The sequence below is a fragment of the Polypterus senegalus genome, chromosome 4, assembly GCF_016835505.1.
Source record: "Polypterus senegalus isolate Bchr_013 chromosome 4, ASM1683550v1, whole genome shotgun sequence".
Taxonomy (NCBI): domain Eukaryota; kingdom Metazoa; phylum Chordata; class Cladistia; order Polypteriformes; family Polypteridae; genus Polypterus; species Polypterus senegalus.
The window spans coordinates 157665498-157737586 of record NC_053157.1 but is presented as its reverse complement, the minus strand read 5'-3'; positions in this window follow the sequence as shown (position 1 = coordinate 157737586).

Genomic DNA, 72089 nt, shown 5'->3' with positions numbered 1-72089 from the left:
ATTTTTCTTTAATTGTGATATTTACTCAAAGTGTAGCAAAAAAGTATTTGGCGTCCAGGAATGCATTAACCCCCAATTATGTGGTAGTTTAATGGTTAAAGCCCCAAGATGCCGCCGAAACGAGCTGCACCGTCTAAGGCTTCTGGTAATGAAAGCGCGCTTGCATGAATTACAGTACATATAGCGGTAACATCGGTACAGTATTTTACATTCTAGTACTGCAGGAGACATAGCAGTACAGTATACAGGCTTACCTTTACATTCTTTATTTTTAGGTAATGTATTAAGCTGAGTTTGAAATTAAATTAAAGTGTTTTAATATTGCCTCGCAGTTAGGAGACCTGGGTTCGCTTCCCGGGTCCTCCCTGCGTGGAGTTTGCATGTTCTCCCCGTGTCTGCGTGGGTTTCCTCCGGGCACTCCGGTTTCCTCCCACATTCCAAAAACATGCAGGTTAGGTGGATTGGTGATTCTAAATTGGCCCTAGTGTGTGCTTGGTGTGTGGGTGTGTTTGTGTGTGTCCTGCGGTGGGTTGGCACCCTGCCCAGGATTGGTTCCTGCCTTGTGCCCTGTGTTGGCTGGGATTGGCTCCATCAGACCCCCGTGACCCTATTTGGATTCAGCGGGTTAGACAATGGTTGGTTGGTTGGTTGTTTTAATATTTATATTTAGGGTTAATTCGAATGTTAATTACCTATTTATCTTTATTTATTTGCTTACTTCCTACAGTTTAAAGTCACAAGTAGGGTGCAGACCTTCCCTTGTACATATACAAAGTACAGCGTGAAAACAGCAGTGTCAAATGGGGGAGGGGTTCGAGGGTTAGGGTGTTGGGATCGTGAACATGGCTGAGAGAATAAAACTGAATTAAAAAAAACAAAGATAACCTTTACAAGTATCATAAATTACACTAGCTGTTACAGACTGGAATCAAATGTAAGTTTTTATTCTAAAATAGTAAGAATATGTACAGCTCACTTCTCAAAATGGACTTGTCCGGGATCGAACCTGAGAAGTTCTGATTACCAGTCAACAGTTGATACCGTTGCATCACCGAAGCAATCATAGCAAATACGTGTCAATGTCGCACCCTACAGCGGGCTCTTTTTCTGCAGTTATATTCTTGATTAGAAGAGCACTTGTTCTGTTATATTTGTACCTTTTGTGAAAGTGTTTCTTTGATATTTGGAATTTAGGCTTCACACATTATACACTTCATGTCTACATTTTGTCAATTATTACTAAAACATGAAAAACGTTTCTGTTTTAACGATGTGTTTACATAGATCATTGTAGACATGGAACACACATGAAATGCAAGTGTTCCAAATAATGATATAGTATTTATAAAAGGTGCCATTTTGCTTGACCTCTCACGCTATACAACTCTAAGCAACTGACACACGGGTAAACAGACTTGAGCTGAGAAAACTATGCGGGGTGGGGGGATGTGATAGCAGGCTGCTTGCTGTTTATCCACACATTTACAGGACAAAAGACGCTGACAGAGAGGTGAGAATCGATTTAAGGTGGGACGGATCTACAAGTTTTTTCGTAGGCTCTGGTAATTCTAGTGTTAACTTTGCCACCTTCAGCTCTGTCTCCTGCTTTCTCTTCAGTGCCACCGTTTCCAACCCATATAACATAGCTGGTCTCACTGCCGTCCTGTAGACCTTCCCTTTCACTCTTGCTGATACCCGTCTGTCACAAATTACTCCTGACACTCTTCTCCACCCATTCCATCCTGCCTGCACTCTCTTTTTTTACTTCTCTTCCACAATCCCCATTACTCTGTACTGTTGATCCGAAGTATTTAAACTCATCCGCCTTCGCCAACTCTTCTCCCTGCATCCTCACCATTCCACTGACCTCCCTCTCATTTACACACGTATTCTGTCTTCTTCCTAATGACCTTCATTCCTCTCCTCTCTAGAGCATATCTCCACCTCTTCAGGGTCTCCTCAACCTGCTCCCTACTATCACTACAGATCACAATGTCATCAGCAAACATCATAGTCCACGGGGAGTCCTGTCTAATCTCATCTGTGAGCCTGTCCATCACCATTGCAAATAAGAAAGGGCTCAGAGCTGATCCCTGGCATAATCCCACCTCCAACTTGAATGCATCCGTCACTCCTACTGCTGACCCCAGCACTGTCACACTTCCCTCGTACATATCCTGTACAACTCTTACGTACTTCTCTGCCACTCCCGACTTCCTTATACAATACCACAGCTCCTCTCGAGGCACCATGTCATATGCTTTCTCCAGGTCCACAAAGACGCAATGCAACTCCTTCTGGCCTTCTCTATACTTCTCCATCAACACCCTCAGAGCAAACATCGTATCTGTGGTGCTCTTTCTTGGCATGAAACCATACTGCTGTTCACTAATCATCACCTCACTTCTTAACCTAGCTTCCACTACTCTTTCCCATAACTTCATGCTGTGGCTCATCAATTTTATTGCCCTATAGTTACTGCAGTCCTACACATCCCCCTTATTCTTAAATATTGTCACCAGTACACTTCTTCTCCACTCCTCAGGCATCCTCTCACTTTCCAAGATTCCATTAAACAATCTGGTTAAAAACTACACTGCCATCTCTCCTAAACACCTCCATGCTTCCATAGGTATTTCATCTGGACCAACAGACTTTTCATTTTTCATCCACTTCATAGCTGTCCTTACTTCCTCCTTGCTAATCCGTTGCACTTCACTATCTCCACATCATCCAACCTCTTCTCTCTCTCGTTCTCTTCATTCATCAGCCTCTCAAAGTACTCTTTCCATCTGCTCAACACACTCTCCTCGCTTGTACAGTAAGTACGTTTCCATCTTTATCCTTTATCACCATAACCTGCTGCCCATCTTTCCCAGCTCGGTCCCTCTGTCTAGCCAATCGGTACAGATCCTATTCTCCTTCCTTAGTGTCCAACCTCTCATAGAACTCATCATACGTCTTTTCTTTAGCCTTCGCCAACTTTATCTTCACTTTGCGCCTTATCTCCTTGTACTCTTGTCTACTTTCTGCATCTCTCTGACTATCCCACTTCTTCTTTTCCATCCTCTTCCTCTGTATACTCTCCTGTATTTCCTCATTCCACCACCAGGTTTCCTTTTCCTCCTTCATCTTTCCAGATGTCACGCCAAGTACCCTTCTTGCTGTCACCCTTACTACAGCTGCTGTAGTTTCCCAGCTGTCTGGTAACTCTTCACTGCCACCCAGTGCCTGTCTCACCTCCTCCATAACTCAACCTTGCAGTCTTCCTTTTTCAACTTCTACAATTTGATCCTTGGCTCTGCCTTCACTCTCTTCCTCTTCTTGATCTCCAACGTCATCCTACAGACCACCATCCTATGCTGCTTAACTACACTTTCCCCTGCCACCACTTTGCAGTCTTCAATCTCCTTCAGATCAACTCCTCTGCAAAAGATGTAATCTACCTGTGTGCATCCTCCTCCACTCTTGTATGTAACCCTATGTTCACCCCTCTTCTTAAAATACGTATACACCATAGCCATGTCCATCCTTTTGGCAAAATCCACTATGCTCTGACCTTCTTCATTCCTCTCCTTGACACCATACCTATCCATCACCTCCTTGTCTCCCCTGTTTCCTTCACCACCATGCCCATTGAAATCCGTTCCAATCACCACTTTCTGTCCCTTGGGTACACTGTTCATCACTTCATCCAACTCACACCAAAAATTTTCTTTCTCACCCATTGCACACCCAACTTGCGGTGCATATGCACTAACAACATTCATCATCACAACTCCAATTTCCAGCTTCATAATCATTACTCCGCCTGACACTCATTTCACCTCCAAAACACTCTTGACATACTGTTCCTTCGGAATAACTCCTACCCCATTTCTCCTCCCATCCACACCATGATAAAACAATTTAAATCCAACTCCAATCAACCTGGCCTTACTCCCCTTCCATTTAGTCTCTTGCACGCACAATATATCAACCTTCCTTCTCTCCATCATATCTGCTATCTCTCTCCCCTTACCAGTCATACTGCCAAAATTCAAAGTTCCTACTCTCAGTTCCACTCTCTTTACTTTCCTTCTCTCCTCCTGTCTCCGGACACGTCTCCCCCCTCTTCTTCTTCTTCTTCTTCTTCGGCCAACAGTAGCCCAATTTCTGCCAGCACCCTGTTGGCTAACAGTACTGGTGGTGGTCGTTGTTAACCCAGGGCTTGACCAATCCGTTATGGAAATTTGCATTGTTGTCCGCATATTGATTTGGCAAAATTTTACACCGGATGCCCTTCCTGGCGTAACCCTCCCCATTTATTCGGGCCAGGGACCGGCACGAAGAATCACACTGGTTTGTGCATATGATTAACCATAATCTAGTATGCTTGCTAGACAGGTTAACAGTGCCAATTAATGTAAAGTTACTTTTAGAAAAAGAGGATGAAAGATTACAGAAATATCATAAAGTTATAAGGGATAAATTATCCTCAGACAAGTTTCAGAAGAGCCAAGCTTCAATGGAATTGGCCAAAATGACCCAAGGGTGAGGGGTCTTGCTTTGCCACCACGCAATCTCACATTGTACAGAGCACAATCCTGTGAAGGAGAATAAAGATGAACTACATGAAATGACTCAGTAGTGGGAAGCAAGATCATTTTCTCCTCTAAAACCTGCACTTTACAAAAAGGAAACCTATTCCTTGCCCTCACAGATAATACTGCATGAAAGACCTCAAAGAACAAGTCTTTATAAGCCTCCTTACAAAGAACAAGATTGCCTCCAACTCAAAGACTAATATAGATTAGTTTCAGAGAAGCATTCAATCCTGGTTATAATGAGTGTAATATAATTAAATATTTAAGTAATATTCAGCAAAGCCTAGAATATGTGCCAGACATTACTGAGCGAAAAAAAAATGCTTCTCATCCACAAAACTACAACTTCACCTGTCCATGTGTGGTTAGATAGATTTAGAGCGCATGTATGTAATAAGGAGTTTAGATAAAAAATTAATTGGTGACAAAGTGTTTTGCAAATAAGCCTGACAAGAGAAAGAAATCAATAAGGAGTGATCAAGACTCCATGAATGTGGAAAGAGAATAATAAAATCACCAAGCCAGTCTTTAAATGTGAACTGTAAAAAACGTTCAGGAGAGCAGACTTATAAAGCACAAGAATTGCTCTTTGCCCTTGAAAAATTAACTACAATTCTTCCTTACTTCCTCAATTAATGTTTGAAGGCAAATGAACAGGCAAAAGAAACCTAGAGGCACAGCTGAGGCAAATTTTTTTATCTCTCGGATTGAGTAGCCTGACACTAGTGGCAGGGTCAAAATGAGACCTCGGTGTCAAAGAGAGCACAGGCTATCATTTGGTATGAATTCATGCTGATGTGGTTTTAGTACTTATTTATGGTAACAAGATGAACTTTGGGGATTAGCACCATTGCAGTGTGCCTCAGAGGTTTGGACAAGCAGCAGATCAAGACCAAGACTAAGTGCAGTTGCAGTGTGGTTCTCGAAGACGGAAGAGGGAAACTGAGTTCTGTACTAATTTAGACCACCTCGTGAATAGCTTTAATTGATGATCTGTTCAATGGTATAAAATAAATTCAGCATTAAAAGCAAAAATATGCCATTAAAAACATGGAAACCATATTTTTTATTTGTATATTGACTGAAGTATAGCGTGATACTTAATCACAAATACTTATATCTATGCTACTGGGAAAGATGACGAATGGAAATATTTATTTTATGTGATAAGTTTTAAAAAATAGAAATCAATATACATTTTAACTGTTAATCTTCAGTAAAAACATGGAGAGTCTGTGTTTCTAATTAAGAAATCACTCAGCCACCAGTTTAGAATGTGCTCATTGAAAGATGCTGCCAGTTTCTTCTACAGTATACTGTATTTCTTCAGAGTGATGTGGAGGTGTCTTTGCATGTGTCTTCCTGATAGGTATACTATGTATTATATAGACTTCTCTACTGAGAAGTTTGTGCTGCAATAAGACATTTTTTACAAATATTGTTCTGTCTCTAACTAGGTATTATATAACTATTGGATTAATTTGGTTATCAGGAAAGGATGGGCACATAATGAATGACAACCATCACCTCTTCTGTTTTATCTACTGTCACACACATGTGCATGGGAGGCAGTCTAAGGGCTTAACTAAGAGGAAGATGCAGAGCCAGGGGTTGATGAACGGTATTAATGCCTTTTCTCCCTCTTCCACAGAACACCACAAGGAAAGCCTACCTAAGACTGTTACATCTCACTCTCCTTCTGACCTCATTTCCACCTGAGATCCCATCCCTTCCTGTCCTCCACCTATAAAACCCAAGTCTTCCCTTTCCTATTTAGTCTATCACGACTCAGTCATTTATGGCTACTCTGCACATTGTTGGTGGTTCTTATAATACAGTATAGAGGGTGGACTCCCCAAATCTTCATAATTGTTTTTTCTCTATTTTGTTAGCACTATGTAATTGGGAAATTAGCCACAGTAAAGCCAGATTAAGACCACCACAAGGTCCAGGGTGTGTGAAACATATATTAACACTCTATGAACTTAATCTTGTATCTATATTTTCCCTTCTGAGATTTGAGTACAATGTTACTTGTACATCACATCAGGGGAGGTGGGGGAATATAATATATACATACCGCTTACGTGTGTTCTAAGTGGTCAATCTGACCTAGTGCACCTTCATGTTTACAATACAATACACTCTCATGTATATAATACAGCTCTAAGTTAACATTGGATAAGTGCAATATGACGTTTATATGAGTGGAAAACATTGTTCTGATGTTATGGACTATTTTGGTACTTATTTTATTCCCTTTTTATTTTAGTTTTAACTTGAGTAATAGCGTTTTGTTTTTATTTTTGTTTTTTCACTGGAAAATTGCACCTAAAATTTCATTGTACAATGTCTCATTGCTACAATGACAATAAAATTTTGATTTAGATTTTTGATTTTGAAGATTACAGTGGTGGGCTTGTGTCCTGCCTAGATTTTGTTTCCTGCCTTGCACCCTGTGTTGGCTGGGATTGGCGCCAGCAGACCCCTGTGACCCTGTAGTTAGGATATAGCAGGTTGGATAATGGATGGATGGATGAATTTTGAAGATTAAAACAGAAACAGAAAAATGCTGGCTGATGGTAGATCCGTCAATGAGCTACAGAAAGACAATAATGCTGCAAATATTATTCTACTAATAAAATAATAATAACAAAAATAATAATAACAATAATGCTAATGCATTTTATTTATATAACATTTTTCACAGACGTATACATCTCATCATCAATACTTTCCATATAGAGGTTTCTGGGCCTTTTCATAAGCTCAAAGTAAGTAACATTTACAATAACAACAGCCGATCTAATGTAGCTTAACAATTGCAATTATTTTTTAAAGTTTACATAAGGACATACTTTTTTCTCTGTGCTCTTTGCCTTTAAATTGAGAGTAATGTGTAACTGCATGTTATTAATTGAGAGAGGGCGTGATGTTAATTACCAGCGCATTGCAGTTAACTGACAAATAGACAGCCAGCTGCGAAACACAAAGCTAAAACAAGACTTGCTGTGGATTAGTGAAACTTGATATTGATCTTGTTCCACTTTTTCACTGAGTTAGCACCTCTCCACAAGGATCATCTGCTCTTAGTACCATACTTCATAGTGCCGTCTTGATCCGGCTCCGGTATGGTACTATCTTGGGTATGCTACAGCTGACCCGTATTGTTCCAATGGCCTCAATATTTTTAAGAAGAAAAGTAGAAACAGAAGTCAAAATGTTCTCTCTGTTACTCACAGTTGTTTAAACATGACCTCTTAAAACATATCCTAAATGTTCAACAAATGACTGAGCCCTCTCCTCATTAGATGTGATGTAAAATCAAATAAATCTTGTTTATATTGGACACTCTTTCTTCTACAGTAATGTGGCATTCCACACATCTAGTTCTTTGAGAAGAGTGGTGAACTTGCATTGTACCCTTAAGGTAGCCATTTCAGGAGCTTTTCTGAGTTAAATGGCTGGACCCTAGGGACCAGGCCCTGACTGGCAAACATCAGTGTTTACTCCAGAGTTGGGTCACAGTATGCCTGTCATGCCAAGTTTCTCAATGATGTGATTTGGATGACTTCAGCTCCTCTAATAGAGTTGGTTTGTCAGAGGATAATCAATCAATCAATCAACATTTATTTATATAGCACATATTCATTAAAAAAAAATGTAGCTCAAAGTGCTTTACAAAATGAATAGAAAAATAGAACTATAACTATACAACTATATAACTATACAAGAAACATAAGAAACCTGACATCAAAGCTGCAAAGCTTTCTGTTATTTATATAAGCATCCAGTCTGTCAGGAGAACCATCTCCTGATTGGTAGTTGACAAATAATTATAATTAATAAAGTATACCTTTTAAAGGATAACTTTGGTATTTTTAAAGTCAAACTTACTTCTTCACACACATGGTATACTGTATATGTATTTGATACACAAAATTGTGTTCTAAAGTTAAGTTTTCTATGAATTCAAAAAAATCTATTTTCCACACTGGCATATTACAATGGAGTCTAATGAGACATGTGGCACCACTGGAAAATAAAAGCCTAAAAACCTACAGATGAGGTGGCATATGTTTTGACATGTTTTCCATGTATCTAATGCATGCTTGTGACAAATAAAGGGTGCTGGAAATAATTGTTTTGTCGCATATTACTGCCACTGTTTTTTTTCTCATGGTAAGGATACATTTCCTATTTGCTTATGTGAGTCCTCACATAAATACAGAATTAAATCTAAACAAAGCCAACCACATGGCACAAAACATTTACTGTGATTTGGTCTTTTGAAAGGAAGCCAAGCCCTGAGCTGGTGAAATGTAGTTGCACAATAAAACAAAGTGCTGAGCTATCATGCAGAGCTGGTCTTTTAAAATAGCTGAATCTTTTAATATTGGTGTTGTTTTGTTTAGAAATTACATGTATAAACTATTTTAACGTGTGTGTAATTGTAAGATCAATACTCGACCGATGTCTTGGCTTGGAAAATGGATGCATTTGGTACGTTTTTCGATCTTGATCCACATCCTCCATTATAAATCACCAGCGCAGGCAAGATATTGCTTTAAATGTATAGAAAATGCTTAACTTTAGCACACACTGACATGTGGCAAATACATACACACCATGTTTGTGAAGAAATAGGTTAAGTTAAAAATACCAAACATATCCTTTGTCAGAAACTCGACACAGAGTCATGGAAAGGTTTGGGGCAGCCACCCATATAATTGATTTCCTGGCTGCAGAGTCGCAAAATTGAATTCAGCACTGCTGTGCACAAAACCGAGTCCAGAACAGAACTGAGGGAATAGGGGAATAGTGCAGGCTTTTAAAGGGGAAGACAGGAAGTGAGATCATAGAGGTCAGGCTCATGAAGGTCTTCAGTCATTGGTTCGAGCCCGGACGTGACATCACAGGGGTCGGAGCCGGCAAGGTCTCCTTCCATAGGCTCGGTCTCGGAAGTGACGTCAAGAGAGCCAGGTGGAATCTCCTGTGAATGGTCTACAGGAAAGGGTGAAAAAGAGTCAGTGCACTCTGCCACATCCCAATATGCCTCGGAACTACCCTTACTCAAGCCCTTTAGCTGCCTCCCATGTGCACGTGTGTGACACCTTCAAACCCTATAAGATAATTAAAAACAGGGTAAAGGAAATTCCATCATTGCTATCTATTTACATCAAATATTTTACTTCTGTTACATACTGTAAATCCATTGCAGAAAATCAACTAATAATGAAGATGACATGGAAGAGCAGGAGAAAAGCATATTGAGCCTTAAACAAATTAACTTTGATTTGCGTTAATCATATTACAGGAAATATATATAATGAACAGAAGCATTCTTAAAACAAATTACTTTTGATAAATTACAAGATACTGCATGATGTTGAAGCCAAGATATGAATTAACTTTCCTTAGCTAGGGGATCATTTTATAACCCTTGTTTACTTCCATTCTAAGTAACATACTGTATGTGAAAGTAAATTAAACTGACTACTTGATTACTGTACCTCTAACACAATGTATATATTTGCTCTTAGTTTTCAATAAAAAACGTTTCATTGTTGATAGTTTTGATATGTAAAAACTCTTAAGTACTATAGAATACCCAAACTTGTCTGCCAAAACAACAGCTTCAAATCTATTTAAACATGCTGTAAAAATTTGTTGTTAGGTAAGTGTTTGACCACACTTATAACTGTTTTATTCTGCAAAGTTTCCAATAATGGCAGTAATTCACCAATGAGTAACATCTATATATATAATTCACTAAGGCAAGACAACCATGGAAAGCACGCCGGAAGGGGCATGGATTCACTAAGCCGCCGACAAGTGAGACACCTATGGCGCACGCAGGAAGGAGTCACACCCACCAACTCCAAGACCATTGGATACGACGACAACTCACAAAGCCACGCCCACCAACTCTGACGCGACAACACAGAAAAACCGGCATCATTTATATTCGTCTGTCATAGAGGTCACATGCAGCTCCGACCCACGTTGACTGTTAATAGAGGCATGTTTCTCGCGGAGTTGAATCGCCATATGCGGCGTGTAAAACTGTTTGCAAGGGGTATCCTATGGGATCCTTAAAATGTTCCTTTACAACTGAGGTTAAAACACAATGAAATGAGCAGTCTTTAAAAAATGAGTTTTCAGTTACGACGCACGATGCGTGCTCTATAGCAAACTGTTTTACGCGCTACATACAGCAATTCGCATCCGCGACAAACATGCGTCTTCTTAGATACTCCTGCACTTTGTACACACCCCCCTCCCACCGTGGTCGGGTGTCTTGGTGGATTATATATAGAAAGGCAGCCAAAACCGCACAGAGCAATGAAAAGTCTACGTGAGTCACAGGTGCATCTGGACTGTACCAAGACGACAACGACTCGAGTGACGAGTTGGAGGTGGGCACAAGAGCAGGCAGTGTATACTGAACGAGAAATCAGCAGACTAGCATGACGGAGGGAGCGGAGTGGATGTCCTTCTCCTCTCCTCCCGTTCCACCCTGAGTGCCGCACGGACGATTGTGTGTTGGTTCGTTCCGTGCATTGGTTAAAACCCAATGAAGGAAGCAGTCTTTAAAAACCAATAAGCCCTGTGCCTCTGTTTCATTACCATCTCACCTGCTTCACCAATGCAGGCCCCGCAACAGGCGATCAACCGGGTAACCAAAGTCTTTTGGTTCGGGGGGAGTATGGTTACAAAGCTGAAACTTAAAGGAATTGACGGAAGGGCACCACCAGGTGTGGAGCCTTTCGCTTCATTTGACTCAACACAGGAAACCTCACTCGGCCCCGACACGGACAGGATTGTCAGATTGATAGCTCTTTCTCGATTCTGTGGGTGGTGGTGCATGGCAGTTCTTAGTTGGTGGAGCGATTTGGCTGGTTATTTCCGAAAACGAACAAGACTCCCACCTGCTAAATAGTTACATGTCCCAACAGCGGTCGGCGTCCAAATTCTTAGAGGGACAAGTGGCTTTCAGCCACGTGAGATTGAGCATTAACAGGTCTGTGATGCACTTGAATGTCCGGTACTGCACGCGCACTACACTGAATGGATCAACGTGTGTCTACCTTGCGCAGGGAGGCGTGGGTAAACCGTTGAACCCCATTCGTGATAGAGACCGTGGCTTCCAATTGTTCCCCACGAACGAGAAATTCCCAGTACGTGCGGGTCATATGCTCGCACTGATTACGTCCCTGACCTTTGTAAAGCCCCCCATGGTCGGGTGACTTGGTGAATTATATATAAAAAAAGCAGCCGGAACCGTAAAGAACAATGAAAAATCAACGTGGAAACCGACTGAGGCGGTGTTTGGAAAATTAACAGTCAACGTGACTCACAGGTGCGTGTGGACTGTACACAGACGAAAGCGACTCAAGTAGGGAGTTGGGGGCGGGCACATAAGCAGGCAGTGCGTACTGAACGAGTGCCGTTCAATCCCATCCTTCGCTTTTCGGTTTTCAGTCACAGACAATTGTATGTTGGTTTGTAGCGGGCATTGTTGCAATGTTACTTTTCTTGGTGGTTTATTAAATTACGGATTTTTCAAATGTTTATTTTTTCCTCTGTGCTTAAAAATCATTTAAAAAGCGGCCTGATTATGCGGCGTATGCTACGCCGCGGGCTGGCTAATATGTTTTATTTCTATTCTTTCTTGTTTTTGTACACATGATAGTCAATAAGTAAGATGTATTGTACTACAGTAGCAATATTCATTATTAATGTTATTTAAAGAAGAGTGACATGGTGGTGCAGTGAGTAGTGCTTCACAGATTCAACATCATGGGTTTGAATCCTGCACTTGCTGTCTGTGTGGAATTGCATGTTCTACAAGAGGTTTTTCTCTGGGTGTCTTGGTTTTCACCTCACAGTATCCAAAATGAGGTTTGTGCATAAGCAGGTCCTGTAATGGACTGACGTTCTATCCAGGGCTGTTTACTGCTTTATGTCCGGAGTTAGTGTGGTAAATTAGGTCAAGCAGTTTTGGGAATACTATACTATTTAATGAAAAAATGTTCAGATAATATAAAAGAATGATATGATGAAACCAATTTGTTGTCATTTTTTAAGCAAATGTCTAAGATTTCTTGGTTTTTAAATATCCTATCATTATTATTTAAATGATTATTATGCATCTAACTATCTGTGATTTATACTGTTTGTTTTTGTATTTATTCTTGCATGCTATACTGTTTAGGTTTTACATTTTAAATGAGATTTAAAAGTGTCCCTTCTGGTTTTAGTGATTAAAATATAAAAATTAAGCATTGCACTATATAGAAAGAAATCAACATTCAGAGCAATCCAGTGGGGAATTTGACAGGTTGCCTCAACTGGATTCTCACAATACATACTGTATGTAATTTAAAAATGCATTCATGTGATATAAAAAATATAGACATGTTCCATTGCATTTAGCTGATAGATCCCTGGGTACTCTAATCTCTCTGATGGTAAAAGAATATTCAGAGACTATGGCACCATGCCACAAAGCCATCAGTCTTGTGACGCACCAATCATTTTAAAAGAGCACTTTTGTTGTTAATGTCTGCTTTGACATTCTGTATGCACTGAATGTTTGGGTCCCACCGGAGGCTGAATTGGGTTAGTGGTTAATAATGCTGTTGTACCTGCTGGTTTATCCATTATCCTGTAGATAATCACTCGAAAAATCCAATCAATGCACTTCATTACAGTAAAATAAAGAACAGCATGGAGCAGTTTGTGAATGCACTGGCAATCTTTCACTGTCTGAAAAGCAATATGACTTTGTTTCTTTTTCAAAAATGTTTTTCTGACTTGTGCTTGTATTTTAATTGTATTACAATGTCATTAAACTAACTGTATGAAAGAAAAACACTTTCAATATCAAATGCAAAACACATTACCTATACAAGACCTGAAATATGTATCATTATTTGACAATTATAGATTTCAATACAACTTTTATGTGTTCCAAATAGTGTTTCAGCAAAAAAAAATTCCAATTTAACTGGCCCTCTATGTACAAAGGCAGGTGTTATGTGCAGTAGGTGTTTATTTCAGCTGCAGCAAATGAAATTCAGGAAGCAAACTTGGATGACACACTAATCACAAGACCATCTCAGGACACATTTGTGTTAATCTACTGTACCTATTTTCAGGGTACATTTTATTTAGAATTGCCACAGAACAGCATCAATTCATCTCACTTGTACATGTATAGCAATGTTAAACACCTAATATTAAATTCAGAATTATGTTTTATCGCTCATCTTAATGCTATGAATTTTTTATTCCCCCAAGGAGTATGTTTCAGAGATTCCAAAGCTTAATAAGAATCTTTTGCTTTGTGAGAGCATTCCTCTATAACAAAAGAATGTATAATACACTAATGATTTATATCCTTAGTTTTATTTTGAATGACCCATTCATAAATCTTGGTTTATTTAAAAAAATATCAATAAAACTGCTAGACAAAATAGGCCATAGTGCCCCCGATTCTGAATTGAAATTGGTTGACACAACAAAATGGAAATCAAAATGTCAATTATGCTTTATTTTACATTTCATCTTTTTTCAAAAAATAAATCGTAGGGTGCTTAAAAATGCAAAGACTTTAAATGTGTATTGTTCTACAATGTGAACACCTAAATGTCCGTTGTTTAGTTTTTTTGAAGTCGTGGTGAAGGCACTCCAAGCTGTCTGTGCTGACGCTGTGAACTTTTTCTTCTATCAAGAGATAAAAAATGTCTTGTAAATAGTAATAAATCATCATCATTATAATCATTTCATAGAGTCTACGGTGTTTTGCAGGATTTGCATCAGGCTCCTTCAAGGTTTGTTTTTTATCTCCACATAGCTAATTATGCACACATAGAGCATAAGTCTCTGAACTTGAGGCAAAGCGAACACTGTGGAGTTTGCTCATCACTTATTACAAACAGTGCGCTTTTGACTTCATCAGGCCTATTTTAAATGCTATATATTCCCAGTCTGGAGTTCAATAGAAACAGCTGATAGTCTTCATATTCAGCCAAGGTTACTTGCCTGTGGCTTTGAGACCCCGAGATCTAGCTTTGTAACGAAGAGAAAGGGAGTATGCAGGATGTCCTTCTTGCAAGTGATTTCCAATAGAATATTTGAAAAGCCATCTTCTTAGCTTTCAAAATGCCTGTTTTTGATACACACAGCTTCATTCTTGATATATAAAGCTTATGTCACTTTACTAAACGACTTGTCTTGAATAAACATACAGAATGTTCTCTATATTACTTTGATCTAGAAAGAGGAAAAAATAAATTTGGTGTAAAAGAATAAATGAAAGAGGATATGAATGTCATTTTACATAAAACACAGTTATTTTTGGGCTTGGATGTTTATGCTTGGAAACTTTAAACCATTATTGCACTTAGAATAAATTACGACCAACAACAGGAAGCTAAACGTTCCTTTTTATTTTTATTGTTCATTCTTCTTCTTAATCTTTGAATACTGCCTGATGTTTTTCTGGACAGTGTCACTCTTGTGAGACCTTTTAGTATTTATTATTATAGTTTCTTGTTTATTTTTATTTCTGTAAATATTGATCATGCAATTTGAATTAAGCATGTAGACAATATACTGAATTATGATGTGCTAATTCACAAATGTTGTTCCAAATAGTGTATTGTTTTAAAACATTCCTAGCATGTTTTCATTTATAAATTCATTCATACATTTTTATGGGTTGAAACCTTTAGACAGATATCCCGTGTTACGAGCCATACCTCCTGACCTACCCTACACTCTAGTAACTTATTTCATATGTCTTACAATAAAAAACACATTTAAAATTAAATATTTGGAAAATGTACTGTTTAATTTTGTTAATATTTGTTCTGCCACAAAATAAAAGAAGGCAGAGAAGAAAAAAAAAAATACTTTAAAAAGCCAGACCGAAATGTAACCATCTTAGTATTATTTTAATTTTTTCACTTTACATCCTTTCAACTCTCTCTTCCTGACTTTTCTCACTTCCTGTATTTCCTTTTTTACCATACAATGCAGATCATTTGAATGTATTCTCATTTCATTACGAACTAATAATTTATCCCAAAATTAGACTTTCACATATAAGCGTTATATAATATATGAGAGCTATTTCTGTGTTTTTATCCCTGACACTGAAACACTAATGAATTGACTTTCAGAGCTGTCTTAGTATAAAAACTTGTAACTCAAGCTTCAAACGGGGACAACATGAAATGGCAAGAATGGTTAGATCATGCTGTTAGATGCCAATGCATAAATTGTACCTTTTAATGGAAAAAGGTAAAAAAAATTACTAAAAAGAAATATGTAGGAGTCTGACTAGCACAGTCTTCATACTTGTCAAATGCCTATGACTGCTGTGCTGTTACGAGGTTCCTCTCAGCAGTACAAAGTGACATAATCTGAGTTGTGAACTAAAATACTAAGTGAGAGGAATACTACATATCTCTAATGAATATTTTGTCTTTCCATTCTACCAAAATGTAAAATAGGAACCCTACAGTTCTTATGTGCAAAAAGGCTGATTTTTGATTCTCAAAGAAATACAAATATGTTTCTAGGTTTATGCTTTGTCAGGCTTTCCTGAAATTGTGCTTAAAATGCCAAACATTTCTCTGTAAAAACATGCAGTTTTTCATATTTTCTGCTCGCTATCTACCACTCATGTTCTTACCTATATGTGATAAGTAACGAGAAACATTATGAGGTAACACAAATAAGTAGTATCAATTAAACAAGAAGTTAGTAAGATTAGTTACACAAAAAATAAACCAACAACTTCCATAATAAGGACTAACAAAAAGATTTCATTTTTTTTTTCTTTTTGACCGCCAGCGCCCTGGAAACATCACCGCTGTGCATGAAAAACAATTCGCAACTAAACTCCACTGTTCTATGAAACTACATTGACTTTGAAGTCACTTTTTGATCCCCTCTAGTGTGTGTCTGCGTGTGTGTCTGGCAAAGCCAGGAAACATATCCTTAACAAGCATCCTGCCTCTCAGAAAAGAAATAGAAGTTAAGTTCCTTACAATGGCCTCTAAGTGAAGGACATGTTTGAGGGTGTTAATAGTCTGAGAGTCATAAACTCTAATGATCATGGTTGGATCTACTGTATCATCAGGGTGACTTCGGTTCTCACCCTGAGGCCCTCCTCTGAAAGGGGTTTTTGCATATGTCATAAAAAATGCCTAATAACAGGAAAAGTCCAAGCTTTTACCAACAGTACAGACACTCACGGAAATGTGCTGTCCTGCACTCCCCGCTGCCCCACTTTGATCCTCACAATTATAAACCTGTCCAGTCAGACCTAAATTAAAAGCTTTTAAAAGAAAAATATGAGTGGGTACGCACTATCAGAGCAGGTATCTAATAGGTCACTTTTATGAGATCATAAATTTGATGTGTTATTGTTGCTACAAAGGAGAAATGGATGGTCAGTCAAATTAAGAGCTCAGTGGTGCAGAAAAAGGAAAAAGTGAAGAGAAAGAGAAGCAAAAGACATTGTTTTGTCTAAAACTATACCATACTGACATTTGTAAACTCAAAAATAAACCTGAGTATTAACAATTTATTAAAGCCGGTATGCAGGCTCAAGTATTTATTTAAACTTTTTTACTTTGTTTTGTTTTATGATCTCCCATTGCACAATGCTATATATTGAGTGTCTCGGTTTCCTCCATGTGTGTCAATGCCATGAGCTTGATTGATTGTTTTATTACCATATGAAGAACCTGTAGCATTGTATTTTGCGTGACAAAGGTCTATTTACATTCATCTTTGTTGCTTATACACTCTCAGGCATATCTTCTGTGAATCAAAAATTCAGTGGGCTACATTTATACTGTAATCACAGATGGCCCCATGAAAATCCTGTGCCTCCGTGCTTAATTTATTTAGACTCTGTTCATGTAATAAACAAAAAAAGAAGGTTAAATTGACTCAATATAAAGTTATTGAGTTGTTTTCTCCTACTTCAATGTCTACGCTTGATTTATTATTGACATATAGTAATAATGAGAATAATTATTTACATTTATAGAGTGCTTTTCTCGCTACTCAAATGCTTTAGAGAATGGGGAACCACCTCAATCACCACCAAGTGTAGCACCCACCCCGGATAATGTGATGGCAGCCGTTATTGCGAGTGTATGCTCACCACACATTAGCTATTAGTTGGTGAAGTGGTAAGAGAGAGAGATAGAGACAGTTACAGACAGGGGATGATTAGGGAGATAGAATGACTAGGTCATGGAGGGCAATTTAGCTAGGACATCAGGCTAAACCATACTCTTTTTGAAAGATGTCCAAGAATCTTTAATGACCCCAGAGAGTCAGGACCTTGGTTTTACATCTCATCTGAAGGGCGGTACCATATTTACAGCACAGTGTCCCTGTCATTGCATTGGGGTATTGAGAGCCACATACAGACCACAGGATAATCAACTTGTGCTGGTCTCACCAACACGTCTTCAGGCAGCAACCCAAGCTTTTCCTAGATGGTCTCCCTTCGAAGTACTGGCTGGGCCTGAACATGCTTAGCTTCAGGCGTATGACCTGTTCTGAAGAACATGTGGTATGGCTGCAGGCATATGTGATGTTCTTATAGGGGAGTAGTGAGTGGGTGGGTGTTAGATGAAGCATCTTTTGAGTTTGGACACCCTGGGACCTGTGGACGTCATAATCTGTCCTTGCTGACAATAGACACAGCAGAAAAGAAGTGATTGTCTTGTCCTTATTATTAACAGAATCCTCCTGGTTATACCTCTTTCTTGAACCCCAAATTGCAAATAACAAACAACCTAGAGGAACAGCTAAAAGATGGGTAGTAAAGCTGAATCACACAAGCTTATAAAGACAAATCCTTATTTAATGCTAATCTACAGTTAAGCCTATTTTATCTGAAAATGTTTTTGTGATCTCCGCCATCTTCCTGGAGCTGTGAGACAGATATAAAACAACAACAACATTTATTTATATAGCACATTTTCATACAAAAAGTATCTCAAAGTGCTTTACATAATGAAGAAAAGAAAAATAAAAGAAAAATAAATTAAAATAAGACAACATTAGTTAACATAGAAAAGGAGTAAGGTCCGATGGCCAGGGTGGACAGAAAAAACAAAAAAAAAACTCCAGACGGCTGAAGAAAAAAATAAAATCTGCAGGGGTTCCAGACCACGGGACCGCCCAGTCCCCTCTGGGCATTCTACCTAACATAAATGAAATAGTCCTCCTTGTAGTTAGGGTTCTCACAGAGTCACTTGATGTTGATGGTCATACAGACTTCTGGCTTTTAATCCATCCATCATTGTTGGAACATCACGGTGCTTTGAGTAGATGGTGGTGGCACAAGCCACCACCAAAGGACACCGGAAAAGGAAACAGAAGAGAGAGTAGGGGTTAGTACAGATTTTAGAGCCACCATGAATAGTTATTGTAATGAGTTGGATATACAGAGTATCAGGATTTTAATTAAAATGGAGTTATGAGAAGGCCATGTTAAAGTAATGTGTTTTCAGCAGTTTTTAGGTGCATAACAGCAGAAGGCCACCTCACCACTTCGTTTAAGTTTTGTTCTTGGAACTCTAAGGAGACACTCATTTGAGGATCTGAGGTTATGATTTGGAATATAAGGTGTCAGACATTCCGATATATAAGATGGGGCGAGATTATTTAAGGCTTTATAAACCATAAGCAGAATTTTAAAGTCAATCCTGAATGACACAGGTAACCAGTGTAGTGACATCAAAACTGGAGAGATGTGCTCAGATTTTCTTTTTCTAGTTAGGATTCTAGCAGCTGCATTCTGCACTAATTGCAAACGATTTATGTCTTTTTTGGGTAGTCCTGAGAGAAGTGCATTACAGTAATCTAGTCGACTGAAAACAAACGCATAAACTAATTTCTCAGCATCTTTCAATGATATAAGAGGTCTAACTTTTGCTATGTTTCTTAAGTGAAAAAATGCTGTCCTAGTGATCTGATTAATATGCGATTTAAAATTTAGATTAAAGTCAACAGTGTATCCAGTTTATTTCTAATAGCCTCATTGTATCCATTATTGCCAATCACCAAGATTTCAGTTTTCTCTTTATTTAACTTGAGAAAGTTACTATTCATCCATTCTGAGATACAAGTCAGACACTGTGTTAGTGAATCAAGAGAATCGGGGTCATCAGGTGCTATTGATAAATACAGCTGTGTGTCATCAGCATAGCTGTGGTAGCTCACGTTGTGCCCTGAGATAATCTGACCTAACGGAAGCATGTAGATTGAGAAGAGCAGTGGACGCAGGATAGAGCCTTGTGGAACACCATATCGGATATCATGTGTCTTTGAGTTGTAATTACTACAACTAACAAAGAATTTTCTCCCTGCCAGGTAGGATTCAAACCAATTTAAGACACTGCCAGAGAGGCCCACCCATTGACTAAGGCGATTTCTAAGAATATCATGATCAATGGTGTCAAATGCGGCACTCAGATCTAAGAGGATGAGAACAGATCAATGTTCTGCATTTACCTGCAAATTATTTACTACTTTAACGAGTGAAGTTCCTGTGCTGTGATTTGTTGTAAAACCCGACTGAAATTTATCAAGAATAGCATGTTTATTTAGGTGGTCATTTAACTGCATAATGACTGCCTTCTCCAGAATTTTACTTAAGAAAGGCAGGTTAGAGATGGGTCTAAAATTTTCAAGAGCCAAGGAGCCGAGATTATGTTTCTTAAGTAGGGGTTTAACTACAGCAGTCTTAAGACAGTCTGGGAAGACCCTGTATCTAATGATGAATTTACTATGTCAAGAACATTATCAATTAGCACGCCCGATACTTCTTTGAAAAAATTTGTTGGTATTGGGTCAAGGACACAGGTGGAGCGTTTCAGTTGAGAAATTATTTTATGTAAATCAGGTAAATCTATCCTAGTGAAAGAGTTTAATTTGTTTATAATGGAATGCTGGGGTTTAGGAGGATCCTTAGTGTTGGAGAGATATACTATGTTATTTCTAATATCATTAATTTTTTGATTGAAAAATACAGCAATAGCCTCAGGTTTTACTGGAAGTACTTAGGAGGCATCCCTTTGAGTTACCTGGGTTTAGCAGACGATCAATCGTAGAGAATAAGACTCTGGGATTACTAGCATTGTTATTTATAATCTTAGAGAAATAGCAGCGCCTCTCAAGATGGACTGTGTTATTGTATTCTGTTATTTTAACTTTTAATATTTCATAGTGGATAGTTAGTTTAGTCTTCCTCCATTTACGCTCAGCTCTACAGCATGTTCTCTTTAAATCAGACACTCTTTGGGTCTTCCATGGTATAACAATGCTAGAAGATTTTCTGTCTTTTCAGGTGCAACTATGTCAACAGCAGCTCTCACTTTAGTATTAAATCTTTTCACCTTACTATTTACATTATCCTCGCTATTATAGTTGGCACTATAAACGGACTGATTGCTTAGAATGTTTGTAAGTTGCTGATGAGTCAAAAAAGCATTTTTTAACAGTATGCTTCTCATGAGTGTTTTCTATCGTTATTTCTATTTTAAAAAGTAGAAGAAAATGGTCTGATAGACTCGTATCAATGACCTGCTTTATATCAACTTTTAGTCCTTTAGTAATCACTAAGTCTAACATATGACCTGCTTTATGTGTAGGCCAATTAACGAGCTGTCTCAAATCAAAAGAGTCCAGGAGGTTAATAAATTCTTTTACTTTTTGGTCACACTGATTATCTGTATGAAAATTAAAGTCGCCGACTATTAAGAGTGTGTTTTGACACAAAATAAGGTAAACTTACAAATGATACTTTGAGATTTGATTAATCACTTTGACAAGAAGTTTTCTTAGCCTGTCCTAAAAATGAAAAGATTAACAAATAGAATTTGTTTATAATTGATGCGCAATATAAATAAACACTGTATATATAAATTAATTCACTCTTTTTTAACTTATTTATACTTTTACAAGGTTGTAAGGGCTGTAGCATCGGCAGGCAGGAACCAACCTTGGCCTGAAAATTGGTTTCATAAAAGGTGCATTCCCTCACACTCCCTCACCCACTCAAACTGGATCAGTTCAGCCTTTATATTAATTTCTGATTGCCCTCTGCCTAGATACATAAATACATTTTCTTAATTTTAAGCCACTACTTTATTACTCTGGCAATTGTGGTGGACACGCGAGACCCATACCCGGCTGGGACGCCCCTTTGTCACTAGATCCGGGTTACCAGTCATGGGAGCGACGCTACATCCCTCGAAACCTTTGTTGGCAGCCCCCCTGGGTTGCATCAGGGCCACTTTCGTGGAACACCGGAGCTCATCTTGTTTGGGCTCCATGGCCTTCGCCAGCGGGAGCTGCATAGAGCTGCACGGCTTAACAAGCCCGTCTGGGCAGGAGCGCAGCCACACCCGGAAGTGCAGCCAGAAGTAGGTCAGTGAACACCTGCAGCACTTCTGGGTGGGCTATAAGAGGAGCCTTCAGCCCCTACTCAGGGCGCCAGAGTCGGGAGGAGGTGGACAAAACTGCCCTGGGAGGACTGGAGGAAAGAAGAGTGTGATTTGGGGTGTGATTTACTTTACTTTTGTGTTTGGGACTGTGTACTGCCTGTGGGACACGGGGACGACGTGTGCCCACAGGGGAAGAAAATAAAGACTTTTTTATTTATTTTGCCCGTGGCTTTGGTGTCAGTCTGTGTCGGGTCAGCGCCAATAAAGCGCTAAGTACCACACAATGTACATTGGTTAATTATCCTTTTAAAACACAAACTTCCCCTCCAGTTTACATTTTTCAGCAAAAGGGTAAGAGTTAACGAAACCCAAGCTTTTTTGATATATAGGAGAAAACTTGGAATACCTGGAAGAAACTCAATGGCCTGTACACCCACATCATACAGAAATGAATGTAGCACCTTGTCAGCCGATTTATGACTTCCAACACAAATGGGCATAATGGAGGTGAAGGTTGGCTGAGATATTCCTGACCCTTAAAAGGAAACTAAAATAGAGTCTATACATCATATTCATCACTTTTGAGTTTTTATATGCTTGGCTCATCAACACACATTATAATAACGTCTTGGTATTACATACGTGAGTTGATATTTAGCTGGGTTGACCGCATTTCCCTACTTTATATAGGGTGTAATCATTTCCCACTTTCTTTCGAAATGTTGCATACGGATGGATCAGATTTGCCGTAAATGTACACAAGTTCTCACATTAACTTTTCTTTTATAAATGCTGACTTTTGTGTGTAAGTAAGTTTTATAAACTTCAGGAGAGATTCTCTTTAAGGTGAACCCCAAGAAATTTGAAGTGGGTTACTCTTTCTAGTTGCACATTGTTTATACTAAGGACTTGTTTTCGCTGTCCTCTTTGTTTTCCTTAATTCATTTATTATTTTTTTGTCTTTGTGCATTGAGTGACAAATTGTTTTCTGCACACCATTTGTTTTCTTCTTCTTTGTAGTTGGTCTTGTCATTATATGAGTATGGCGGTGTCATCTGAAAATTTGACAGTTTTGTTTGTATTGTGAATGGGTGAGCAGTCATGAGTAAATTATGGGGCTCAGCACACATCCTTGTGGAGCTTCAGTGTTAAGGATACTAGTGGAGGAGCATATGCCAAACCTGATATGCTGTGGTCAGTTTAAAGGAAAGGTTCTTGATCCCACTAAAAATTGAGGTGACAAGGCTAGCTTATCAGGGACCACTGCATTAGAAACTGAACTGTATTCCATAAAAGGCATCTTGACATATATCTTCTTTTGTTCCAAATGTGTCATAGCTCTTTGGATGACTAGAAATACTTCATCATCTGTCAATCTATTTGCCTTACAGTCAAACTGCATCTGATTTCTAGAGTCCCAGTACCATTTCGTGACACACTTCTCCTGAATGACTTTCTGGCTGAAACTACTCAGTGTTAATATATGAGAGAGAGGATGTGCAGCATTGTTCACAATTCATTCATTCATTAATTGTCTCCTTTGCTATTACCTCCAGGGGGTCCAGAGTGCGTCCCATAACTGAGCCTGCCCTTTTAATTAGCTTGTTGATTCTGTGGCCATCGCTTGAAGAGAAAGAAAAGTGTGTCCTATTCAAATCAAACACATTTTGGTGTCGTTTTGCATTACCATATATTTTACAAAATATTTTGAAAGAGTGTGGTACCATACCACAGCTGCTCCCTTCCATATAGTGCACTTTTCAGGCTATGTGCAAATTGTGTTTCTATGGTAATATAGCAAGGCAAGACACTGAAATCTGATGCACTCCTACTGTATAATGCCATGCAGTGAAGTGCTTCTGTAAAAAAAACAGTTATGGCTTCATAGCTATGTCAAAATGGTCATTTATTAAAACATACACCGTAAAACTACAAAATATATTGAAATGAAACTTGGTACAGTAATCATTGCCCTCTATAAAATTGTTCACAGTTTTTAACACTACCTCAGAATTCTTCTTTTGCAGCAAGCCAATGAATTCTGTTGTCTCGCTCCATATTCCCCATTATAGGGTTGTGAGTTGTCAAAGTCTATCCTGGCAGTATTAAGCATAATGTGGGCACTAACCCTGGATACAGTAGAATGCCACTCTGCCATGTTGTACAAGATTAAATTGTGTAACCTTATCATATTCTATTCCATGTTGTGTTTGGGTTTATTGTAGGAATATCACCAATAGCCCTTTAGATGGCACTGCTTCAGTAAGCTATTGGCTATTTCAGTGTAATTTTCAAAAATTAATTTTGATTTTAATTTAATAGTTGTGTGTTTATGGCACACATTAATTTTTACATGCAGCAAATATATATTAACTCATTGTGAAAGTTCATTACAAATTAAGTGACATTTACTTCTGAGCCACAGTTACGCTCTGCCTTGCTTTTTGTCAAGAATGTTCAGACAGTGGATAGTGAACAGAAATGTGTGCATTCTTTTTTAATGATTTGCATTTTCCTATCAGGCAATGTATTTAAAAAAAGACTGCACCTATTATAAGTAATAAGATAAGACATAATATAAATACTGAGAGACACTCCACTCTCATTTTTCAATGCCAGTAAACTGAAGCTTTCTCTCTCAGTGGATGCTACTTTTAAACTTTATGATCACTGTTCAGGAATGAGGAGTCTTTTCACTTGTATTTCAGAATTGCACAGTTCAGTATTAGGTAATTCTACCTTATGTTGGTTTTTAATATTTGGTACAGTTATGATAAATTGTGGACTGTGCCTCTAGTGCATAAATATAAGCACAGAAGATTTATCTAACTGAAATTGATTCAACAATCAATTGTTAGAAATATCTAAATCAAAGCGTTCTTACTCAAGGGCATCATTCTCCACATGTCCATTTCAAGGCATTTGTCCCCGGTGCTAATAAAATACATTGCATTTTTCATTCCAACAGATGACGTATACAACCATTAGTATAACTTGAAGAAAATTAAATGTGGAAAAAAAATTATAGATAATGCAATACTAATTGGAGCCTATTGACTGTCACACTAAATGAAGTATTTTATGGTCTCAGATTCACATCCTGGGGGGAAAGTGAGCCTTCTTTATAGATGTTAATGGAATTTGTTATTTGTTTACACAATTTACTCTTGCTTTCTATTTTGCTGCAGTAAGAGAACAGATCACCAAAATTATTAATGTAATTATTAGTAATTGCTAAATACATTTTTTTTACCTTTCCTTTATTTTTTCTTTTTAAATTTTCCTTTAGTAGTAGGGTGTTGTACCGTGTTAGCCATTATGAATCTAGTGTGAGGTCAAGTAAAATGACACCTTTTATTGGCTAACTAAAAAGATTACAATATGCAAGCTTTCGAGGCAACTCAGGCCCCTTCTTCAGGCAAGATGTGCACTACATTTATTTCATTACTACATTTATTGGAAGATACATTCTAATAAATGTGTATAACTGCCAGACTGCCAGAACCTATCTAAGACGGGTTGAAACCTAAGTAATCAACGTATACCTTAGTGTTATCGTTTACAGTGCACCATCTATTGAAATGTATTTTGTAATACATGAACTAATAAAATGCATCACCTCTGTCATTCCAACAGATGGCACATCACAAACATTTGTAGTAATAAAATGTATTACTACAGATGTTTGTGATGTGCTATCTGTTGGAATGACAAATGCAATGCATATATCTATGTTATAAGCCATTTGGTATGGGGTTTGTAAAAGCAGTGTTTAATGTTTGTGATGTACAATTTGTTGGAATGATAAATGCAATACATTTTATTTCTACAAATGTTTGTGAGGAACCATCTGTTGGAATGGTAAAGACATAGCAGCTGGACAGAGATACAGATACATAGACACACAGACACTTGGCCTTTTATTAGGTTGTATTGGTAGGCTGGAGACATATTGACAAAGCAAACAAATGCTTCTTGCCCGCCCCTACCCACCAGGCATTTTAGCCACTATGAACCATCTGTATGAGCCATAAATTAGTTCATGTTCCTCACTGACCATTATCAAACTGCTCACTGGCATATTCTTATTGTTTGTTTTCCTGGTTGCCTTTGCCACCTACCTTCTCTACCATGCCTTTTTAAATAGTATCTGTATTGTTTGTCAGCTCTTACATTTCCACACTCCATCAACTTAAAAATGCTGCAGGGAAGTGTTAAAAACACCTAACTAATTGACAGTCTGGATTTCACCCCAGCTATTGCTGCCGAAGTCTCTGCCAGGCAGACCGACCAGCTCACAGAGTAACACAACAAGACCTTCCACCTGGACACATTGGCAGTTTGGTCTTTGACAAAAATTGCTGATATCCATCCAGGGGTTTTTTTTTGGAGCAAATGTCCCAACCATATTTAATCAGTTTGTTTCCACTTTAGGACATTTATGATTAAGGTTTATAATGAGTGAATAAAAGTTGTACGTGTTCCTCTGCTTGATTGCTATGTTTGTCACCTCTGAGTAAGTTAATGATAAATGACACTTGTCGTCAATCGTAGCCTGACACCTGACTAATAGTTAAACATGTAGAGGGGAAATTATGGATATTATAGGTGAGGTGGGGTCCCTCTGTAACACACCCATGACTAAACAGAATCAAATACATTTGCAAGCTCTTATTATCACTGATTATTTAATGTTTGCTAATGGAAAATGTACTAATTTGATAATGGAAAATTATGATTGTTAACACAGGACCTGATATCTCAGTTTCGTTGATAGTAGCCAGTTTGTTACTTTCATGGAAAATGCCATTTACAGTGTGCTGCTTCGGTCACTCTGTTGTGTGAATTTCTACCACCATGTACTTTTCTATTTAAAAAAAAAAAAAGATGTAAATTAGCATGTCTTGATACTCACATGGAGTACTCAAATATTTTTTCAAAATATTTTATTCAAATTTTCAAATGCTCAAAACAAAGAATATTGTAAATCATGCCGTTTCCTTCTCCACTATTCTACTTTTAATTTTCACCTCATTTGCTAACAGGCTTGATAAAACATCAAACAATTAGGGGCTCTGAACGTTAACATAAAAGCAAATGCAAGTTAAGTAAAAAACAACATTTGAAAATGAATGGACACGTATACATTAAAATTACAGATATTTGTTTGTAGTGTGAAATTAAAAGTACTGGTCATATCTGATATCGCAGACAGAGAGGCTGGAGCACGCCATCTGTTTAAATGATAAACTCAATTAGCAGAAATGATTTGCTTTTAATTAAGGCACAGAGTCCAAATCTCCCTCCCCCACAACACAGACCTTGAATTTTAACCACTGGGCTTGGGTCATTTTAAACACTGAAGAGGCAGGCCAGGTAATGGCAGCTGTTACTAATCTCTATAATAATTTGCACATAAATACTGCCCAGGACAGCCCAAGGACAAAACAGCACAAAGATGCCAGAAAGTAAGGAGAGACCAAATATGGGATATATTTCAAGTGATAACATACCGAAAAATGTTAAATCTAGTTGGGGGTTGGGGGCAACAGAAACCTCTTAGGGGGCCGTAGCCTTGATGTGCACAGATGGTGTCCAATAAGTACTGGAGCCTATCATTAGGACACCTTTAACCATTCATGTATCCTAGAAGCAACACAGTTGCTAGGAGACTTTGCACCATAAATTAATAAGCAGTTCATAGATCTACAGTAAGTATTCTTTTATGTATAGATTTCAGGTGTCAAGCTTTTAGGCTGATAGATGGCATCGACCCCTACCTATTACGTAGGGCCAAAATTCAAAGTTCAGAAGATGGTTGGATGCAATTACTTGGTAGGTGGTAGACAACGTAGAAACAATAATTAATCTGTATGGTCTATGCTTAAGCTTTACAAATACAGTCTTTCACAGAGAAGGCAGATAAAACAAATCACACAACATGAATCTTAGGCAGATCAGTAAATTACAATAAATTCCTCCTCAAGGATTCCAGCTTTGCACCCAGTGTTCCTAGTATACGCTTGCAGTTCCCTGCCAACACAGAGTTTGAGAATGTAAAGGTCTTTATGATTTTCTTGATGGCACCTTGCATTTAATCTCTTTTGATTTTATCTTTATTGTGTGTGTTGGCAGAAAAGTCCACACTGACACAAGCCTTTCTTGTTGTTCCACTATGTGACTCTTCACGAACATTCATTTCTATTTGTGCCTCCTATTGAAGTTCACAAAATAGCTCCATCAGTGCTCATATTTAGATCACATTGGAGAGTTTTTCTTTTCCAAGTTTTTATTTATTGCGCCTGTAATTATTTTGTTTCTAACTCCTATGTATATTTGATGGTTTTCCTCTAAGTATTTAATGTTTTTATGAATTTCTATCCCTTGTTTAAAGTGTACTCTTTTTGCTTGTTTTGGTTGTCTTGGTGAGTGGTAACTCAAAATGTTTGAATTCAGTTCACTTTATTCTTAGAAATGAAAGAAGTCTTTGTTTGATATGATTCCTCCCTAAAGAATTTTTTTTCAATTTACAAAGACACACTTAGGAGAATTTATCTTTCGAATAAAACCTAACAAAAACAGAAACATATACATTGGCAACACAAATAAGGAGAAATAGTTAAGGGACCCATGCTCAAGAATCAGAAATATCCCAATTAGAGATACAACTGATTAAACTGAGCATGGTAATGTCTCAGAGCTTTGGTTTCCAATGGAAGTCATAATCAGATGAAGTTTACACCCTCATGAGACACTTGTAGTCTGTGCTGCTCCTTATTTTTAAGCGGGAACCGATTTCCATGAGAATTTGTTTTACTTTGCTGTTCATTTTTACTGCTTGGATGTGTTGTACTTGGAAAGGTCATATAGTACCTGGATATAAAGCCAGTGTCCCACATTTCAATTTGTATAGTAATAAGAACATACTGTAAGAACAAAAACTGCATACCACTTGATTTGGTGAAGCTCATAAATATAAACTTTAAAACCAACATACAGCATTAGCACAGCAATTCATTCCCTAACAGCCCCAAACAAACCATATAACAAAAACACACTTAGTCGTATTCATCAAACTATTGTAGAAAACGTAAGGCTAAAATGTAAAATTCATATATCTCACAACTTTTGGACAAGTACTATTAAGTAAATATTCTAACTTACATTAGACATAAACATGAAACACTTGCCTTAAAGGAATTGTGTAAGTTACATAGTCAATGATTACTATTAATTCATATGCCAATAAATAGCTTTTGTGCTTAAATCTAGCCCTAATGGAGGTAATAGTAATAGTAGTAGTAGTGGTGTCCTGTGTACAGAGTGCAGCGAGATTCCTACTTGTATCGATGAACAACGTGCAACACATTGACACTCTCCAGTATTTAAATAAACACGTATGTATTAGGTACATTATTTTATTAAATAGAAAACATAATCCAGCTTATCTGACATACTTTTCACTCCTGTTTCTATGCTTCAATTACCTGGAACCTTTTGGTATAACACAGAGTTGACATTTATGTGAATGAACTAATCTTAAGAAACATGGGCAATGATGTATGAAAGTCAGTGACTAACTCTACTGGTAAATAGTCAAAAGTCTGAGAAAATCAGCTCTTTCATATTTCGCATTGATTCAGAAGTGAAATGTATTGGTTGGTGTTTCAGCTGTTCCACAGTAGCCAATCACTTATATGGATCTGCTTGTGATGTTGCATCGAAAAGAAACTCATCCATTGTGTAAGGGCCATGTCACATTAGACGTCTTTTCTAGCGATTTTCAGTGGCAGCCTTCATTATCATATATCTTTCACATCGCGCACCTTCAATCATGTAGCTATACATACCCAGCCACTCACTTCATCTATTTCACAACTCTTTCCAACAAAATCTAATGGGTTTGTCTTTAGTTGTAAAGGTGGGCTATATGGACATGAGAACTGACAACCAATGAATGGTCATCCAGAAGGACAATGCATATAATGCAAAAATTGGGTGTCAGAAAAAGGGGTTTGCTCGACTGTGCTGGAATGTTGATATGATTTTCAGCCATGTAAATTGACATGATCCAGCAACAAGATAACCAAATATAGCTGGCAAGTCTGACATACTTTACACCTAGAAGTCATGTAGTATGATATCAACTTTGTGAATTCTTGCATTGAGCCATCTCCACACCCTGTTTAACAGCCAGCAAACATTCTGGGACTGAGCATTAGGTTGTCACAGAATAAAAAATGGAGTCACTGATACTCACTCAAAACCAGACCGGTTTAGCAATGCCAATCAATCTGAAGTCTTTAAGATGGTGGAGGAAACTTGTGTACCTGGAAAAAAAACCCTTATCTATACAATGAGAAAGTTCAGATGTCACAAAGATACTATGCATGCTCAGATTTAGCACAAAACTGTGGAAATGTGATGTAGACCTGCAAACCACTGTTTAAAAATGTAACCTCCCAGCATATTCAAATATATTTAATAATAATTAAAGCTACATTATCTATACATTCTGCTAATTAAAACTGGTGATAAAAGCTGGATTTTATTTAAGATATATTCAGTCACAGGGAGATAAAGCCCATCCCAGCACTACTGAGCATAGCTCTGGACTGGACAGGGTATATTGACCTATCGTTAATGGCAGCCCTAAGGTCTAAAAAAATGAATTATTTAATATTGCGTTAGATTTCAGTACCATTATTTGGTCTTCCAGATATTTACCTGTAATATCTATAGATTTTTGTGGCTAATTAGGGTGTGGGCAGACACCTTTTCATAATTTCTTCCCTTGTACTGATGGCTCATAAATTACAATATACTTCATTTTTCTGGAAAGGAAGAACACACAATACAATATGATGTATATCTAATAATGTGTTCCCCCTGTCAGAATGTTAACCATAAACAGTTGACTGAGTCTTGTTTAATTGTTAGTACTAATAGTTGTAACACTATTTCAGAAGATATAATTATTTTTGGGATTGCAAAAGACTGCTGATTCCAGAGTTCAGGTCCTGCGCCAGTTGTGATTTGTATTGAGTTTGCCCATTCTCCCAGTATCTACAGTATATACTGTTTGAATTTAGTCATTCTGTTTTCTTTCTGCATACTAAAAATGTCCTCTAAAGAAATGACAATTGCAGTGGATCAGCAATGAATTTGCACACCGTAAGAACAGAAGAAATTTGACAAACAAGAAGAGAACATTCAGTCCATCATTTGTTTAGTTAATAGCTAAGCTGTCCCAATATCTCATCCAAATACTTCTTAAAGGTTGTCAAGGTTTCTGCTTCAACTAGATGCATGTCATTTATTCAAGATTTCCATAACTCTTAGAGTAAAGAAGTGCTTCCTGTCTTCAGTCTTAAATGCAGTTCCCCTTCATTTTAACGAGTGTTCTTGGGAATGTGATTCAAGTTGAGAAAATTCTGTTGACTTATTTTACCAAACTCTTTCAGAATTTTGAAGATCTAGATTAGGTCCCCATGCTGTCTCCTCTGCTTCCTCTACTTTCGCAACCCTGGGTAGGATTTAACAGATTTGACTATGTTATGTGTTGAATGAAGACCATTGACACCACAAAATAAAATAAACAAATCGAAGTTGTGACACTCTGCATTGTGGTGGTGTCAAATGGATATTTTACATGGTAGGTGGATTTCTAATCCTGTACCTTAAATAATTGTGCACACATTAGTTAATTATCTGTATCTGTATATCTTGCCTTTGTCAACAAAAAATATTTCAAACATCCTGGGATAGGTCACTTCTCAGGTATAATTTACAATAAATTAATATGTTCCTACTATATAGTATATGGAAACCTTTTATTACCTTCAGATGCCATGCCAAAATACAAGTGTATTAATTCCATTGGTTTCTGCCATCAGATTATCTGGAAGGGGGTCATCATACATATTTTATAGAAGTATTCAAAGCGTTTTAAATTATCATGTGAAAAAAGGCACCATTTTACCATATTACATGAGAAAATAAGGAAATAAGTAACAAAATATTGATTAAATGTAAAAAATGATTTGCAAATTGGCAAATTACAATTTAGACATACATTTGATGGCTATATAAGTACTGCATGCATTTAGTGCATAAAATCTTCACTTTGCAGTAGTGAAGCATAAAATGTGACATATTAAGGTTACAAAAGCAAGCAATTATATTAACACACATAAGGTTATAATTTTTCACTCTGGGCTATTATGGTGCTCTCTTTTATATATATATATATATATATATATATATATATCTTTATAGATATTTTGTTTTTCTTAGACAAACGTTTTATTCAAAACTCTAAAATGCAATTCATTCTAAAAAAATCAAAAGGGCAGAAATTCTCTGCAGGCATGACAGAATTGAGCTCCTAAAAAAGAATGTGATTATCTTGTTTTTGGAACGCATCCAAGGCCATTTCTGTCACAGTTGGTTGAGTAGGATGTTTCACTCTAATTAATACTATCAAGAGAAACAGCAACAGCATTTAAAGGTGTCACTAATACACAAACATTGCCGTAATTATCAGGTTATGCTCATATTTTCAACAAAGACAGACATTTCTTTATTAAGGACCATTATAAAGATTTCATTAAAAATATGATTTTATTAAAAAGATTATAATTTTTAATGAGATGGAGATATTGTATTTTAAAATAATACTGATGCAGATTAATTATGTCCTTCATGTTTAACCTTTTTTGATGTCTTCATAATAAATATATGGTATTATGGAACTATATAGTGTCATATACCTAAATTATTTCCAGATGCATGATATTTCAGATAAAAATGCAATTTGCGGCACCACATTCAACTTACTAACAAATGAGACTTTTCAGACTATGAAAATCTAAGATTTACCGAATATTATTGTATAAAATGCAAATAGCTTGTGTGAACAATGTGATGCCTTGAATTGACTCTGCCAAAGAGGATCTATACTATTTAAAATAATGTTCTGAGCACTGTGAAAGTAAAAACCACTTTCAACCATGGGTCTTTTGAATTGTAATTAGCTGTTTTTGCTTAGAAAATGAAAGTTCATTGTGCAGTATGCTTCATTAACTACTAAAGGGAGTATCTGGGTTAGATACATGTGTAAGAATTTCAGTGCACTTGTTGAAGACTGACAATTAAGATGTCAAATAAGCCTCTGGAATTATTTTTAAAGCTAGTTATTGGGCAAAGGAATATACATTTTAGGAGAAGTCCTATATTCATAATTTGAAAGGGAGCTTTACAATCTGTGCTGTTTTGGCCTCCAACAGCATTTACTATTATAGCAAATTTTCATGCATGGGATGTAGCTCAAAGTGCTTTACAAAATGTCAAAGAAGTACATACTGACAAGGAAAAGCAAATTAAATTAGGTAAGAATAATAATGAATAAATAACACAAAAAATAGATCAGTATAGGCTTACATAACATAACATATATATATTTATATGCTCAAAAACCGCCCAAAAAAATTAAAGGAACACTTTGAAAACACTGATCTCAATGGAAAAAAAATCATACTGGGTATCTATACTGATATGGACTGGGTAATGTGTTAAGAACGAAAGGATGCCACATCATTTGATGGAAATGCACATTATCAACAGAGGGCTGAATTCAAAGACACCTAAAATCAAAGTCCATTTTGCTGAAATTTCATTGCAGCAACTCAAAATCGTACTCAGTAATTTGTATGGCCCCCATGTGCTTGTATGCTCCTAATGAGATGACGAATGGTGTTCTGGGGGATCTCCTCCCAGATCTGGACCAGGACATCACTGAGCTCCTGGACAGTCTGAGGTGTAACCTGGCGGTGTCAGATGGACTGAAACATAATGTCCCAGAGGTGTTCAATTGGATTTAGGTCAGGCAAGTGAGGTGGCCAGTCTATGGTATCAATTCCTTCATCCTCCAGGAACTGTCTACATACTCTCGCCACATGAGGCCGGGCATTGTCGTGTAAAAGGAGGAAACCAGGACCCACTTCACCAGCATAGGGTCTGTCAATGGGTCCAAGGATTTCATCCCGATACCTAATGGCAGTCAAGGTGCCATTGTCTAGCCTGTAGAGGTCTGTGTGTCCCTCCATGGATATGCCTCCCCAGACCATCACTGACCCACCATCAAACTGGTCACAGGCGGTATAATGTTCTCCACGGCTTCTCCAGATCCTTTCACATCTGTCACATGTGCTCAGGGTAAACCTGCTCTCATCTGTGAAAAGCACTGGGCGGACCTGACAATTCTGGTATTCTTTGGCAAAGGCCAATGGAGCTCCATGGTGCCGGGCAGTGAGCACAGGGCCCACTAGAGGACGTCAGGTCCTCAGGCCACCGTCATGAAGTCTGTTTCTGATTGTTTGGTCAGAGACATTCACAACAGTGGCCTGTTGGAGGTCATTTTGTAGGGCTCTGGCAGTGCTCATCCTGTTCCTCCTTGCCCAAAGGAGCAGATACCGGTCCTGCTGATGGGTTAAGGACCTTCTACGGCCCTGTCCAGCTCTCCTAGAGTAACTGCCTGTCTCCTGGAATCTCCTCCATGCCCTTGAGACTGTGCTGGGGATACGGCAAACCTTCTGGCAATGGTATGTATTGATGTGCCATCCTGGAGAAGTTGGACTACCTGTGCAACCTCTGTAGGGTCCAGGATTCGTCTCATGTTACCAGTAGTGACATTGACCATAGCCAAATGCAAAACTAGTGAAAAAACAGTCAGAAAAGATGAGGAGGGAAAAATGTGAGTGGCCTCTACCTGTTAAACCATTCCTGTTTTGGGGTGTCTCATTGCTGCCCCTCAAGTGCACCTTTGTTTATTTCATTAACACCAAAGCAGCTGAAACTGATTAACAACCCCCTCTGCTACTTAACTGACCAGATTAATATCTGAGAAGTTTCAATGACTTGATGCTATACTCTGATTAAAAAGTGTTCCTTTAATTTTTTTTCAGTATATATCTCTCTATTATAAAAAAAAATCTTGAAAGGAGATGAGACATGATTTTCTCAGAGAGACACTTTCACGTCTGGCGAGATGAGACTTTGTGCCAAGAGATTTAACCACGCCCAGGGCCGTAAATAAAAGACAAAGAGTAGATGACAAAGAAGAACGTTGTAGAGAATTCAAAAACATTGGTGTGGTACACATGCAGAGCAAGTTAGAGATAATGGAAGTACGAAAATTTGAAAGGCTCAAAAAAATGATAGTAAAGATCGCATTAGTGCAAACCAACAGAAATTATTACTCTGTGAAATAATGGAACAGCAAAAAGAGATTGAATATATTGTTTGGATTTAAACTTTAAGTCTGAGACTTGTAGATCGTCTAATTTGTGTTGCCGTCAGGGAAAAGTAGTGTTTCTTCCCAATGAACGAGCATATCCATGAGAATTAAAAGATTTGTTGTTTGGTGAAAGTGAAATTCCGCAAGAGAAAATTTCAAGCCCCACAAGACAGGAGCTTATGCAAAGAAATATGGAAAAGTCCTGCCCACATAACCACGCACACGGTTCAATCATTCCTCATTTGTGTGAATGCTATTTATTGTTTGGCTTTAAACTTTAAGTCGGAAACTTGTAGATTGTCTAGTTCGTGTTGCCATTAGGGAAAGTAGTGTTTCTTCCCAATGAAGAGGCGTATCCAAGAGAATTAAAAGTTTTGTTTTTTTGGTAAAAGTAAAATCCACATTCACGAGCAGCAAAGACATGAAGTTGCTGGCACATAGCACGGGGGGAGGGGGGTTTCAAGCGAAAGTATATAGTAGAAAAGGAGAGTCCTCATAAACAAATACATACTGTAAGTCTCTAAAGATGACTCAGATGGGCGGTAGGACAGAAAAAAAACAAAATCTGCAGGGATTCCAAGGCCAAAATAGTGCCCAACTGCCACTGGCCATTCTTTCTACGATAAATGTTGTTACAAGAATAACAAAGTAGAGGACTGTAGGACATCTACAGGAGAGCTACCAAACTACAGAGTAAAAAGAAACCCTAAAATTAAAAGAGCTGAAGTGATTCAGTTTATGTCAACAAAGATTAAGAGATGATAAAAGGTGAAAATTAGATTATTATTGCCAAATCAGTTCTTCATTTAGGCACACACTGAACCTGATCAACGCTGCATTTTATGCAGATTTTTAAAAATGTGCACCATAAATAGATGTAATAAACAATTAAGAAGATATGGAACAATCTTTATGGGATTATTCTCTACAAGACTTTTATTATAAAATGCCAATTTCATATTTTTAAATCTTAAGGAATGTGCCTTTAGTGGTTGATGCTATGTAAAAAAGTTTTGCCTCAATGCAATTCTCAAAAATCACTTTCCCTATAATTAAACCCTGACATGAACCATCCCCCTACTTATTCATTCCCAAGACAATTGACCAGGCACCAAATTATCTCCACAATTTATTCTCCAAGCAGAAATACTCTTGGAGATTATCCTCTTAAGATAAAAGCTGCTGTTGCCAAGAGCAACATAAACACTTATAATAGGCAAGGACATTATGTTTGATGTGGTTTTCAGGTATGTAGTGGGGCATGATTAGCAAGTCCATTGAAAAGTATAATTCTATAATTCAACTAAGAACTCAATGATGTATCTGAATCTTCGAGTCTGTAACAAGTTAACAGTATCACATGTTTGGCACTAATTAATTTTTTAATGCATTAATATTAACAATGTAAGAAGTAATCATTTAATGTATATCTGCTCTCTTCAAACAGAAGGATCCTCAAACAAAAATACCTGTTTTGTTATCTCATTACTTTTATTGTAATCTTATTACATTTGTAAAGCTGATGATTCTTCTTATGAAAGGCCCTATGGAAAATAAAAACACAAGATGGAAAATTCAATTCTTGTAGATGACATGCGGAATGTATACTGCGGAATGTATAACTTCTCTCAGTAGCAGTTAAGTGTATATTGAATCTTTCATTAATGTTTCATTTTGTCTTGGTAAATTGTATTATAAAATAAAACATTCCTGCTAAAGCAAGCAGTGGAAACTGAAAACTACATAAGCACAAAAAGGAGGGGACTAATTTATTGCTGTTTTTACTTTTAAGAAAAGCAGTGAAAGTCATGCAAATTAGAAAAAAGGTCTTCTTTTAAAGAGCTTATTTTATTTATGTATTTGCCTTTCCCATCTTTTTGCCGGTCTTCCCTATCAAGGTTTGATTAGAGCATACCAGAATCAGAATCTTTCTTGGCAAATACTGGCCCAGAATAAATTCTGTTCAACAAAGCTACTCTTTAAAAGCTGGAATTACCATTTTGCCAATTTCAGATTCAAAGACTGTATCATTTAGATATGCATTTCTTCTTTCTATTCAGTATACAGAAAATGTAACATTCTCCAACCAGTTTAATCTAATTCTGGGGTGCATTGGACCAAACATCTAATAATAGGTGTTATACGTTTTTCTTTGGTGTTGTTTATTCTTGTCCTTGAGTTTTGGAATATGTAGATTCCAAATACATCTTTATTTCACAGTTTAAAACATTTTTAAATGGGTTGATTTATTGTTACTTCTTAACACCATTTTGGTGCAACAGTATTTTGACTAACTCTGCCAATGCTGGTTCCAAGCCCAGATGACAAAGTGAGGAGGGTTGGGGCGATGGGCTAACAGCCCGTCCTCACCGACGTCTCAAAAACTTTACTGTTATGAAAGTTGCCCAATATACTACATAAGCATTGGTGGAACCAGACTATTTTGACCACTTACTGGATGTTTCCGAATGATCACAAATGTTGCATTTGGTGATGTCATTATACATTCCAGTATAAATATGGTGACAATCGACATATTAAGTAACTCTCGGTGGGCAGTCTTTATGTGAGACTTTTTAGAGATAGTCAGATTTAAAGAGTTTAGCTGCAGGATTGCAGATTGGCATTGATCTTCCTTCTGTCTTTGACCTTCATTCTTAAATTTCCCCTTACTTTGATGGTTCAGTATACTTTTGTTTATTACCTTGCTACATCCCTAATGTCCCTCTTTTTTCTTTTAAAGTGATCATCTCCTGACATTTTGTCCTTGTGCTCACAAAAATTGCAGGACTTTACTATAATGCCACTAACACAATGTAGAAACAACAATTAATCTGACACACAAACATCTTTGGAAATGTGGAAGAAAAGTTTGGGTAGAAGTAGTAAAACCTAAAAAGACAAATGGACAACAAGAAAACTCTTCATAGACATTAATCAGGTATGGAATTCAAACCCAAGGTTCTGAAATTGTGAAGCAGCAGAACTAATTACCACTGTAATAACCCTTGAAATGTTCATATCTGAATTATAATCTTCAGTTCCCCTCCAGATTCTAAGTTACCGTGTCCATGGGTCAAGATGTATCATTGGGTAAATTTTGAGTTTACCCCACAGTCAGGTCCAGGGTCAGAAAAACTGCCACTATCTATATTGAACTATACTGAGCTTGCAGATACTTGTGGTTATGTATATTTTCTCCAGAAACCTTGTTTCCTCTCCAAGTAATTTAGTTAGAATGATTCTAATAATGACCTGCTGTCAGAGAGTGCCCTATGTGCCCACTTGCACTGGCTTTATCAACAATCAACAATGCAATATTCTTTTTTTCTAATTCTGTTTTACTTGTACCTATACAAACATTGTGCTCCTTGACTTGGACTTCCTGAGTGAGGCAGGGTTGTTCCTTTTGCGTCAGACCTGGGATCACTTCCAGTACCACAACATTGCGCTGAGGAGGCACTGCCAGGTCAAGTACAGACCCCTCAGAATAAAGACATTAATTTGTCAGCAACTCCCTGTTGCAGCACCCATGGCACCCAGCAGGACTGCCCAACAGGACTTCAATGTGCACATGGTTGATACAGCAAAACAATGCTGCCAGCTAGTGCATTATGGGCGCATACAGTCATGATTGGGTGGTCTCCTCATCCTTCCATTTTGTCTTGGAAAGGAAACACTAACTGTCCTGGGCGGAACATCCATTATTTGGTCCTTTTAGCTGAGCAAGGCGCAATCCATCCCAGTAGGGAAACCATTCCACAACTTCCAGCACAAACATTAACTATACTCTATCAGTGCTAAGCAACAGGCCTGTTTAGCTGTGTAATGTGTGATTTTATGTCAGTCTGTAATGGCAAATAATAATTACAATACTTTTTATAAGTACAACAGCAAGGATTTTTGGGCTTTGCAAATATAATAATATATTATAGACAATTATAAAGGAAGTTTGAAAAATAATATGACAGCTGACCTTCCCTGCAGCTTTTAATGTCAATGGCTCTTATGGGGAGGCAGTCAGCCCTTTTGGCCAGACCAAACATGTATAGTAGATCTAAATTCCAAAACAGTCAATGCTAGATCACAGTGACAATAAGCAAAATAAGAGTCAGGAAATTAGAAAGGACTAGTGTAAAGGCCTGAACACCAGCCTTAGGTTATCAGAGTCAGACAAATTCTTCTATGGGGCAGAAACAATAATGGACACATGATTTTGACACCATTCAAGAAACACCAATAGCTTATGTAACAGGTCTAATTGAAGGCACAGAAGTTAATGTATTACTCCAGTGTATCCCTTGTAATAAGGACCCTGTATAGCGCCCGACCCGGCACAGACTGACGCAGAGGTACGTACAAAATGGACAAATGCTTTTTATTTTTCTTCCCCCGTGGGCATACGTCTTTCCTGTGACCCACAGGTAACACACAGTCCCAAAGCACAATTACAACAGCAGAAAGGAAACACCACAACACTCTTCTCATCCACCACTCCTCCTCACCAAGCTTAGTCCTCCTCCTCCTGACTCTGGCTCTCGAGTGGTGGTGGTTGGCCCTTTTTATAGCCCACCTGGAAGCATTCCAGGTGCTTGACCACCTGGTCCTAATTGCACTTCCGGGCGGGGCTGAAGACTCGTCCAGCCGGGCTGTTGACTCCATGGAGCTCCCCCTAGCGGCCATCCGAGCTCCCAACCAGGCTGCAGAAGACTCCATCTCCCATGGATCCATGCGACCAGTTGGGGGATTACCGTCGGTCAGGGAGGCTGCCACCAAGCGTCCCGGGGGAGGTATTGAGCTGCCCATGGTTGCTCCCCCGGAACAGATGCAGAGAATGTGCCCTAGCAAGGCAATATTTTACAGTCGGCAAATAAACACCAGCAGTTCAGGCCCAAAAACAGAGGCATTTATAGTATACCAGCTGTCCCCCGCAGGCTCCACCCAAATAGTAGTGAAACTGGACAAACCTTAAAAATCAATAAATAAACAGGTATTGCTAGCTAAGCAGAGGCAAGGTATGCTCCAAAACATGGCCATAGGTAGACCGTTTCGAGTGAGGAGGGCCACGCCCAGCTCCCCATTCCTGACGTCACACTCCTCCTCCCCTCGGCCCACAGCCTCTGTCTCAGATTAGCGTGAATATATTGCTCCTGCAAACGAACTATGATAACTATCGCAAAGAGAAGTCGCAAAATCAATCGGAATGTTCAAGCAAATTATAGAAAAAAACCCAGTCTAAATCTGTTAAGTAGTTCTCTTGTTCACTAGCTAAGCAGAGACAAGGTATGCTCCAAGGCTGGAGCATGAGTGAGGAGGGCCCCGTCGGCTCCCCACTTCTTACATGATGCTTCCCCCTCCCCTTGGCCTACAACCTCTGTCTCGGATTATCGTGAATAAATCGCTCCTGCAAGCAAACTCTGATACTTCGTGTGATGACAGTCGCAAAATCAACTGGAATGTTTAGGCAAATTAAATCTGTTAAGTTGTTCTCTCATGAAAAGCGGACAGACAGACAGACAGACGGATTTTATATATAGAGAGATTTTGAGTCTGACACTCGTGATGACAAATGATTTGTGTTTGCACTTAAAGTCTTCCAATGAGAAAAGGGTTTGCTTTTACCCTTCTACTTAACCCAATAAAATAGTGAAGTATAAAAGCAGAAGCTTTTAGAGTAATCAGTGACTGTTTTTTAACATGGAACATTAACACACTAATGTGGGTGAAAGGCTGTCTAGATTTAATATTTTGTAATAACCAGGACAGAAGAATAAAACCATTACATTTATCTTTGTTAGGGCAAATTTTGAACAGATGAAGCAATGTCTAAAAAGAAGAAACTGGGGTAATCTTTTAAGTATAGAAACAGTCAAAGAGCTGTGGAAAATGTTTAAAATGTACAAATAATGTAAGGAGCATCTAAAAATTAGTAATTAGAAAATTAAAGGAAACGCCACAGTGGGTTAAACAAAGAGTTGAAAAAGAAGCTGCAAAAGAACAAATAACTGTTGAATTGTAGGACATATGAGAGCATGAGGGCAACCATCAAGAAAAATATTAGGGAAACTAAAAGGCAGTTGGAGAGGAATGTATATTAGATAATGCAGAAGATGGCCCAAAGAGATTCTTTCAGTATTTAAGCAGTAAAAGAACAGTCAAGGGGGAGGTCAAATGTATCAGAAATAGTAAAGGGGAATTAAAAACATACAGACAATGAAATGGCGAATGTTCTTAAGTTTCATCTTCTGAAGTTTTTACATGTGAAAAGTGGATAACTTCCCATTAGTAACAAGGACTACTGAGGATACTGAGTGTTTTGAAAATTGTAGAGCGAGAAGTATTTCTAAGATTAAATAGGCTGAAATTAATCAAATCACCAGGACCAGATTATTTTTATCCTCAAGTTCTTAAGGAGGTTAGTGAGAACACATACAGTATATACCCTTGGCATATGTGTTTAGGATGTCACTATGCACTGGGGAAATTATGAAAGACTGGAAAATGGCAAATAGTATCCCATTATATAAACATAGTGTCCAGGCAGATCCAAGTAACTATAGGTTAATGAGCTTGATATACATCACTGGTAAGTTAATAGAGGGAATTATTATGGCAAAGATTGAGCAACACAAGGCTAGAACAGGAGTTTTACTGAATAGTCAGCATGGGTTCAGACAAGGAAGGTTGTGTTTTACTAAACATGTTGGAATTCTATGAGAAAGCAACAAAAGAATATGATCAAAGTGTAGAATATGATATTATTTATCTTGACTTTCAGAAAGCATTTGATAAGGTGCCACATGAGAGTTTGGGCTTCAAACTTAAAGAAGTGGGAGTTCAGGATATAGTGTGTAGATGTGTGCAGAATTGGCTAAAACAAAGAAAGCAGAGGGTTATGGTAGAAGGACCTTTAACAGAATTGGATAAAATTGCTAAGACCGCTGCAATTTTTAATATATATAAATGATCTGGATAGGAATATAAGTAACAAGCTTGTTAAGTGTGCAGATGATACCAAACTAGGTAGATTGGCAGATAGTCTAGAATTAGTTGAATCTTTACAGAGGGACGTGGACAGCAGAAAGGCTTGGGCAGATTTGTGGTACTTGAAATTTAATAAAAGGAAATGTAAAATATGACATAATGTTAGATTTAAATACAGAACGGGAGGTCTGAAAATTGAAAGTATTCCTGTATGGGGGAGTGTAATTGTTTTTTAGAAGAGTGTCAATTGCATACAATACCAGAGTGCATGCCAGTACATGTTATACACAATATTTCTTTATGCATGGACATGATGCAGGGACATCTATCTGAGACACCTTATTCTTTGAAATCCACCATGGATCCTCTCAGGGACTTTACTATATGCCTTCTTTCAGACCTTTCAAATGCCTTCAAGTACAAATGGCTGAACAACTGATAGGCAGAGAACTTACTACAGGACTGGTCTTGTGTTTATCTCAAGGACTATGATCTGGATTAACAGCAATTGTTTTCTTTGTTTGCTTTAGCTGGGAATGACGGTTACTGGCACTTTCTATTCTGCGTAGCTTGATTATTGTTAAGGCTCAAGGGAATCATTGTAGTGTAGATTTTTTTAATTGACATGGACTTTATTTTGTTTCATATGTAAAAGCACATATAGACTACTAATGTCTAAATATAAACAATGGTTAATTGATTATTTCAGCCTAAGAGGGGGACATATCCTAAGTGTCAGCTTCAGTGTGAGCAATAAACAATAAGGCTTGTTCATGACCTGTTGCAAGTGTCTCACTCTGTTCATCTGAGGTTGTTTTATAGTAATTTTTGCATATTCTAAGTGAACTCTGCATTGGCAATGCTACAATAATTTCATGAAGTAAATAACCCTGTCCAGCTGTATTTAATCAGCTGAGCTTTTTTTTTCAAAATAGAGATAGTGCAATTTGTATTTGTAATGCTGTCAACATGACTGCTTTTTCTTTAACAAATCAACTGTATTTTGAATTTAATAGCTCTAAAATATGTCCTTTATTTACTTAGAATAAATTATTTCAGTCTCATTTGCCTCTAGTTCAATAGCTACAATAGAATTTGGGTGTGCTTTAGAGTAGGAACAAAAAACACACAGAGTGTATTAAAGGTATTGAACTAAGCTCAAGCATATGGAAAACTAGTTCCTTTTTATAGGGAATATACTTTAAAATACATAAGTAAGTTATCATATTGGCTGATGAAGTACATACATTCACAGCAAATACATACAACACAGACCTTTTTGCTTATATGTACCTGTGTAATTATAAGAATCCATTCTTGTCATCATGAAAAAGGATTCCCCTTTCTGTGTATACTTATTTTAAATAGATGAAAATGAATAAAAAATGTAATGACCATTTCATGAAATCTAAAAATTCTAATAGACAGTATTTTATTAATTTTCTGTCTTAATGCAGAGTTTTCTTTAAAAGTGCATTAAATATTGTTATATGATGAGATAGACACTTAGAATCAAAACAGATCCTGAAGTCAGTGAAAATCTGAAAGCACGACATCGCAGTTTGTCTTTGTTAATATTCATTGGCCATGTTGAGAATCACATATTTAATGAATATACAAATTTGGGTATCCAGTATTCCAGTAGCATCAGCTGCAAGGAAACCATTCTTGGGTGGGATATTATTCAGTTGTAAGGCACACCCTGTCATATGGGGCCAATTTAGACTCCCCAGTTAACCAAATCTGCATGCCACATGGATAAAGCTACATTACATCATAGCACATCACATAGACATTTACATACTGCTTGTAAATATAAACTGCCTCCTAAAAACGTTAATGAAATGACAGGTGAAAGTAAAAGATTACTAATGTAATGTAATAATGTACAGTATTATTATATATAAGAGACATGAGCCAAACATGGCACATGGAATTGAAACTGTAAACTGGCAACAAATTTCTTGTGATGTCATACAGCATTTAATATGCCCTTTAAAAACAGCCTGAAATGCATGTTACAGAAAACCATTAAACTGTTACATCATTCACTGAAACAAAAAACAAAAGTAAAATGAATAACAGCTGAAGAATAAAAATCAACTCTTTTTTTCCATTTATAGGGTATTATTATGTTGTATTGGGTTGAATAGTGATTACCACTTGTACCTCACAGATCAAGCACCCTACATTTACATCCTACACCTCATAGTTGCCTATGAAGTTTGCACGTTCTTCCTGTGTCCGTAAGGGTTTTCTACTCGGTTTTGTCCTATGTCCCCAAAGATGTACATGTTTGCTTAATCTTCAATTCTGAATTGGTTCAGTGTGGGTATGTGTATGTGTTGATGTGTTCTGTAATGGACTGGTGCCATGTTCAGTATTGTTTCCTGCCTTAATGCTGAGAGGATATTCTAAGTGGCCCATGACACTGAACTGGATGAACTAGTTTCGGAATATCATGCGTATGTTATACATTGTATAATGTCCCATACTTGTGTACAGTCTGACAGTATTGCTTAGTGTACCTTGTCTCGACTCATTTATGCTGCTAAGACCTTCTCCAAAGTATCACACCCTTTCATAACAACTATTCATGATATTCAAGAACTAAAGCCCATCTAGTGATGAATATATTAATCTGTGAAATCTCACCTACCCATCCTCCATTAGTGGAAGGGCTTGTTTTTGAAAGTTCCCAAGTCCTTTAAGAAATGTATTATGTTAAAGTCAATTCAGTTTTTTTGATTGGGTGTACTTCTACTCATAAACTCAGCATTTTATACTTTAAAAAAGGGAAATCCAAAAGGTGCATGAATATAACCTGCAATCCATCATCAAGGTAATCTCCTTATATTATGTTTACCCCAGAAAAGCAAGCCAAACACGTCAAGAAAAACTTTTATTATTTGTAACAGAATCATGTAAATAGCAAAATGTTAACATAAATACAGTCAAAGAGGTATGCCTAGAGTTCACTGCTGCACCAGTGCAGATTTAGTACATGTTCTTTGTGTTCTATGTTTTGAAACGGTCACAAATGCACAGCCTGATGTTGCAATCTGAGCATTAGAAGTGTGTTTCTTTGAGCACTTTTCTTATATTTTTTGTATTGCTTGCACATGACAGGATAAAATGAAAACAATCCACTCAAGGGATGTGCACATTGTTATACTGCAGGTTACCACAGCACAAGGTTAAGTGGCTTCCATATTTCCCCTGACATAAACATTGACGGTTGCTGCATTATGAACAGTGCTTAGCAGGCTAACTTCTTTCTTGTCCTTCCACTCGATCACAATCATTTTGCCGTTTTGCCATCCAGCAGCTTCACGCGACCAGGCATATCACAGCAGTTTGGTTGTATAGTGTCCTATTTATCAATTTCACTATCCATGTCAATATCTGATGACCAATTAACATTGTTATCACTATCATTTGGTTAAACTAATAGTTCAGTTTCAGTTCTTCCTAAATCTGGCTTTGCAACTTCTCGTTTGCACACCACTGTGTGTTGGTTGAAGGCTCCCTTCCACTCATGAATATTGATGAGTTACCTTACAGTGACAAAACGCATCGAAATATTTATGATTTACTGCAGCAAGATGTTATTTCATCCACGAGATGGCAGGAGAATACTGTCTTGAGTGTTATTCAGACATCAGCTTGAGTCTGACTCGGGCTTAACAGTAATTACATAGAATTCCGAGTCTGAGTCGCACTTGAGGTTAACGCCAAGAAGGTTAAAGAAGTGCTGTTGGTAACTACAGCATATTCAATAACAACTCATTCAGATGTGAAACTTACTATGAAATGCAGCAGCAACACCAGAGTTTGTCATATAAAATAGTTTTCTCGAGCCTGACAAAGTCTTGCCCAGGGAAAGCCACCTGTATATCTAATCTTCTGAACCATAAGTATGGATATTATATTAAAAAAAGCAAGCTGCCTCAAATTTTGTTAAGATGGACTGCAAAGAACTACATTTTATTTAATGTAAATATCTTTGCAAATCTGAATCTACAAATGTTAACTGTCCATAGGTCAACAATTTATTAATGGATAAATTATTTGTAACTAGTGCTGGAGAATGAAGCAGAAGTTTTCTTATAACATTTAAAAAGTAGACAGTTTATTTATTTTCTGTGTTGAAACAGGATGTTATTCTAAAACAACTGCTGTATTACTTGGTTACTGAAAGTATTGCTTGCTGTTTCCAACTTATTCAATCATGCTGCATTTTGTCTCACATTTATGATGTCAGAAGTGTGAGCAAAGGCAGATGATTTACAACCTTTGAATAATGACAAAGGGCTTTAAAAGATCAGTAAAAGAGCTGATGAAAAGAAGAGAGATAGACAGACAGAGCGTGAGACATCATAGACAGAAATCAGAGAAAAGATAGAATGAAACTCCTTTATCCACCTATATATATATATACTGCTCAAAAGAATTAAAGGAACACTTTTTAATCAGAGTATAGCATAAAGTCAATGAAACTTATGGGGTATTAATCTGGTCAGTTAAGTAGCAGAGGGGGTTGTTAATCAGTTTCAGCTGCTGTGGTGTTAATGAAATTAACAACAGATGCACTAGAGGGGCAACAATGAGATGACCCCCAAAACAGGAATGGAGGCCACTGACATTTTTCCCTCCTCATCTTTTCTGACTGTTTCTTCACTAGTTTTGCATTTGGCTACAGTCAGTGTCACTACTGGTAGCATGAGGCGATACCTGGACCCTACAGAGGTTGCACAGGTAGTCCAACTTCTCCAGGATGGCACATCAATACGTGTCATTGCCAGAAGGTTTGCTGTGTCTCCCTGCACAGTCTCAAGGGCATGGAGGAGATTCTAGGAGACAAGAAGTTACTCTAGGAGAGCTGGAGAGGGCCATAGAAGGTCCATAACCCATCAGCAGGACCAGTATCTGCTCCTTCGGGCAAGGAGGAACAGGATGAGCACTACCAGAGCCCTACAAAATGACCTCCAGCAGGCCACTGGTGTGAATGTCTCTGACCAAACAACCAGAAAGACTTCATGAGGGTGACCCAAGGGCCCCATGTCCTCTAATGGGCCCTGAGCTCACTGCCCAGCAGCATGCAGCTCGACTGGTATTCGCCATAGAATACCAGATTTGGCAGATGCACCACTGGTGCCCTGTGCTTTTTACAGATGAGAGCAGGTTCACCCTGAGCACGTGACAGAAGTGAAAGGGTCTGGAGAAGCCATGGAGAACATTATGCTGCCTGTAACATCATTCAGCATGAGCAGTTTGGTGGTGGGTTAATGATTGTCTGGGGAGGCATATCCATGGAGGGTCACACAGACCGCTACAGGCTTGACAAAGGCACCTTGGCTGCCATTAGGTATCAGGATGAAATCCTTGGACCCATTGTCAGACCCTATGCTGGTACAGTGGCTCCTGGTGCACGACAATTCCTGGCCTCATGTGGTGAGAGTATGCAGGCAGTTCCTGGAGGATGAAGGAATTGATACCATTGACTGGCCACCACACTTTCCTGACCTAAATCCAATAGAACACCTCTGGGACATTATGTTTTGGTCCATCCAATGCCACCAGGTTGCACCTCAGACTGTCCAGGAGCTCAGTGATGCCCTGGTCCAGATCTGGGAGGAGATCCCCCACAACACCATCTGTCATCTCATTAGAAGCATGCACATGTTGTCAGGCATGTATACAAGAACATAGGGGCCATACAAAGTGCTGCATACAATTTTGAGTTGCTGCAATTAAATTTTGGCAAAATGGACTAGCCTGCCACATAATTTTTTCACTCTGATTTTTGGGGCGTCTTTGAATTCAGGGCTCTGTAGGTTGATCATTTTCATTTCCATCAAACGATGTGGCATCCTTTCGTTCCTAACACATTACCCAGTCTATATCAGTATAGATATCCAGGTGGATTTCTTTTTTCCATTGAGATCTGATGTGTTTTCAAAGTGTTATTAGTATATATATACTAGCAAAATACCCGCGCTTCACAGCGGAGAAGTAATGTGTTAAAGAAGTTATGAAAAAGGAAAGGAAACATTTTAAAAATAACATAACATGAATGTCAATGTAATTGTCGTATTCCCATTTTAGTACTGAGATTGAATTTGATTGTAAAGAGTTTAATTTATGATTGTAAATGTTGTGTATGAGAAATGCACATTTTTAGGATGTAAGGATCTCTTTGTAAACAACATTTGCTCTACCATAACGTCTTTAACGTGGTGTTTGTGTTGTTTTGTCAGTGTTATAAGTGTTGCTGTCAGCAAGGATTTGATTTTCATTTTTCATTTCAATCAGGTTTGTATTTCAAGGATGTGTTGTGTTCAAGTTACATTCCGCATTTGTCAACCATTGTAAAGATACAACAGGTTTCATTGATAACTTTGTCTCCACGTTGTCAGAATTGAAACATTCATAAACATCGAAGTGTCCACTACCCAAATCGCTACCCGTGAATGTAAGATGTTTAACAGGCATTCCCGGCTGTCCAAAGGTGTAAAATATTTCCCTATTTCTATACACTTCAAAGCGACAACTAAACAATTCCGCGGCCGCTATCAGTTCACATGCAGAATCATAAGATGAGAGCTTAAGCATTTCACTGCTATAATGGTCCTGTGTAGTATAATTGTCTTCTGTACCGTCATCAGTCCACACCTTGAATCTGTCCCAGTCATTCAGTACATAAGACACAATGTCTCTGCGAATATCATGATATGGCAATGCAAAAAGTAAGAGAGAGAATGGAAAAGGCAGGCGCAATCTCAGGGCTTGGAAACCACTGGGTACGGGTCAGTGAAATTGTGATCGATGGTAATCACTTGAATAGACATGTTATTCGGGGTAAATTTGCACCAGTTGAGAAAGAAAATACAAAGGAGGGCGAGATGCGGTGGAACAGGGAAGGAAAAGCAGAAGTCAGCACCAGGAAGACGTAAGTGAGCAAGTAAGGGAGCCCAACATTGACAGCCTTGGAGTGGTGGAGTAAAAGAAAAGGGAACAGTCACGAGAAGGGAGACGTGAGTAAGTAAGTAACAAATGTCAGCCTTGAAACGGTGGAGTAAACGAAAAGGCAGGAGTTACCAACAGGAAGATGTGAAGCAAGGCCAACAATAACAGGCTTGAAGCGGTGGAGTAAATGAAAAGGCATGAGTCTCCAGCAGTAAGACGTGAAGGAAGGTGACAATAACAGGCTTGAAGTGGTGGAGTAAAGAAGAAGGAAGCAATGAGCACGATGAACAGCTGACGAAAGTAAGGAAGCGAATGAGGAGGTACATGAGCGCAAGATGTCTTTAATGTATATAGGCAAGGAGCCAACCACGTGGTAGGTGCGCGGACAGTGGCTGTGCAGAAAAAGGAAGGGGGACAGGGGGCTGTCGTTGTGCATCTCTGCCATGAAATAAAACATCTGTTAACGGATATAAGGAATGAAACTGCCAAAAAAGGAGAGGTCAGTTCCAAAAGTTCCTTACAGCATAATGGTGAGAACCGCCAAAAAAGAAGATGTTATTTTCAAAAGTTTGTTACGGGGCACGGCGCAAAACGAAACATACTTAATGTTTTTTAAGTACAGTGTAAAGGATGAGCATGGGAAATTTGGGTTTCCTACGTATATTAAAAGTCGCAGAAATAGTGAGGCGGACTTTCCCCTATCTATTGTATATATACAGTTTAGGGGGTACACCCGTTTCCTCCCTTGGATGTTGCAATAGGACACGAAACATACCTAACTTTAGTAAGTACACATCAAGGAAAGAGTAGGCGAAATTTCAGCTTCCCACCTATATGGAAAGTAGGAGAATTAGCGATGAGTCACATCCCACGAGATGGTCAAGTCACACCCTACTTACAACCATTTTCAAACAAGACCACTGGCATTTAACCTCTCAGTTGTTGGAATGCTTTTGACACAGTTCCTGTGCTCTCAGCTCTTAAAAATTTTATATGTTCTAGATGACACGTCAACAACTAAGCAAAGAAGAAAGAGCAGCGTGTCGAAAAGAGACTCAAAAGCATTGGAGAGGAAAGAATTCAAAAAAGAAAACAAAAAAGAACAAAATAATCTTTGTGCAAATTCTGAAAATAAGGAAAGCAATAATCAGCCTGTCCATGCCTGGGGCCGGGAAAAGACAAAGTAGAATGTCGTAAAGAATTCAAAAACATTGGCGCAATACACATGCAGAGTTGGTTAGAGATAATGGAAGTAGGAAAATTTGAAATTCTCAAAAAAATTATAGTAAAGATCGCATTAGTGCAAACAAATGGAAAATATTACTTGGTGAAATAACAGAACAGCGAAAAGAGATCGAATATTGTTTGAGGATGTCTTGGGGAGAAGAGAGACAAGGCAGTGAGACAAAAGAACAGCTGCTGTACAGGCTTTTAAACGTTTAAAGCACTGCATAAAATGCAGATCATGCCACACGGTAGAGCAGCAATCCAGCAGCTGATCAAGCAAAAAGGAGGTAACAAAAATGTATTTGTTTCCCATTGTATTACCGTTTAAGAGGGGTTTTGGAGGAGCGACCGCATCTCCTTGGGGTGCATTCAGCCCCTCTCTTCAGCCTAGTATACATATATATATATATATATAGTGGTTATACAAGGTAACCAGCTGTACCCATTTACTTCAAAGTCTTTCATTAACAAATAATGAAAAACGGTGCTCAACTGCGTAGTTTGTAGAAATGAAACAAAAGTTGTGCTCTCAAAATCACAGGTTCTTTGCCTGGCTAGGGAGCTCTACCTCACAGACTGCTCAGCAAAAGACAGGCCGGTGACCTGGAAGAGGAGGAGTCAGTTGCCCTCACTGGGCATCTCTCATAACTGCAGAGAGAAAAGAAGAAGACATGATTAGAGCCAGCACCCCATCTTCGCTATATTTTCTTCTACTGCTTTTGTTTGGTTTTAATAAATAATACATTGCTTTTATAATAGAAACTTTTTTTTATGTGTAGAGTGATTGAAGTAGCAAAGTAAATATTGCAGCACCTAGTGCAGGAGGAAATTGACACTATCTTACTCGTAGGTTTTAGCAGGCTGAGGGGGACGTCCCATTAGAGTGACCATCACGGTAATTGGTTGGTAAGTGGTTTTAACAAAACATGTTTAGGTTATTATTAGGTATCAAGGTGTGGCATTTGCCATCCATAATCAGTAGAATCTCAAGTTCAAATTCTGAATGATGATTTATTCTCTCAGATGTGTCCTTTATTTTGATAAATGCCTTCCAACACCTGAAAAGCTTCCATTAAAACAAAACAGCTGTTCAAAAAGAAAGAAATCTTTAAGTGTTGCTTGCTATTTTGTAAAAAAAAAAACATTTTAATCACTATTCACACTTCATCTAAGTAACACATTTTTATGTATTGTAGCGATGTGTACACTTAAAAAGAATGTAGCAAAAAGATAACGCTCACAACTTCAGTAATATTAGTAAATGTAACATTATATTTTTTAACTATTATCAAAAGGAAATGGGCACATATTTCTTGAATGAAAAATATTACTCAGATTTCAGAAGAAGTCTCTATACATTACTTTTATTATTCCACACAGTCATTTTTAATTAAAATTAAATCTGCAAAACATTAAATTGTGCAGAAAGTCAATGGGTCTGACTGCTTTCTGAATCCACAGTATATAATGTAATGTTAATTTTAACCCTATAAACTATGTGCATGTTTTGTTTTAAGCATAATAATGCAATAAATTACAAAAAAATGCTTCTTACAACATGATAATATTTTTCTTTTTATTATTATATAGATTGATGTGTGAAGTACAAATCAATGGAAGTTATACTTGAGTGGTATAACATGCTAGGGAGGCCTCACCTGAAGAACTGTGTGCAGTTTTGGTCTGCTTGTGATAAAAAAGACATAGTAGCTAGGCTGAGGGTTTAGCTATATATATGTATATATTTTCTAGCATGTAATTTGAACTAGAAACAATATTTTACTTAAGGACTCTCCATATTTAGAAAAGTCAGGCAGATTTGCTGCTAAGCAGTTAGACAGGAAACCACAAGTTCTCAGTTAAAACCCCACTAGTGACTATACATGTCATGGTACCCATTAGTGCCAGAATTATAGAATTGTGTGAACAGCTGCATTTAAATTTGTGAATCATTGTGGAAAAAAATCATCTATATACTGTAAATATACATCTGTGTTAAAGAATTATGTCTTTGTCCAGTCTCTTTTATGTCATATATGTTAATTCAATGAAGTTAATAGTTCAAATATTAATTTTGTCTATAATAAATTTTAAAATGGCTGTACTAACTATGTGAATAAGAATTCGGTCTACATACTATAATCGAACACAAAATGTAGTTTTAATTTATTTGGATTGTGCAATGTTGCACACTGAACACATCTACTATTCTTTCTGTTTTTCACTCTATGGAAAATCACACCTAATATGGCCTGTGTAGATAACCATGCTGATTCATTCCAAAAAAAGACCGTTACTCTCAGTGGCATTGCTAGCTTGCTGAAGGCCCCTATGCAGAACACTGAGGGGAGCCCCTCCTGTCCCGCATAACTGTTAGTAATTTATTTGCAACTAGATCCTAGGGGCTGGCTGGGCAGTGGCATCCAGGACAGTGTCACTATCAGATGTCACACTGGTGACAAACAATCCACCTCTCTGAATGGAATTTGTAAAAAATTTTTAAATCGCTTTATTACAGCCACTATAAGTTAGCAAAAATAAAATATATTGTAGGAATGAAATGTGGGAAGAGTGGGTATTAGTAGTAGTAGTAGTACATAAATATATGTAAAATGTGGACCTGCTTACTCTTCCAAGACAACTTTGTGAAGGAAGATGATTAAAATGTAACGTAAGCCAGAAAGTAGAATTTGTTCTGTGCTATAAAATGAAGCAATTTCAATTTGTAACAAATTAAAACAATAACACCGGCTAACAGGAGACTACTACCCAATTGACTTGTTTTAAATAATTTCTGAGAAAATGAACATCATAAAGTGTTCATGCTCACAAATCCTCACAGTAGTGACACTAATGCACTTACAGATATGTTAAACTGTTAAAGCTTACAAAAACAGAACTGACTGACAAGTCACAAATCATATTACTTATAATGTCACTAGTACCTTAAAATGCTTGCTTGCCTGCCTTCTGTTGCACAAAAGTCTCAACAGTGCTTCATAAATAAAGTTGTCTGTCATTTTCGATTGAGAGTACAGCCAAGCCACTAAGTTTGTCTTGCTACATGGTGCTTCTGAGGTAATTATTGATGAGTTTAACTTGGAGAATGATTGTTCACATGCAGAAACAGTCACTGGTATGCTCAGCAGTAACATGGAAGCTGTGCAAACATCACTGAAAGTAGACAACAGTGCACCGTGATCTATCAGCAACAGTACAGCTACTTCGAAAATAGTCGAATTGACAGGATAGATTGAAAACATGCACAAAATGACAACAATTGAGCGGGAAACGCCAGTGAAATGTCAGTGCTATAGCGTTCAACGAGAAGATCGGCAGCAGCATATAATTCGTCGTCAGTCATCGATGTCAGAGTTAATGGTAATTAGACATTGAATGTTGAAGCCATTGTATCAAAACCGTGAAACTGTTGTTTTAGTTAAGTTAATAAAATTTTTAAAAAATCTATATGGCCCTGAGTGGGCCTGGGACCACAATAGGACCTGGATGAGGTTGACTGGGGGTATGGGAAGAGTGTTGGCCCATACTTGATGCCCCATTGATGCAAAAATACCACTGGGAAGTGTAGAAAAGAACTTAATATCAGGGAAAATCGTAAGTCTGGGTTCCACTCCAGCTATTTCATTCAAAGAAGACCTTCCATCTCAGTACTATATGGATTGAGTGCGTAGTCTTCAACGAGAAGTGCTGCTATTCATCCAAGTTTGTATTTGGGGTAAATGCCACAACCATGTATAATCACTTTGCTTTAAGCACATTTAAGAACTAAGTACATTTATGCCTTAATGTCATAATGTGTGAATTAAACCTGTTCTCCTGCTCGATTTCTGTGTACTGTCTCTGAGTAAGTTAATGAGAAATGACACAAGCAGTTAATCTTTGTTTGGTCTGTTTGTGATCGGTGTCAGTGAAAGATATTACAGGCTGATACCTGACTAATAGATAAATGAGAGGTTAATTAAGGGATGTTCTAGGTGAAGTGGGGTCCATCTGTGACATTGCCACAACAAAATATTCATCCTTTACTATACAGTATATATATATATATATATATATATATATATATATATATATATATATATATATATATATATATATATATATATATATATATATATATATATATATTATATGGAAGCAAAGACCTGTTATACAGTTTTCAGGTTTGTAGCTGGAAATCCACAAAAGGAGAAAATGAATCATATATCTTAAAATAGTTTTTTATTCCTAAGCTTTTGACTCCTATCAGGAATCATCATCGGAGGAAAATGTTTAGACTTACAGAAATCCAAGGCAATATACAGCAAATAAGGAGGGGAGGGTTGGTGGATAAGGGTGGGGATTGATATGGTGGGGTTCAGTAATAGTCTTATTTATTATGTGCATGTTCTTCTTTTCAGACCTGCATATGCTGGGTTCATTTCCAAATGTCTGTTAATGGTGTTTTCATTGGATAGCGACATTCTCTGGCACTTTTAATATTAGCCTTGAATTTTACTTGCACCAATTTAAATGTGTGCCCGGTCGAACTTGTATGTGTGTAAATCAGAGCCAATGGGTCCTTTCTTCTGACCACATTACAATCTTCCTGTTTACCTGTGGTGAGTGCTTTTGATGTTTGTCCCCCAAAAATAACACCCAGGAGAGAATCATAGGGTATGCTGGGGTAGGCTTCAGTGAAGTGGGAAAGAGACAAGTAATGGATGAACTACACCTCTTTTGTGTCATTTTATGAAAGGCGAGTGTATAGTTAACTGCAGGTGGTGCGTATACACATTCTATTTGAATAACAAATACACATAATAAACAATGATCCTAGGAGTTGGGTACTAATACTTATTTTGTTGTACAACACAATCATTACATCCATCCATTATCCAACCCACTATATCCTAACACAGGGTCATGGGGGTCTGCTGGAGCCAATCCCAGCCAGCACAGGGCACAAGGCAGGAAGAAACCCTGTGCAGGGCACACGCACACACCCACCACACCCACACAACAGGGAAAATTTAGGATCGCCAATGCACCTAACCTGCATGTCTTGGGACTGTGGGAGGAAACTGGAGTACCCGGAGGAAACCCACGCAGACACGGGGAGAACATGCAAACTCCACGCAGTGAGGACCCGGGAAGCGAGCCCAGGTCTCCTAACTGTGAGGCAGCAGCGCTACCCACTGCACCACCGTGCATCCTTGCATGTCATTTTGTGATTTGATTGAATTTTACTTTGTACTACAGCACTCTGAAACTATATATGGGAAATGCTTTATGTAAGAATAAATTAAAATGACCAATAATTAAGACACAAATGACAGTACTATTAAATTTAAACTTAAAATCAGGAAAATATCAAGACACTTTAAAGTATTCCCTTTTTTAGAAATTACCTAATATTTAAGAAGTAATAATCACAATGGCAACACTAAAATTATGTTTAGTGTATCTCACAAGGGTTTTGAAGTGAAGAGCAGTGTGTGACGTTGCAGGCCAGCTCTGCCCTCCCTGCTGCTTGCGGTAGCCTCTTGATCCCACAACTGTCAGTAACATAACCAGGCAAATGTGGACACACTAAGCACAGGTGAATGGTGAAAAAGGGAAAAAGTGCTTTTATTATAAGTAGAAAAAAAAATCAAAAGTATCCCTATGTGCAATACTTAAATGTCTTCAATAAATAAATATAAAAAAGCAAAATCCAAGAGTTAAAATCCACTATAAAAACGAGGAACGTAAAACAGTCACTGGGTACTTAAAACACAGACAGACAAAACCAGCACAACTCCATCTTCATTTCTCCAGCTCGCACATTGCTCGCTCAGCCGGCGGAGACATTGACAGCTATGGTCTTTTCACCCGACCTCCGTCTTAGCTGCCCTCACAGCTCTGGCCAGACAGTCCAAGGTCGGTTCTCCTCCCGTCATCCTTCATGCATCAACAGTTGTATCTCAAATCACTGAGGAGGACTCCACCATACTCGCATCCACTCTACACAAACAATCAGTGGGGCAAAGCCACCTCTGGGACGCCACTCCATCACTTAGCCCAAGATTGTGCTGCCTTTCTCCCACTAGATGACTGGCCCATTTCATCTTTCAACGCAATGCTGCTTTTTTGCCAACTTGTTTGTGTTCTCTCTCACCCCATCTATTTTCTTCCTCTCTCCTTTTTTCCTCTCTATTGTGCCGGGTTCTTTTAAATTGTCATTTCCAGTGGGGCCCAGTGTCCCTCCAAGGAACTAATGATGTACCTGCTTGACACACATGCACTCGCTCATGCCATCTCATTTTGATGCACCCCATCCCCAGTTCCAGGGGTAAAGTGCTTTTACGCACTCATCTGCACCCAATTAGAACCAGTACTTTGCTGGGTGTGCTTTTTTTTTTTAAATCAACAAGTCACCACTGACCTCTCCTCATACACCCTTCTCCACAAGACCCCAGTTACACGGGAATGCTACAACCGTCTCACAACCCCATGCAACTGGTGGTCGATGTCCTTGCACTTCCGCTACATAAATCCCAGTCTGCCTGAAATGCAACGCTTGTGCATGTGCCTTGCACACCACCCTGTCTCCTCCCAGAATTATGCCTCTTTGAATATGAAAATTCATATTTTCCATATAAATGTTTCCTTTAAGTACTGCATTCTGTGAAAAGACAATGGCAAAAGCACGGTGAAAAAGAATTTCAGAGAATGCCAAGTGGAGGTAATTAAAAACGTACTATTTGTTGGTTTAAGCAGTTGTATAAACAACAAAATAAAGTTGATTGAAAGTTCAAGATCAGAAAGTTGCACAGTGCCCAAAATACAAAAGAAGTTGTCAGATATCAAAGTCGCCATGAAAAGGTGAGTCGTAGCCCATCGTCTGGGAAAATGTTTGAAATGTCAACTTTAATCTTAGAAATTTCCACTTTAATCACATGGTTTATTTTGTCATTAAAGTAGAACGTCATAAACTTCATCTTAAAATCTTTTGATTTGCTAGTTTCTCAAATCCCATCGTAACCAAAGTAGCACTTTAAATGATTTGTATTCTATGTACTCTAGGTGTGAATCATTACTTGTTTCTTATTAAACCGGCATTCTCTTATGCCGACAGGACACAAAATGCATTACATTCATGATATTACAGCTCTCTGAACAATTTAAATACTAAGATGTATAGTTGATATCATTTTCATGATGAAATGAATTAAAGCATGTATTAAACATAAGGCCACAGTGGCATGGGGTAGTGATGAGCTGGCGCCCCGTCTAGAGATTGTTCCTGCCTCTTTCTGAGAATATGCGTGGCTTTACGCCAAGTTTCGTTTTTATACTTCGTCATGTGAGCGTGGAAACGGGTGTATGCAACATTTTTGTGCGTACGCACTGTTTACACATGAGGCCCCAAGACATTAAAAGAATAAGAACTCTAATATGAAGGAATATTTCAGACAAAATTGAATAAATAAATAAATGTGTAAATAAATAAAAGTACTGTAAAATGTGAGAATAAATAAATAAATGTGTCATTGAAATGAGAGCCTAAATAAATAAATATTCATGAAATGAGAGCATAAATAAATAAATGTATCACGAAATATGTTTTCTGTTGCTTATTTATTTATTTCATTTTGTCTGTAACATTCCTGCAAACCGTCATGAAATACGACTTGAAATAAAACTGTCACTTTCACTCGTCAAAGTTGAGAGGGTGGGCTCTAACACGCCCTCTAGTTACTGATTGGTGAATTGATGGCAAAAGAATTAATTAGAAAAATGCTTACTACTGCCGATGAAATGGATTCTGCCGAAGATATTACGTATTTCAGAGAGTGAGTCCTGACGCCATTGTTTTTTCTGGGTTCTCTGTCCACAGAAAAATTTGATACAGGTCCTCCGAAATAGACGCTGGAGTATCCTGCTGACTACGCCACTGTGACAGATAGGGGGCGCTCTCGCTCCCTTGAACCCCTGTCCACAACTCCAAACACCAGGTAAAAGTCCAATAATTGACTTTATTTAATCACCACAGTGCACAAAGCACCCTCTCCTCCACAATACTCATAAACCAACAATAACCAATCACAAATACAAACCTCCAACTCACAGACGCGTTGCCACCCTTCCACCCAGCTCAGTTCGCCGTCTGGGAGCTCCCGCAGTCCTTTTATATAGCCTGACCCGGAAGTGTTCCCAATCCCTAGTCCATGTGACTCTCAATTACTTCCAGGTCAGGTACAAGTCCTTTTCTTCACCCCGGAAGCACGTCATTCCTCTTGTCCACTTGTGCTTCTGGGGCATAGGGAAAATACCCGTTATTCCTCCCTGCAGCTTTCCCTAGTGGCCCCCATGGCATCCAGCAGGGCTGTGTATACAAACTACAATGACCATGATGCCCTGCTGGTCTTCTGGGGACCTCCATACTGCAAGGAGGGCTCCATCTGGCGACTTAGGGGTATTGGCCGGGATAAACGGCCGGCCATCCATCACAGTATTCCCCTCCCAGCGACGAATTATAATTCGGTGCGGCCTGCCCCAAGAGGGAAGTCTTCCTCCAAGAGGACATTCCGGTCGAGCCCTGACTGATCTGTATCTCTTGTATTGTATATATACAATTGCAGAGGACTGCAAGTATTTTGAAGTGCATGATACTGAATTTTTTTTTGTTTTCTTACTGGCACTTTAATAAAGATTTGATTTCTTTTGAACATTTTTGTTTCTGTGCCTCCAAATACATCACCAATCTGTTCATTTACGTTACAGACACCTAGAACCTGATTGTGTGCAGAGATGCTATTGCACGGGGTGTCACACAGTGCTTTACCAAACACTAAACAAAAATGATTTAGTTTGAAGCAGAGAGCTCGCTTAATTTGTACAAGGTAGCACTAAAGCTAGATTTGACCTAAGAACTGAGTTCTTGTAAATGGCACCAAAACTGCAAACTAAAAACACTGGCTTGTCCAAACCATCACATTGTAAGCAATAACCTGAAAATGCCATATCCAAAAAACATATTATCTTTGCATATTGGGTACAGTGTACATTTCAAAATGCCATGTTTCTCTTCACATTAAAGAATTAAATAAATGAGATAACAGAAGCTTGATTTTTTTTCCTCTTTAATTCTGGCACACATTGTATCATTTAAAAAAAAATGTCTTCATGTCAGCAGCCAAGGACAACAAAGCTTTGTGATCTCAAAATTAATTTAAAATATATATTAGTGCACAAAACATTTTACTGAAAGTGAACAATGCCTAAAAGAATAATATAAAACATTACCAGAAAATCTGTGGCTATTAATGTGTATTCTTTATCTTTTTATGTTGATAACATTTATGAAATACCTTTACATTATAAGAGATGATGCTGTTTTCGTCCGTTGGCCTCTAGATATGAGGCATTAATAAGCATGTTTTAAAAGAAATGTTAATGTACAGTAGGATTGGAAACTGAATGGACATTTAAGAATCAGCTACCATACCTGATGGAATAACAAACATTTTGGCCATAATACATGGCAACTATATGCTTTTTACCTGTTTTGAGGTTGTAGGGTCAGATCTTGTTTGCTGTGTTGAGAACTTTTAAATAGAATAGTAAATCTGTTATATGGGAATTTTACACTTCATTTTAACATTAGTAAAGATAAATCAGTAAATGCCATCCCCAGACTCCAGAGGGGCATGTTTAAGTGATACGTGGATGGAATGTCCTCTATAACTGTAACCTGTTTCTGTCAGAAATCCACTGGAGTTCATAAATAATACATTATTAAAGTCATTCTTCTGATTCTTTGTCATCATTACAGTCAGTTTTTGTAAAACTTCACTCCATAGCATTTCAACTCTGATAAATGCCACATTAACCTTTACCCATGCATGCTATAACTTTATTTCAAATGAATAGTTGTTGAGAGTGATACAGAAAATAGTTGAGAATTGTTTAATATCAGTAGGGTATGCTGGTGCAGTAGGTAGGATTTTCGTATAACATCTGTCAGTCATGTACAGTTCTTTTCTGCTCATTAATCATTTGGTTCTTGGCTTATGTCTGTTGTTGTTCGTAAAGGCTCTTGAAGCAGAAAAAATCATGTTGAGAAGCTGGATGCAGAGACGGATATTATATACTCAATATAGTACTAAATATATTAATTTGAATACTATCTATCTATTGTGGAGGATGGCCGGCCGTTTATCCCGACCAATACCCCCGAGCCGCCAGGTGGAGCCCTCCTTGCAGCATGGAGGTCCCCAGAAGACCAGCAGGGCATCATGAACAATGTGGTTTTTATGCACAGCCCTGCTGGATGCCATGGGGGCCACAAGAGGGAGCTGCAGGGAGGGCCGATGACTTCTTCATGTCCTATGACCCGGAAGTTCGTCATAGGAAGAGCGACGGGCTTCCGGGTTGAAGAAAAGAACTTTTACCTGACCCGGAAGTGATTGAGAATCACATGGACTGGGGATTGGGAACATTTCCAGGTCAGGAGATATAAAAGGACAGTGAGAGCTCCCAGACGGCGAGCTGAGCTGGGTGGCAACGCGTCTGGGAGCTGGAGGATTGGTTTATTGTAGTATTAGTGATTATTGTATGAGTATTGTGGAGGAGAGGGTGCTTTGTGCACTGTGGCATTTAAATAAAGTCAGAATTTGGGCTTTTACCTGGTGTTTGGAGTCGTGGACAGGGGTTCAAGGGAGCGAGAGCGCCCCCTATCTACCACTCCAGGATCCAGGTAAAAGTCCAAATTCTGACTTTATTTAAATGCCACAGTGCACAAAGCACCCTCTCCTCCACAATACTCCTACAATAATCACTAATACTACAATAAACCAATCCTCCAGCAGGATACTCCAGCGTCTATTGCGGAGGACCTGTACAAAAAATTTCTGGGGGTAGAGAACCCTGCAAAGACGACGGAGTCAGGAATCATCACAGCATCGCCTGAACCTGAAAATACCAAGTCTAAAATGGGGAAAAGGAAGGGCAAGCAGAGCGACAACGCCAGTGGGATCTACTTAGGTGCAATGGGCGACGCTCGGGAGGAGTCAAGGAGCGGCCTTATAAGTCCGGAGAAACTTCCTGAATTTAACGAGCGCTCTGAGGTACGTGCTGGGAACGTTAATAACAATCCATTTATTATTACTCACTTTGTCCCATGCATGTACCTCGGAGATGATCACCTGGAGGCTCCGAGGGAAAAAGGAGACTGCCCCGAAGATGACAGCCTGCTCCTGTCGAAGTCAGAGCACCAAGGAACTGACTTCCGCATGATGGCAGCCGACGAGGGACACGGCAGCGATCCCGGTGCTTTCTGGGAAGGAGGAGGTCCATGTCCTGCTGTTTGCGCCTTCGTAACCGAAGAAAAGGACTTGGGCATTCCGAAGGGGAAGGGGGACGCGAGGAAGGCACCGCTCACCCCACGAAAAGGTAAGGAGGGTCGGGAAATGGCTGATCGGGAGATCACAAAAATAATAAAAAAGACAGACCGCAGCGTGCTGAAAGAAGCAGCCCGATCCTCAACCTGTGAAGAAAAGAACTCCAAGTCCCAGAAGCCTCCGCGAGACACTCCAGAGCACGTGCCAGAAGCGGACGTGCCCATTGGCTCCCGGTCGGCAGGTATGACGAACAAGGAAGTAAGTCTCCTGCCGACCGAAGTAAACATTAATATGGACTTGCGGAACTCAAGAAACTTCTCGAGCCCGTAATAAGTTTCTTACAGGTCCTGACGAGCATAGAGAAGATCGTCGGGGAGTTGGGAGCTGCAGCCAAAGAGCCGTTGGCGAAGGTGAGGGATTACGTGCGGTGATTTGGTGGGGAGCCTCCCGTATATCATGATGTGGCGGTACAGGTATGTGAAGCCCGTACCATATATAAAACAAGAGGGACGCAGTGTAATCCGGGCCTGCTTTTAATAAATAGCGGGTGCCAGTACACTGCGTGCCCTACAAGAGAGGCCGGTACGTTAACCGAGTGGTCGTCAGAAGGGCTAATCGATCCGGGGCAGCTAGACAGTGCTGACTCCCGGAGCGAGACGGCCCTAAAGACGCCGCCACCGGTAATGTGTAAATCAAAAGGGGTGCAGACAGTAAAGGGTCTCTCTTTACTTAATAGAGAGACTCAGACTGTGGACAAGCCCCAGATCAAGCAGGAGATCCCGAAAATAAAACGGGGGTCTCCAGACAAGAAAGGGATAGAAGCAAATAGAGAGAAAGCACCATTAGAGGAGGCAGGGGTTTCTCTCCCAGCAAGAGAAGGGGCGACCCTAACGTTTCCCCCTTGTTTTCAGTCCCGCAGGGGGAAAATAGCAGGAGGACAGAGGCAGTGTTATGGATGCCGAAGGTTGGGCCACATTTGGAAAAACTGTCCTTGGAGAGAGGGGGACAAGCTGTCAATGTGGACTAATATTCCCCTTAGGTTCTCCTGGGACCAAGATGTTCGAATTAATCAAGGCTCAACCAGAACGTCCTCTTGGAGGAAGACTTCCCTCTCGGGGCAGGACACTCTGAATCATTATGATTCGTCACTGGAAGGGGAATACTGTGGAGGATGGCTGGCCGTTTATCCCGGCCAATACCCCCAAGCTGCCAGGTAGAGCCCTCCTTGCAGCATGGAGATCGCCCAAAAGACCAGCAGTGCATCATGGACAATGTGGTTTTTATGCACAGCCCTGCTGGATGCCATGGGGGCCACAAGAGGGAGCTTCAGGGAGGACCGAGGACTTCTTCGTGCCCTATGACCCGGAAGTTCGTCATAGGAAGAGCGACGGGCTTCCGGGTTGAAGAAAAGAGCTTTTACCTGACCCGGAAGTGATTGAGAATCACATGGACTAGGTATTGGGAACACTTCCGGGTCAGGAGATATAAAAGGACAGTGAGAGCTCCCAGACGTCGAGATGAGCTGGTTGGAAGGGTGGCAACGAGTCTGGGAGCTGGTGGATTGGTTTATTGTAGTATTAGTGATTATTGTATGAGTATTGTGGAGAAGAGGGTGCTTTGTGCACTGTGGCATTTAAATAAAGTCAGAATTTGGACTTTTACCTGGTGTTTGGAGTTGTGGACAGGGGTTCAAGGGAGCGAGAGCGTCCCCTATCTATCTATCTATCTATTGTCAGAAAGTTGAGACATACTCAAGAAAAGGTTTGGGGCAGCCACCCGTATATTCTCGTATCCCAGCTGCAAAGCCGTTCTTTCTATAAAAATACAGCACTGAAGTGCATACAACGAGTCCAAGACAAGACTGAGGGAAAAGGGAAAAAGGGCAGGCTTTTAAAGGGGAATACAGGAAGTAAGGTCATAAGGATCGGGCACGTGTTCATCATTCATTGGATCAGGCCCGGACGTGACATCAGGGGGGCCAGAGCTGGTAAGGTCTGTTTCCATTGGTTCAGTCCCGGAAGTGATGTCAAGAGAGCCAGGTGGAGTCTCCCAGGAATGGTCTACAGGGAAGTGAGAAAAAGAGTCTGCACTCTGCCACATCCCGGCATGCCTCAGAACTGCCTTCACTCAAGCCCTTTAGCTGCCTCCCATGCGCACGTGTGTGACACTATCTAGTACACCCTAAAGGTGATAAAATTGTCCATTCTGATTTAAATGTTTTACCATCTGTATATCATTTTGAACTTGCTACATAATGCACATAATTTGATTATAATTATTCTGTTTATGATATAAGTTGCTATTAAGTAATCGTAGAATGCATGCTTGTGCAAATGACTTAGTAAGGCAGTTTAAATCTAACAGCCTCTACTTATTTACATAGCAACTTTCAGCCTCACTACCAGGACTGAAAAAGTATGATGACAACTTACTGTCACACTAAAAATTCTTTTTCCTCTTCCTTAGTCAATGAAAGAAAGAAAGAAAAGGAAGTAAATGTAAACAGTCGTGTTTTTGGCGGGGTCTGGTGGGGTCATACCTAATGCACCATTAGTTTGCCTAATGAAAATATTTGTACTTATTTTGCTAATGATGTGCATATTCACATACCATTTGGATAACAAAAAATTCAATCACACAAAGAAATACTGGCGCCTGGTCTTTCCCGACTGCCATCAGTTAATTTGTGATACCTTCTGACATTGTCATCATATGACAAAATACTGCCATTTGCATTTAAAGATTAAGTAAACTAACACCTCCACAACCACCCTCTCCTGAGGAAAATATATGAGCTATGAACTGCCTAAAGTGAAACAGCAACACTTCAAGTTTAGAATTAAAAGGCTTTTTTAAGTCACAATGACATCAAAGGAACACACAGACTTCTCACACTGCACAAGTCAGACACCAGAGTCTTTTACTGTCTAGTAGAAGCGCTAACCACCATGCAGCCATGGGTTTATTGGTTGGTCAGTGTGAGGCAAACAAACAATTGAAAAAATGATTTGCTACATACCTGTTCTTTTTCCAACAGGACTAAGAGCTTCTTTGAAATAAGACCATCATACTGCTGTTTTCTTTTTAATGAAGTAGAAGGAGCACTAGAAGAATAAGAATAACTTGGTGGATTTTTCAAAATTAGCACAATCAGGTGGTCTTCCTCAACTCAAGATTCTGATTCCTTTTGCTAAGGCCTTATAAACATGTGTGTCTGCAGGGGACAAAGAGGGACAAGTACCTCCCTCCCCCCCAAAAAAGCCAAGTATTATATTTATTTCAGTTGCTGTCTTTGCATTAATGGATTTGGGCTGCAATTACAATGGCAAAACAAATTAATTACATTGCATTTTCAACTTGTGTTTTGTTAACTGGGTTTTTGCCACATAATTGTACACCAGTCCTTTGCTAATTGTAATCACTCTATACAAAAGTGATTCTGTTTTATTTGCATCATAAAAAAATTCACTATCGACATCAAAACTCCCTATTCTGAATATGCATCTACAAAATTGTTAAACGTGTGTACACGCTGGCAAGAATTTTAAATTGCTCGCCCGTCCAGGAAAGATAAAGAGCACGGCACAGGCTGCCTGACTCAAGGCACTGTTTAAAAATGTTGATTTGATTTTTCACTATTATTTTTGCCCGAGTATTAAATGAAAAATATTTACAAAAAATAGACAAGAAGAATGTGACCACCTCCAGCATTCCCAACTCTCGCCATCCAAATGCAACTCCATTTTTAAGTAACCATTCTTTTAAAATGTTGTTCTGATAAGCATTGTATCTATGTATTATGTGTTTTAAATGTTCATTTATATCACAGTACATGCCTATTTCAGTGTAGGAGGGAATGGAATTAGTTTCTGAAAGTGACTAAAATTGTTGTGTTTACTGTTTTACTGCAACTAAACATACACTCTATTGAGAGAATGAATTGTTAAACAAGTCAGACATTAATGTTTTGGAAGCTTTATATTGTGCAGAAATCCTTGGTGGACTGTAATACAAGTATTTCCATATGTGTGGACGATTTCTTAATCTGGTAAATAACTCACTTCCTAGGACACTGACCTTTCTTGACGTTAATGAAAGCATGACTACAGCCTTCAACAGGTTTAGACAATTTTTGATATGTGAATGTCAGTCTTGGGACTTAAAATGATGTTTCTTGGTATTCAACAAGCCATTCCTATTGCTGTAATATCTCATGTAACAGTATGTGGAGTGGAAAAGTCATGAATAATGTGAACATTTGGCTCAGAACAAACTCATTATATGCACATTTTTTTGGGAGTGTATGATGTGTACACCTAACTAACATTCTTGAACATAAGAATGAACTGTTAAAGTTTTACGAAGTTCGGACAAAATAAGTGCATAAGACATCTATTCAAACAGGGATTAAGATTCCAAATTTGCTACTTCAATGTGCCCCCAGCAGATGTATACAGATACTCACAAATTATGAATGTCACATATGCAAATAATAAATCAGGTACAGGAATGAAAGTAGAAAAAGGTCGAAAACTTTGTATCAAGTCAACTTTACCTTCCTGTTTTGTTCATTTGTGTGTTACAATGAATGTAACACACTGAGGAGTACAACATTAAATCTGCTTGATTTTGACTTTTGCTATACTTGGAATATTACAGAAATAGTAGAGAAAGTCAAGAGAAGGGCAATAAGATTGATTCCAGGACCGAGAGGTTTATGCTAAGAAGGAAGACTGAAGGAGAAAAACCTTTCAGTTTACAGAACTGGAAGATTGGGCTATGACATGATTGAAGTCTTTAAAATTCTAAGGGGACTTAGCATGTCAAATACCATTTATTACTTTTCATTAACTTCTTCAACAAGAACAGGGGGACACATATGGTAGTTTTTGAAGAGTAGATTTTGTATAAATGTTATGAACTTTTTCTTCACATAGACAACCAAAGACACACAGAATAAAGTGATGTGGTAGAGAGTAGTAGGACTATAGGGACCTTCAAAATACAACTTGATGTTTTTTGGAAACATTACCAAAAGAGGGCTGACAAGCTTTATTAGACTAAATGTCCTGTTCTCTTCAAAATTGTTCTCATGCTCTTAATCTTATCTGATATGATAAATTCCAGTTCCTGCTGATAAACATAGATAAGAGGACGAGCTTATGTTAAAAAAGTCAAGAGTCCATAAATTCATTCTGTCATATGTTAGTAATGCAGCTGCTTTTCCTATGTAATAGGGTGTGCTTTTGTTCTTTTTTAGTAAAGATGAGATAAACTTGGCAAGCAAAACTGAAGAACTGTTGGCAGGCAAAGCTTGATGCGGAGAGAAAGACAGAGAGAGAGAGGGAAAGAGAAAGAGACTACGTGGCTGAAGTAATGTTACAATTAGCGTAGTACCTGGGATATATGCATTCATTCATTTTGAAACTGCATATTTATACACAGTACTTTGTGTATTAAAAAAATTCCTGAAAACTTAGTTAATATTTATGTTTTAAAAGAAGTCATTAATCAACACTTGACTCTCTGCCCTTAACTGTTGCAATGCTTAAAAATGAACAACAGTGAAAGAAAAGGTTGCCTGAGAAATCAGTCACAACTCCATACTCTCTTGTTTGCTCGCGGAGGAATTCATACGTATAATTGCGCCATATTTAGAATTGGTGAAAACATAAAAAAACAATAGGCTACTTCAGACTATTTAACTACAACAACAAAAGCATATAATTTATTTCTATATCACAAATTCACACAAAGAATTAAAAATAGATAGGAATAGGAATAAGTAAATGGAATATCAAAATTAGTAAATAAGAATAAATCAATACATACTTACAGTAAATAACACAGATATACAAGTCATAGATAAATTAGATTTATTTTTCAGTCTCTAAAAATAAGGTTAGATGGCCAATGAGGACAGAAAAAAGCTCCAGGGATGAGATGCTGTAGAAAAAAAAATCTGCAGGGGATCCAAAGCCAATAGACTTCCAAGCCCCAATGGGCATGTAGCAGCACTACTTAAAATAGCCTACAACTCCAAGCAACCCTGGCAATATTACGTTATTGGACAGATTCAGAGTGGTCAGGGATTGCTGGGAATAAAATTGATCAAGCAGGCTCTTTAAAAAGGAGCCAAAAAGACTACAACTACCTTGGAATACAGTTTCATCTGAATGTATGTGTTGTCCTGTGCCTGCTTGTCGGTATGCATTCATCTTGGTTGGCCTAATCTTTGTCTACGGAGCACTCCCAATCACATCAAATCTCAAAGTTGCAACAGGAACCTGGTAGGACAAAACATTTGCATTTTCCTTCAGAGGGCTGTTCACAGGGTTTTTCATTCCACTCTCCATCATCATCTGCTTCTACTTTACTGGAGTTTTTTGGACTTTGTAGATAGCATTAATTATTTATTGAGTAGCGTCTGTTGTTTAGTTTGGTTTCATGTATGTAAATAGTTATTGACGTCAGGAAACTCAGGAGAGCATTTACGTAAGCATTTTTGTGTAAGATTGTTTTTTCTTTTCATTATTTGATTACTATATCCTTTTTGTCTTTCTTATTCATTGTTTCATTGAGCTGTTAATCAGTGTCTTTATGTGTGAGTGTATGCATGTCAAGGATGGGTGTGTACCTGCAATAAAATAAACAAATCCTTGTCTTTGGATGGTGGGAATCTTAGCCTCCCTATGACCGCTATAGTCATAATACCTAATAAGAATGTTTTTTTCAAGTTGCTCCAATTGGTTTTGAAGCTTAGTCCCAGAAGATTGAATAACATGGGTCTTGTCGGCAGCTGGAATAACCACTTTCATTTGAAAATCACAAGTTCCATCAGAGTACTTAGATCAGGTGTTGGTGCAAAACATTGACACAGAAAATCAGAAAAGTAAGCAAAAAGTGTAGTAATGGTTTCACATTAATGAAGAATATCATATTTTTATGTATTTGTAATCTATTTTTAGCTTGCTGCTATAAAAAAGCCAAATTAAAAAAGTTGTTTTTAGAAGTTTTCAAAATATTGCACAGAATTAGCCTGTTGTATCTCTACTGGCAAAGAAATACAAACCTTGGGTGCATAGTAGCAAAAAGCCACCTTACTAATTGGTGGACGATCGTGGTCATTGACTTGTGAGATTGTTTCTGGTTAGCTAGCTTCACAATACATTGAAAATGTATCATTTTAGTTGTTGTTGTATAATTGTCATATATATTGTTGTATATATATATATATATATATACTGTATATATTGTCACACAAATGACTATAAGACATTGAGAAGGTTTGGGGCAGCCACCCGTACAATTGTTCCAGGCTGCAAAACTGATTCAAAAACAAAGACATGTTCATTCAACTGAGTCCAAAACAGAAGTGATTCTCTTGAGACAAGATGACAGCTTTAAAGGCCAGTGGCGGAAGTGATGTCATCAAAACCGGAATTGGAAATGACGTTATTGGCTGCCCCAGAGCTGGGAGGGATTTCCCTAAAATGGTCTGCAAAAGATAGAAAGGAAAAATTAGTGCACTTCGACACCCCCTGGTCTGGCATGGAATCACATGTTTTCAAGCCCTTTAGTTGTCTCCTAAACACACGTGTGTGACTATATATATATGTTTTAGTTGATAAGGTGATTGTATAAATGTTGTGTATTTTGTGCATTTCTGCTTGATGTTATCCACATCTTATAATATTCTCTTTGTGGATGAAACACATTAGGAAACCACCCACATAACATTAACCTCCTCAAGCTACCACCATAACCCATGCCCACATTGTAAGGTGTGATTCATAGTTTTTGATACAACAGTTCTGCACCTTGTGTGAAAATGTAGCAGTCCCTTATCATTACTGTATGCAGAGCTGAGCTATTGTGTGTGTGTGACAGGTGAAGTGAATAATATTGATTATCTCATTTCAGTAGCACCTGTCAAGGGGTGGGATATATCAGGCAGCAAGTGAACAGTTAGTTCTTGAGGGTGATGTGCTAGAAGTAGGAAAACTGGCAAGCATTAATTGTGGTGGCCAGACATCTGGGTCAGAGCATTTCCAACACAGTAGGTCTTGTGAGGTGTTTCTGATATGCAGTGGTTAGTACCTACCAAAAGTGGTCAAATGAAGGACAACTGGCGAACTTGCAACAGGGTCATGGATGCCCAAGGTTCATTAATGTATTTGGGGAGTGAAGTCTAGCCCATTTGGTCTAATCCAATAGAAGAGTTACTGTAGCACGAATTGCTGAAAAACAATAATAATCATGAGACAAATGTGCCCAAACACGCAGTGCATTGCAGCTTGTTGCATACAAGGCTGCATAACTGTAAACAGGTCAGAGTCCCTGTGCTGACCCCTGTCAACCACCAAAAGTGCCTACAATGAGAATGTGAGCATCAGACTTGGCCCACTGAACAATCGAAGAAAGTGGAATGATCTAATGAATCTTGTTTCTTTTAGATCATATAGATTGCTGGTCCCCACACGTCCCATGTGCATTTACCTGGAGAAGAGATGGCAGCAGTATGCACAATGGGAAGAAGGCAGGCTGGTAGAAGCAGTGTGATTCTATGAACAATGTTCTCCTGGGAAACCTTGGGACCTGGTGTTCATGTGGTAAAATGTATAAGGTGGCATGGCTTTGATTTGATGATTTTCTATTCATATATGGTAAAATTGTTCTACCTAAGATTTATAAATCCTAACTGGTAACATTTTACATAGCTGATACTGTATATCCCATATGCCGTAGTACCAGATAAAATGTCAGAATTAAACCAAGACCAGAGCACTAACGGTACCCCCTTGATTACCACAAGGTATTTCTCACAATGTTTTAAGCCCTAGCTAGGAACAACCTGGCAGTCACTTTGGGTGTTACAGCTGCACAATAAATATGATTATATGGTGCCCAGACAAGATGACTTCCTTAATAACTGGGAGTGCTCCTTAAATTTTAAAGGATTTCATCACCAACTTAACTACATTGTTTAGAGCCTTGTAAAGCCTGTTCATCTTTTACTATTATCAAAAAAACAGACAAATGCCACATACTGTAAAAGGTTTGGGGCAGCCACCCATATACTTGAAATCAGGCTGCAAAGTAGGCAATTAAATGTGAGTTGTTTACAGCAGCGTTTCTCAACCTTTAAGTATTTGTGACCCGACTTTTCATAACAGTTTTAATCGCGCTTCCCTAACATTTTTTTGAAACCCTAATAAAATTTATTCCTATATTTTTTGCTGTCGATACGCCGCTACAAGTTTTATTATACCTACTTTTATCGACATTTATCTAACTCTATATTTATTTTTCTAGTATTAGAATGTAGTTTAAGTTAATTTGTTTTGGTTTCAATAGATGTATTTTTCATATTTTCAATTCTTGTTTTTTTTTTTTTCACATCTTCGCGCCCACTTTTTTGTTATTTCACGCCCCACAGGTTGAGAACCGCCAGTTTACAGATTTGAGTCCAAGACACAACTGACTGGATGAAACAAAATGGAAATTTTATGGTTAGGTATAGGAAGTTAGGTCAGCAGAGTCGGAACCCAGAAGTGATATCATCAAGCCCGGAAACTAAAGTACCATCATTGGGGCCAGGTGGGATTTCCTGAAATTGGTCTGCAAAGGAAAGAGAGAAAGGGTTTGTGCACTCTGCCACCCCCTGGTATGGAGTGTAATTACCCTCATTTGAGCCCTTTAGCTGCCTTCCAAGAGCATGTATGTGACAGTAGCTATTGATGTATATAGATTGGCTGATTAGCTGCATTTTCCTTTTTGCTGGTTTTCCTCTTGCCTGAAGAAGGGGCCTGACTTGCCTTGAAAGCTTGCATATTGTAATCTTTTTAGTTAGCCAGTAAAAGGTGTCATTTTGCTTGGCTTTTCTCTACTCATATATCTCCAAAGACAAGCAGTTTGGATTAACTTGCATTGGCCACTGTGTGAACGTGTTTGAGTGGGGTAGACAAAATTGGATAGAGGGTGTCATGTGTTGGCATTTCTTAATTGAGTTTTTTAATGACAGAGATAACATTTTATTTAATCATATTTCAGAACAATAACAGAGTTTAGAGTTATCTGATCTACTTTTCTGTTGAATTCCTCTGAGTATTGTGTGTTCTTACCACACAGTTAGAAGCTAGGATGT